General features: G+C 35.4%; 1 protein-coding gene and 1 long non-coding RNA gene across 3 annotated transcripts; both read left to right on the top strand.

Moving 5' to 3' along the window:
- The first annotated feature begins 24,966 nt into the window (after window positions 1–24,966).
- LOC113756519 (MDIS1-interacting receptor like kinase 2-like) lies at window positions 24,967–28,582 on the top strand. The gene is made up of 3 exons (XM_027300187.1): window positions 24,967–27,862; window positions 27,960–28,271; window positions 28,395–28,582. The coding sequence occupies exons 1-3, from the start codon at window positions 25,057–25,059 to the stop codon at window positions 28,487–28,489; spliced, it is 3,213 nt and encodes a 1,070-aa protein (XP_027155988.1). The 5' UTR covers window positions 24,967–25,056; the 3' UTR covers window positions 28,490–28,582.
- A 14,010-nt stretch (window positions 28,583–42,592) lies between these two features.
- Window positions 42,593–47,180, top strand: LOC113779328. 2 transcript variants are annotated; one of them, XR_003469478.1, is made up of 3 exons: window positions 42,593–43,824; window positions 43,926–44,025; window positions 46,462–47,180. It is a non-coding gene; the product is annotated as an uncharacterized LOC113779328 (long non-coding RNA). The 2 variants fall into 2 exon arrangements; XR_003469479.1 differs by having other exon boundaries at window positions 42,920–43,824; window positions 43,957–44,025.
- The last annotated feature ends 24,909 nt before the right edge of the window (window positions 47,181–72,089 follow it).

Here is a 72,089-nt window from a genome sequence, read left to right as displayed (position 1 = left end):
GGAATTTATTGAAAAAGAAAAAGAAAAATCCTTCACAAAAAATATATTTTTATTCCTTTTCAAATGCAAGTTATTGTTTATCAATTAAAAAAAGAGGAAAAAGAGAAAAGAAAAGAAAAGAAAATTAGCATTCTATTTTTATCTTAATTAGCTTTTCTTCATTAGTTATCTATATTTTTATCTATATTAATTAGTTATAAAAAAAAGGAAAAAAAGAAGAAAAAAGGTGTCGCATGCATGTTGCATTTTTTTTTTGCAACTTTGCAAGGAAGGACTAGGCGGCTCCTTGGTTGCAAATATAGCAGGAACGGCTGGGTTTAGGTTTTGTTTTGGGCTCCCGTATAAATAGAAAAAGAAGAACAGCCGCAAGGTAGAGAGAGTCGGGGGGGAGAAGAAAACAAAAGCAGAGAGGAAGCTTTTCTTTGAGAAACGGCTAAGGAAAAACCGAGAGCAAAGGAGAGAAATCTGGGCTGAGGTCTGAGAGAGAAAGAGAGTGGAGAGTGAAGCTGGGATAGATTCGGAGCAAAAGAAAAGGGAGAGGCTACGGCTGAAAGAGAAAGGGAGCAGCAACCAAAGCAGAGAGAAGGAGGGATTGCCGGAACTTTCTTCATCGGCTGTCTTTGCTCTTTCACAGACCACACTAGCTTCTATCCGTCTTTCAAGGTATATTTCCAAGCTATCCATCAAAGCTATGTTTTAGATTTTTACCTGAAGTCAGGATTGCTTTTCTTGCTTCCGTTGTCAAGGATTTTATGGGAAAGGCTAGATTTTTTTTTCCGTTGATCAAAACCTCTTAGCAGCAATCTTGATAAAAATTTGATCTTTCGGGCTACTAAACCATTTTATATGAATGTATTGTTCAGAATTTCTTTGTTGCAATCAGTTCTTTCATTGTTGTTTGTTTATTTGGAGCTTTAAAGTTAAGCAGCTTGTTGTTTGGTTACCTGAATCTGGTTTGCTTGATGAAATGGAAAGCCGCGGCTGGGTAAAATTGCAGAAAAACTTGCGGCACTTTGTTTCTTTCTTCCTATCGTTGTTTTTGTTGTTTACTTTCATGTTTTGTTGGTTAGCTTCATTTTTCTGTTTTCGATCCTGCTACAAAGTTGCGTGTTTAGTTGATGATGGATAGGTAGAATTCTGGTTCCTTGTTGAATCTGTTTGCATGATAAACTAGAAATTCTGGACAAGTCGCGGCTGAAAATTGCAGCAAAGCTTCTGGTTTTCCAGATTTGCATGATAGCTTTCTTAAGTTTTTTTCTTGTTTGGGCTTGCGGTTTTAGGAAGCTGTTGTTTAATCTAAAGCCTTCGATGCTTGGTTAAAAATCCTGATTCATTATCGATTGTCGAAAGCTTCCTAGCTTTGCAGAAATTCTTGCGGCACTCTGTCTTGTTGTTTTTCTTTATCTTGGGCGGTCATCAACTCAGATTTGCCATCTTAATCTTGCAAACAAAATTTCATGTTTTGATTTGGGTCGATAATTTCTGGTTTGATGAACTTGGTTGGATGTAGTTGTTGCTGGATATTGCCGAAGCTTTGGAAATAAAATGGAGCAGCCTTTGTTTTTTTTTAGTTGCAGAATTCTAAGCTTCTACGTATGCATGCATGAAAAACCAAAAGAAGCATTTGCATTTTACCTCTCAAATCTTCAATAATGCTGATTTGGCCCAAGTATATTGCAAAACCCATCAAAGTGATCCCTCAATCTTTCTTTTCTTCTTCAATTTAATCCTAGTTTTATGAATCATTAGTTGTGTAATTGCTTAATTGTTCTCAATGGGTCAAATTCATGTAATTAATGGGTCGAATTCATGTAATTAATGATCAATTTGAGATGCTTTGCCCCCTCATTTTCCCTCTCCCTTCCAATTAGATCCTAAGGTGGGTGCAAGTTGAGTCGTTATTTGGCTTTTTATTGTTTTTGGGACCTTTGAAGCTCTGGAATGATTCATTTGGCCTTGATTGTGTTTGATTCATTTGGCCTTGATTGTGTTTGATTCATTTGGCCTTGATTGTGTTTGATTAGTGGTTGCTTTCGGGTTTTAAAGATGCAAGTTGAACCACTCTTTGACCCTTGTTTACTTTTGAATCCCTTTAGGCCATTCGATTTGGCACTCCATTTTTTAGATTCTTGAGATCTTTTTACTCGAGACCGAGTTTTGTCTGCACATGCATGGTCTATTCCATATTTAATTTCCGTTTCCGTGCTTAATTTCCATTATGTTGTGTTTAATGGTTGTTTCATGTGATTATTTGATAATTTCAGTGGTACCTTGACCTTTTTATTATTTTGGAGGGTAAATTAGTAAGTTCACCTCATTAGGGCGTCAATTCAAGGGAGGTACACTCTATCCCTCATTTGCACTTCATTTGACCCTACGTGCTCCTATGTGTTATGTGAATATGCATGTCTATTTCGCTTTCCTTGCCTTCCTTAATTCCTTGCGTTTATTTCATTCACTTTTTACTTTTATTTAAGTTATTCGTTATGGGGTATGTGTACACCTCTTGGCTTGTAATAGATAGGGCTTGGCGAGCAATTTGGTCTATTTTCCCCTTCCCCTTTTGTTTTAGTTAGTAAATGTAATAGATTCATTAGTTTGTTTGCATGCCTATGTGTTATGTGTTAATTGCTTTATTAGGCTCTTGCATCTAGTCGAGCATGCTAAGTGTTATGTGCTACGTGTTTATAAGTGATTCGCATGTCTACTCGCTTTTTATAATCATGAATGAATGTGATGGATGAATGGACGTCACCACACTAGTCCAATGCTAGTTGTGGCCCCCTTTCCCGTCACCACACTAGTCCAACGCTAGTTGTGGTTCTTTGTTCCGTTTCCACTAGTCCAATGCTAGTAGGAATTCATAGAAAGGGCTAGTCCAAAGCTAGACCCAATAGGGCGTCCCTTTTTGTTAGTGCATACTTGCCTGCTCACTACATTTTCATGCATTTTTCTTAGTTTTTATTATTTAGCATGCTCCTCTAGTCCCTTCCCTCTCACTTTAGGTTCTTGCATCTCATGCTAGGTATAGTGTACACTTGCCTGAGAGTCCCCTTAAATATGGGATATAGACGAGTGTGGCTTTTTCTAAGCCTTAGCACGCTTGTATTCCCTCTATCAAAGGGAAAATTGAGTCACGATTTAGGTCTCCCCGTGCCCAACATGCATGCATTCCCTAGGATCATGCACTTTAAATCCATCCTATCATTTTATATCCTCATTACACTTTCATTTTTCCTCCCATTTGCACACGTGCACCTTTACATCCCTTCACTCGCACACATGCACTTTATGTGCACACATGCACTTTATGTTATTTTCACATTATCATTCTTTACTCACCTTACCTTGTAAATACATTTGCACACCTCCACTTACATCCTATTATTTTTATCACCTTTCTCACTTCACACAAACTCACATTTTCACATGGCATGCACTCCACTCATTTTTACGTCATTTAGGATTATGTGTGACCTCTCCAAAGGATCATTATTGGGCTTCACAATTAATGTGATTGGCACCACTCAACCTCTGAAGAGAAATTTCCCCCATGTCCCCCTAGGTCTAGGTTTTTGCATTCATGTAGTGCATCCAACATGCGATACATACTTTGGGTAGAAAAGTTAAGAAAAGTAGGGCTAAATCACGCAACTAGCCTTGGCTAGGTCGAAGGGGTGCCTTGGATTCTTGTCCTTGCCTTCCCCTTCGTCAAATGTGACCCCCGATCCCTCGCTTTGGTTACGTAGACCTAAAAGTTCTAAAAAGGGTTCGTTTATTTCGTTTTTCAAAAAATCACTTTTGGGTGACTTGGTACACCCTAACTCTATACCAAGTGGCGACTCCATTTTCATTAAAAAACCCTTTTTTGAACTTTGTTTGGCCAAATCGTCGCATTCTTAAGTCCCATGGCCTTTTACTTTTCATTTCGCACACGTTCACATATATATCATACTCACATACTCACACACTCACACACCACACACCACACATTCAAAAAGTGGGGCGCGACAGTTGGCGACTCCACTGGGGAATTTCTAAGTGGGTCCAAGCATTTGATTTGGCTATTCTTTTTCCTTTTCTACCCTTTTTATGCATAGCATTTGGATATTAGGGTTGCATTTTCCATTTTAGGACTTTTTGCCTCGCGCGCGTATCAAACTATTCCCTCACTCACGTATGTGTGATTGGTTGCTTGGATGTATGTTGTATTTATTTTATCTCGCGCTTTGTATTGCATTTGGGGGGGGGTGTGTGTCACCTTTAGAGCCTCGCGATGGTTCTCAACCCCTTCCCTCAAAATAGGGAACACTTCATACGTGCACGTTTACTTATTGTTATCCCATTTTATTTTATTTTCGTGGGCGTTTCCCACACCGCCTTGTAGGATTAGGATCGATCGCCTTGGGTAGGCGGATGGTGTGCGCTGCGCCCATAGCGCTACCTAAGGGATCACTCGAGCCACCGACCAAGGGCCCTGGGAGTGATGACCCTTCGCCTTTAGGTCTGAAGGCTTGGGAGCCGAAGCCTTATCGAGTCTAGATGCATTAGTGAACCCCAGCCTCATGCATCCATGTTAGAATTTTCCTAGGTTAGAGTCAGCCTCACCCTATTTTAAGCACATTAGGCACGAGGGAAGGGGTTCCACCCCTTTTACTTGCTTTATTGTATTTCTTTTTCTTAATTGCTCCCAATATGTTATGTGTATTATCAATTGCACTAACCATTCTTTTGTTTTCTTGGCTTGCATTCATGTGCCTTAGCAATAAGAGGCCTTTTTAGCACTCTTTTAGTGACTCACCCACTAGATAACTCACATGTTTAAATTTCAGTCATTATACTTAATAAATACATTTCATTTTAGACATTTTCCCCCTTGATGCATTATTTATGTCCTTTAGGTCATATTTGTCACATATTTACATAGCTTCAATAAACTGGCATCATGCATAAACCCTAGAAGGGAATGCCATTTAGGGGATCCCGTGTTAGGAATAAGCCACCATGTGTCTCGGATACTTAATCCAGTGAGACTTGCATGTTTACATTTTGTACCATCCAAAGGGGTAGTGCACAAGGTAAGGTAGGATCCGATCATTTTCATAGAGTGATCTTTGGAATATGAGCATCTAATAATCACTTTTTGGCCATTTTATCAAAATTGGTAAAAATCCCTTGCATGAAGGACATTAATTTGAGGAAATTCACAAATGATTCCTCCTATTGAGACGATAAATAAATTGAGGCCAAAATTTGAGTTTTAGAAGCTCATAGACTAATGCATCTCAATAATTTTGAAATCACCAATGGCCGGACAATTCAACCATTTCATTTTGCCAATTCATTCAATAAATCGTCAATTCATTTGACCAATTTACCCTTTTTAGGGTCACCTGGTCGATTTTGAATAAATTGTCAATTCATTTGACCAATTTACCCTTTTTAGGGTCATCCGATCGATTTTGAATAAATCGTCAATTCATTTGACCGATTTACCCTTTTTAGGGTCATTCGGCCGATTTTTGAATAAATCATTCGTTTGGCCAATTTACCCATTTTTAGGGCAACCGAGCCGATTTTGAATAAATCAAGTTTCGTTCAATCTATTTGATCAATTTACCCTTTTTAGGGTGATCTGAATAATTTTGGATAAATTAAATTTCATTCAATTCATTTGACATGTTTCCCTTTCTAGGGTAATCCGGTCGATTTTTAATAAATTGTCAATTTCATTTGACCAATTAGGATTTCAATGTCGAATTTCAAAATGGAAAACCTAGTCGATTTTGAGAAAAGCATCCATTGCATCTAGCCATTTGATCAGTTGGAGTTTTGACCCGTGCTTCACTGAGAAAAGTTGTCAAAACGAATTCCAATCTCTTCGATAGGAAGTTCGTCAAGGTCAAACCCGTGCGTTTTTGCAAGTTCTTGTATCGATCAAAAGTGGTCAATCCCTTCGGACGAAGTCCTCATTTTGACAAACGTCCCTTCTCATTCCAATGGGCCAAATTTTTCAAATTATTTTTCACTCCATAAACTGATCGGATCCATCAGGTATTGTATAGTGCCTGCTCTGGAGGATTGCATTTTCATGCTAGGCCTACCCTTGGCACAAAAAGGGTTCCCCCATAGGACATGCATATCGATTTTATGTTCTTACTTACTAACTCAGGGTATTTTTCTTTTGTTTTCCCCCTCCCCCTGCATTCGTAAGAATACTCCAATAAAAGGAAAATATTTTTTTTTCTACATCTGATGACACTTCTGATCTAATAAAGTGTCAAAATTGCAAGTATTGTGTGATTCTTGAAAACATAAATGATCTATCTGAAAGCTCTACGCTAAAGCCTCTGAGAGTTTTTGTAATTATTTGTTAAAGGAAAATTCTGTTTATTTGATTTGTTAATACATTTTGCTCCAAAAGGAAATGAGATGAAAAGTGTATATGTGGAGCTCTTTACAAGTTTCTCTCTTCTCATTGTATTATCATTGAACGACAAATTTTGTTTTAATCTTGTTAGTAATAAAGTTTTGGACAATTATTGTTTTGTGTATATTCATGTACATTTCATTCTTGAGCTCATTAAGAGATTTCATGATGAATTTTAAGAAATAAGACCAAATCGAGTTTTTTTTTCAACCTCCAGCCTGGAGATTCGCAAGTGTATGCTTTCTAAAATTCTTGTGTACACAAGATTGGTGATCCGAGTTACACAATAAGAGTGCTCAAAATTAAAAGAGGTCACTCAGAAGGCTCATGAGATACCTTTCTCTTTCACTTAACCCCAAAATGAAATCAGTCACATTGATTGATAAATTGCAAATTAAGGCAACTTTTGCTTGAAAATGTCCGCGGTGTCTAATCCGATTCAATCACATCTGAGTAAAAGCAAAAATGTGCATTATTCTTATTTGTTTTGAAAATTTGGAATGATACTTTGAGCGTTCGTTTCTCTACCTATACAGATTTTATCATTTGCTCTCCCATTTGAGCCTTTAAAAGAATAATTTCGTTTCAAATAAGTGCCTTAATGATCACTACCCTACATTGGGAAAATTTTCAAAAGGGAATGGATTCTCAACGAGCAATTCGTTTACTTGGTTGTCATGAGGCGTAAGAATGATACTTTGGCCATCGTTTCTACAACCTAAACACTGATCATCCCTTGCATCATCATTTGAGCTAAAAATTGGTGGTTCTTTTTGAGTGCACATATGATCGCACCCCACATTGGGGAAGGAGATTGGGGAATTTTGAAAAAGGAAAAAGAAAAAGGGGAAAGGGAACCGCAAATTGGAGAAATTTGATTCCACTTGGGTTCCAATTTTAAAAAAAGAAAAGAGGGAAGGTTGTCCGCGTGGATCGCCTATGTTTCACAAATATGGATGAACAAGGGTCTTCCTCAATCAGTTAATTCAGATACATGCCAAAAATTTCCCGTTAATGAAAGTTTCCTTTCAGGGTTATTGTAAGGAACGGAATACAAGTCAGGCCATCTTCTTTTCCAATCAAGCATTCTATCCATAGTTATCCCTTTTGAGCCTTCAGAATAAATTATTTCACTTGGCAACCCCTGAGAATCGCAAACCCCACACTGGGGCAAGTTTGAGTTGAAAAAGGAAATTTCAAGAAGTGGAAAAAGTGAAAAGCCACAAAATCAAAAGACGAAGGAAGAAAAGAGAACCTCAGTTCAAAAATAAACTGGGGCAAATTTTGTGAAAAGTATAAAAATGGCAAAAGGCCGAAAAATCAAAAGAAGAAAGAAAATGAAAGAAAAGCCTCAGTTGAACATAAACTGGGGCAAATTTTGATTTAACCCTAAAATAGGGTTGACGCAACAATGCGATCTCAGATTTTCCAAACCGCTTTTGAAATCCGCTTTCAAACCTTAACTTTTCTAAGCACTCCACCTGACCCCATTACAAAAGCCAAAAGTCCTGACTTCTGTTCTTTGCAATGGCCCTGTCAAGAAAATTTCTGATGCCGAAAATTTTAGCTGTATTTCTGAATTTCTTGAGTATGGGGTTGACGCTACTCGCCCTGTGAAAACCCACCAAGTTGAGGGAAAAGGAAAAGAGAGCGAATGCAAAAGAAAAATGCAAAAAGATTTGATGCTGAAAGCCCCTGGTGAATGATGAGAAAAATGCAAACAAAGTCTGAGGTCTTTGAGTCCAAAATAGGGGCAATTTTGGGAAAAACGATCTTCGGTGCAATGTCCTTGAAATTATTTCTTTGACTATCGTTTCAAGCCACCTTACAAGCTAATAAAGTCCATCGTTGACTTATTCCTTCATGACAACCCAAAGTAAGGATTATGCTTATAAGAAATTCATCAATCATTTGTGATCATAAGGGTAGCCGGTTTCGCATGCTTAGTTATAGTTTCTATCCATATTGTTGCAAGCTCATATGTGGACTACGTTTTCTTAAGAAATAAGGGTGACAAACAATTTGCTTTCACTAAGATGTGGTATTGAAGGGATTACATACCGTTTTTGGCATTAAGAAAATAAGGATGATAAATCTTGACCTCCCATTTCCAAATCAGACATAACACCCAAAGCATCGATGCTAAAGTGAGAAAGAAATCTTTGTAATTTGGCATTATTTTGAGAAATTCATCATGAAATTTTCTGTTGAGTTAAGCAAGACGTTCAGATTTCTTCACATTATATAGGAAGCACAGTTTCTTACTTTGTTCAAATAAATGGAGAGGCATCCAAACCAGTTTTTGCAATCAAATGGGCCCATACTGGGGCAAAATTTTATTTGCAAGATTTCGCAAGATAAGCCCACACTGGGGCAAATTTTTATATAGCTCGTTTGAGGATTTCGTCAAAGAGTCAGGCAAGACTTTCAAATCAATCACGCTGCCCTTTTCATGAAAATTTCAATGCATGTAAGCCCCCTGTGCAGGTATTCATAGTTGAAATCGACGAAAGAGCATCCGATAATGTGGAAGGCCGATGCCGAAGAAAGAGAAGAAAGAAGGGAGAAGGGCCCTACACTGGGGCAAATTATTTTTGAAAAATTCTCTCGGAAAATCAGAACAATTCAAAAGTCAAAAGTCAAAAATCAAGTTCAAATTCTTGTTTCTTGGAAAATCAAATTTAATTCCTGGTTTTTTGACAAATCAAATTCAATTTCTTGACCAATCTCGGCAGGACCGGATTTAATCCCGCTGACCGCTTATCTCACATTGGGACCGGATTTTATCCCGCCAATCTCGGCAGGACTGGGTCTTATCCCACTGACCATTCACAAAATCACGTTGGAACTGGGTTTTATCCCGCCAACCGCGGCAGAACTGGGTTCTATCCCGCTGGCCGCTTATATATCACGTTGGAGCTGGGTTTCATCCCGCCAACCTCGGCAGAACTGGGTTCTATCCCGCTGGCCGCTTATATCACGTTGGAGTTGGGTTTCATCCCGCCAACCTCGGCAGAACTGGGTTCTATCCCGCTGGCCGCTTATATCACGTTGGAGCTGGGTTTCATCCCGCCAACCTCGGCAGAACTGGGTTCTATCCCGCTGACCGCCAACATCACAAAGTTCACGTTGGGCCTGGATTTAATGCCGCCAACTTCACAAAGTTCACGTTGGGCCTGGACTTCGTGCCGCCAACCTCACAAATGTCACGTTGGGCCTGGATTTTGTGCCGCCAACTTCACAAAGATCACGTTGGGCTTGGTTTTCGTGCCACCAACTTCACAAAAGTCACGTTGGGCCTGGATTTTGTGCCGCCAACTTCACAAAAGTCATGTTGGGATTGTTTTTTATCTCAACCACCGTTAGCATCGAGTTTATCTCACTAACGTGTGCGTTCTTATCCTACCACCGAGCAAGTCTTACACAGCCTCTTCATACATACGTGCATTTCATTTACATAGCCACTGGAGCAGAGGTTAGTCCCGCCAGTGTGCATTTCATTTACATAGCCACTGGAGCAGAGGTTAGTCCCGCCAGTGTGCGTTTCATTTTCACAGCCACTGGAGCAGAGGTTAGTCCCGCCAGTGTGCATTTCATTTACACAGCCACTGGAGCAGAGGTTAGTCCCGCCAGTGTGCCTTTCATTCACAGCCATTGGAGCAGAGGTTAGTCCCGCCAGTGTGCGTTTCATTTTCACAGCCACTGGAGCATGAGGTTAGTCCCGCCAGTGAGCATTTCATTTTCACAGCCACTGGAGCATGAGGTGAGTCCCGCCAGTGAGCATTTCATTTTGTACCGCCACTAGCCGTTGGGTCAGTCCCACTAGTGCGCCTTTCATTTTACCCTGCCGCTAGCCGTGGGTCAGTCCCATGATTTTAAATTTTTATTCGGGTCAGTCCCATGATTTTAAATTTTTGTTGGGGTCAGTCCCCTCGGGTCAGTCCCGATTTTAAATTTCATGTTGGGGTCAGTCCCCTCGGGTCAGTCCCGATTTTAAAATTCATGTTCGGGTCAGTCCCGTTTAAATTCCTGTTCGGGTCAGTCCCGTTTAAATTTCTGTTCGGGTCAGTCCCGTTTAAATTCCTGTTCGGGTCAGTCCTGTTTAAATTTCTGTTCGGGTCAGTCCCGTTTAAATTCTTCCTCGGGTCAGTCCCGATTTTAAATTCATGTTGGAGCCAGTCCCCTCGGGTCAGTCCCGATTTCAAATTCATGTTCCGATTTTAAATTCATGTTGGGGCCAGTCCCCTCGGGTCAGTCCCGATTTTAAATTCATGTTGGGGCAGTCCCCTCGGGTCAGTCCCGATTTTAAATTCATGTTCCTATTTCAAATTCATGTTGGGGTCAGTCCCGATTTTAAATTCATGATGGGGTCAGTCCCGATTTCAAATTCATGTTCCGATTTTAAATTCATGTTGGGGCCAGTCCCCTCGGGTCAGTCCCGATTTTAAATTCATGTTCCGATTTTAAATTCATGTTGGGGTCAGTCCCCTCGGGTCAGTCCCGATTTCAAATTCATGTTGGGGTTAGTCCCCTCGGGTCAGTCCCGATTTTAAATTCATGTTGGGGCCAGTCCCCTCGGGTCAGTCCCGATTTTAAATTCATGTTCCGATTTTAAATTCATGTTGGGGTCAGTCCCCTCGGGTCAGTCCCGATTTCAAATTCATGTTGGGGCCAGTCCCCTCGGGTCAGTCCCGATTTCAAATTCATGTTGGGGTCAGTCCCCTCGGGTCAGTCCCGATTTTAAGTTTCATGTTGGGGTCAGTCCCCTCGGGTCAGTCCCGATTTCAAATTCATGTTGGGGTCAGTCCCTTCGGGTCAGTCCCGATTTCAAATTCATGTTGGTGTCAGTCCTGTGACGCCCCGAAAAAAATTGAGTTTGAAACGCCCGCATTTTCTACATTTTCTTGATTAGAAAATTTTCCAGATAAAGTTTATGAGCAAAAATAGTTTTTAAATGATTTTCTAGTATCGGTTAGTTTTTGAGAAATAAAGAGCGTATATCGGACGTGGGACCCGCTAGTGTGGAAATTCGGAAGAAATTCGGCCAATAAGGTTAAGTTTTGGATACTGTGTAAAATTTATCGGGTGTTAAGAGATAAGTAGAGTGTGTGAAATGATTGATGTGAGAGGAAAAAGAAAAGATAGGAGTGCATTAATGGAGGTGACAAGTGTCACCATTGTATTGGAAGTAACTTAAGATTTACTATTCATTTTTGTTGACATTTTGACCAATTGGTTAAATATCCTAAAATGAACCAAAATTCATTCATTTCTTACCTTCTTGGTGGCCGGCCCTCTTGAGCTAAAAAGGAAGAGAAAACTCTTCAAAATCTTGGTAACTACCTAGCTCAAATCATCCAACCAAGTGCTTGATCAAGTTTCTACTCCATAAACTCTATCCCTTTGGTGCTAGTGAGTGGTTTAGTGAAGCTTGTTTGAAGAGCTAAGGTGGCCAACATCTCTACCTCTCTTGTTACTAGGTGAGTGGTGTGTGAATTTACTCTTACACCTAATGATGTTGAATTTATGCCTAATGGTGGCTATAGAGTTGGAAATTGTGGTTTATTGCTTGCTTATGGATGATATGGTGAAGTTTTTATTTTTTTGAGGAATTTTCTGGTTTAATGTGATCATGGTCTTGTGGATGTTTATGATGGTTGGTAATAAGGGGTTATGACTCTAGTGGATGTAAATGATTGGCAATTGCAATCAATTTTGGATTTGGAAGGAATTCTGGAAAATTAGGGTTCTTGGTTCTTCATTCTGTCCGAAATTTTAGGTCATAGATAGAGGCCGAATTGGCCTTGGCTCAAAACATGAAAGTTGTAGGTATTGATGTGTTTGAGGTGCCTACAAAATTTCAGGTCATTTGGAGTAGCGTAGAGTGAGATATGTCGATTTTACTGTTGCTGTTCTGGGTGATCAGAATGTACGAACTGCGCTTGTAATCGTCTGTTTTGACTGGAATTTCTTTGGATTTGGATGTTGGTGTCTTCTGATGAAATGTAGCTGGATGTCTTAGCTATCATATGCCTTTGGAATTTCTGTATTTGGACCTGTATAGACTGACTTGGACTGATTACAGTTTTGTGTGATTTGGGAACCTGCAATTACGGTTCTGGGTTGGTTTTCTGCATTTTTGACCTAGTTGTGCTAGGATTTGGACTGAGTGGCCTTCTACATTGTTGTAGCCCTGTCTTTTAGCTTCGAGACGGTGTATCTTACACCCTAATCCGATAATCGTAGTGCAAGTTGTGCCATTACCGCAAAGTGACGTCCAAAACTGTTTTTCTGGTTTGAGCTAAACCTTCATTTTCGGACTTTTCCCTAGCTTGACTTGTACTAGTACTACTTGGAGCTTGCTGAATAGCTATGGGATGAACTTGTTGTTGTTGTGTGTGTACCTTTGGAACTGGTAGAGGATATAATGAAGCCATGATGGCTGGAAAAGTTAACAAATTCAGGGGAAGTGCTGTCCGAACTTTGAAGGAAGTTATTTGCATTGAGTTTGTGATTTAGGACTTGAATGATGAAATTGGCTATATTGGACGAGGATTGTGAGCCGTGGAGGTGAGTGACCTTAAACTCTCTCCAACGTTACCTTTGAAATGTTTCTTGCATCATTTCTTTGATTGCATATCCTGTGTGCCGGCATATAAGTTCTTGACATGTTTTGGCTCAAATGAGTACTTGGAATTCGTGTGCTGGACCCCAACGTTTCCTCCACTGGTTAATGTTCCTGTAGAGCCAATGGGCTCTTTCTCACTGTTCAATGTTAAATGTTCAATGTTAAATGATTGTTTGGAGCGTTGGACGTCTAAGTACCATGATTTCACTGGCTCACGAGAGAAATGAAAGTGCACTGATTACTGAATCATGACATTATTGAAATGAACGATTGTGAAACTGATTTGATAACTGATTTTATTGGTTACTCGCTGAGCTTCTAGCTCACCCCAAAATGTTTTATTCCCCTCCACAGGGCTCAAGGCGAAGGAGTGGCTTGTAGCGTTTATTCATGGATTATTTCATGTATGGATTGAACTTGGATTTCCTTTTGTGTAATCATTCATATTGGGATTGTATTGAACGTTTAGAACGTTTAGAATTGATTGGATGTGTAATAGTCTAGTTTTGGACTTCCTCCTGTATACTAATTGTGATCAAGGATCAGAGTGGCGCTGCGGAAGCGTGGACGCTTCGCTTGTGATATGTAAATGTTGGAATATTTGATTTATATTTGAAATTTTATCTTGTATTTGTTTGAGATCTCTGTAGTGATCGACTGAGTCCCGGCGAGAGTTGGGCAGGCGGCCCGTTGACCCCTCTGGTTCGCCTTAGGGGAAAATGGGGCCGTGACAAGTCCCGTCTTTTAAATTCTTGTTCAGATCAGTCCATTATAAATTTCTCGTCCCGGTCAATCTCGTCAAAATGGGTCAGTCCCCATCGTTCGAGTCGTTCACAGCCGAATAATGCAGGTAAGTATTTGGTGTCTACTTCTTTGTCTCAAGTTTTTCCAAAACTCAGACAAAGAGGGGCAAACTGTAGACACCAAATTTTTAGTGTTGTTTTCTTGTATTTTCTTTAGTTTTATGTTATTATTTTATTTTATTTTATTTTTGAGCGTAGGAATTTATTGAAAAAGAAAAAGAAAAATCCTTCACAAAAAATATATTTTTATTCCTTTTCAAATGCAAGTTATTGTTTATCAATTAAAAAAAGAGGAAAAAGAGAAAAGAAAAGAAAAGAAAATTAGCATTCTATTTTTATCTTAATTAGCTTTTCTTCATTAGTTATCTATATTTTTATCTATATTAATTAGTTATAAAAAAAAGGAAAAAAAGAAGAAAAAAGGTGTCGCATGCATGTTGCATTTTTTTTTTGCAACTTTGCAAGGAAGGACTAGGCGGCTCCTTGGTTGCAAATATAGCAGGAACGGCTGGGTTTAGGTTTTGTTTTGGGCTCCCGTATAAATAGAAAAAGAAGAACAGCCGCAAGGTAGAGAGAGTCGGGGGGGAGAAGAAAACAAAAGCAGAGAGGAAGCTTTTCTTTGAGAAACGGCTAAGGAAAAACCGAGAGCAAAGGAGAGAAATCTGGGCTGAGGTCTGAGAGAGAAAGAGAGTGGAGAGTGAAGCTGGGATAGATTCGGAGCAAAAGAAAAGGGAGAGGCTACGGCTGAAAGAGAAAGGGAGCAGCAACCAAAGCAGAGAGAAGGAGGGATTGCCGGAACTTTCTTCATCGGCTGTCTTTGCTCTTTCACAGACCACACTAGCTTCTATCCGTCTTTCAAGGTATATTTCCAAGCTATCCATCAAAGCTATGTTTTAGATTTTTACCTGAAGTCAGGATTGCTTTTCTTGCTTCCGTTGTCAAGGATTTTATGGGAAAGGCTAGATTTTTTTTTCCGTTGATCAAAACCTCTTAGCAGCAATCTTGATAAAAATTTGATCTTTCGGGCTACTAAACCATTTTATATGAATGTATTGTTCAGAATTTCTTTGTTGCAATCAGTTCTTTCATTGTTGTTTGTTTATTTGGAGCTTTAAAGTTAAGCAGCTTGTTGTTTGGTTACCTGAATCTGGTTTGCTTGATGAAATGGAAAGCCGCGGCTGGGTAAAATTGCAGAAAAACTTGCGGCACTTTGTTTCTTTCTTCCTATCGTTGTTTTTGTTGTTTACTTTCATGTTTTGTTGGTTAGCTTCATTTTTCTGTTTTCGATCCTGCTACAAAGTTGCGTGTTTAGTTGATGATGGATAGGTAGAATTCTGGTTCCTTGTTGAATCTGTTTGCATGATAACTGGAAATTCTGGACAAGTCGCGGCTGAAAATTGCAGCAAAGCTTCTGGTTTTCCAGATTTGCATGATAGCTTTCTTAAGTTTTTTTCTTGTTTGGGCTTGCGGTTTTAGGAAGCTGTTGTTTAATCTAAAGCCTTCGATGCTTGGTTAAAAATCCTGATTCATTATCGATTGTCGAAAGCTTCCTAGCTTTGCAGAAATTCTTGCGGCACTCTGTCTTGTTGTTTTTCTTTATCTTGGGCGGTCATCAACTCAGATTTGCCATCTTAATCTTGCAAACAAAATTTCATGTTTTGATTTGGGTCGATAATTTCTGGTTTGATGAACTTGGTTGGATGTAGTTGTTGCTGGATATTGCCGAAGCTTTGGAAATAAAATGGAGCAGCCTTTGTTTTTTTTTAGTTGCAGAATTCTAAGCTTCTACGTATGCATGCATGAAAAACCAAAAGAAGCATTTGCATTTTACCTCTCAAATCTTCAATAATGCTGATTTGGCCCAAGTATATTGCAAAACCCATCAAAGTGATCCCTCAATCTTTCTTTTCTTCTTCAATTTAATCCTAGTTTTATGAATCATTAGTTGTGTAATTGCTTAATTGTTCTCAATGGGTCAAATTCATGTAATTAATGGGTCGAATTCATGTAATTAATGATCAATTTGAGATGCTTTGCCCCCTCATTTTCCCTCTCCCTTCCAATTAGATCCTAAGGTGGGTGCAAGTTGAGTCGTTATTTGGCTTTTTATTGTTTTTGGGACCTTTGAAGCTCTGGAATGATTCATTTGGCCTTGATTGTGTTTGATTCATTTGGCCTTGATTGTGTTTGATTCATTTGGCCTTGATTGTGTTTGATTAGTGGTTGCTTTCGGGTTTTAAAGATGCAAGTTGAACCACTCTTTGACCCTTGTTTACTTTTGAATCCCTTTAGGCCATTCGATTTGGCACTCCATTTTTTAGATTCTTGAGATCTTTTTACTCGAGACCGAGTTTTGTCTGCACATGCATGGTCTATTCCATATTTAATTTCCGTTTCCGTGCTTAATTTCCATTATGTTGTGTTTAATGGTTGTTTCATGTGATTATTTGATAATTTCAGTGGTACCTTGACCTTTTTATTATTTTGGAGGGTAAATTAGTAAGTTCACCTCATTAGGGCGTCAATTCAAGGGAGGTACACTCTATCCCTCATTTGCACTTCATTTGACCCTACGTGCTCCTATGTGTTATGTGAATATGCATGTCTATTTCGCTTTCCTTGCCTTCCTTAATTCCTTGCGTTTATTTCATTCACTTTTTACTTTTATTTAAGTTATTCGTTATGGGGTATGTGTACACCTCTTGGCTTGTAATAGATAGGGCTTGGCGAGCAATTTGGTCCATTTTCCCCTTCCCCTTTTGTTTTAGTTAGTAAATGTAATAGATTCATTAGTTTGTTTGCATGCCTATGTGTTATGTGTTAATTGCTTTATTAGGCTCTTGCATCTAGTCGAGCATGCTAAGTGTTATGTGCTACGTGTTTATAAGTGATTCGCATGTCTACTCGCTTTTTATAATCATGAATGAATGTGATGGATGAATGGACGTCACCACACTAGTCCAATGCTAGTTGTGGCCCCCTTTCCCGTCACCACACTAGTCCAACGCTAGTTGTGGTTCTTTGTTCCGTTTCCACTAGTCCAATGCTAGTAGGAATTCATAGAAAGGGCTAGTCCAAAGCTAGACCCAATAGGGCGTCCCTTTTTGTTAGTGCATACTTGCCTGCTCACTACATTTTCATGCATTTTTCTTAGTTTTTATTATTTAGCATGCTCCTCTAGTCCCTTCCCTCTCACTTTAGGTTCTTGCATCTCATGCTAGGTATAGTGTACACTTGCCTGAGAGTCCCCTTAAATATGGGATATAGACGAGTGTGGCTTTTTCTAAGCCTTAGCACGCTTGTATTCCCTCTATCAAAGGGAAAATTGAGTCACGATTTAGGTCTCCCCGTGCCCAACATGCATGCATTCCCTAGGATCATGCACTTTAAATCCATCCTATCATTTTATATCCTCATTACACTTTCATTTTTCCTCCCATTTGCACACGTGCACCTTTACATCCCTTCACTCGCACACATGCACTTTATGTGCACACATGCACTTTATGTTATTTTCACATTATCATTCTTTACTCACCTTACCTTGTAAATACATTTGCACACCTCCACTTACATCCTATTATTTTTATCACCTTTCTCACTTCACACAAACTCACATTTTCACATGGCATGCACTCCACTCATTTTTACGTCATTTAGGATTATGTGTGACCTCTCCAAAGGATCATTATTGGGCTTCACAATTAATGTGATTGGCACCACTCAACCTCTGAAGAGAAATTTCCCCCATGTCCCCCTAGGTCTAGGTTTTTGCATTCATGTAGTGCATCCAACATGCGATACATACTTTGGGTAGAAAAGTTAAGAAAAGTAGGGCTAAATCACGCAACTAGCCTTGGCTAGGTCGAAGGGGTGCCTTGGATTCTTGTCCTTGCCTTCCCCTTCGTCAAATGTGACCCCCGATCCCTCGCTTTGGTTACGTAGACCTAAAAGTTCTAAAAAGGGTTCGTTTATTTCGTTTTTCAAAAAATCACTTTTGGGTGACTTGGTACACCCTAACTCTATACCAAGTGGCGACTCCATTTTCATTAAAAAACCCTTTTTTGAACTTTGTTTGGCCAAATCGTCGCATTCTTAAGTCCCATGGCCTTTTACTTTTCATTTCGCACACGTTCACATGTATATCATACTCACATACTCACACACTCACACACCACACACCACACATTCAAAAAGTGGGGCGCGACAAGAACAATATGTGGCTTCTTGTGATATTTGTCAGAGGCACAAAGGCTAAAAATGTGACATCTCTAGGTCTGTTGCAGCCATTAGCCATTCCTGAGCATGTATGGTATGAGATATCCATGGACTTTATTGATGGTTTACCCAAATCTGATGGCAAGGACACTATTTTTGTTATAGTAGATAGACTTAGCAAGGATGCTCATTTCATTCCTCTCAAACATCCCTACACCGTACTTTTAGTTGCTCGGACATTTCTGGACAATACTTATAGGCTCCATGGTCTCCCTAAAACTATAGTTAGCGACAGGGATATGATTTCCATTAGTCACTTTTGGAAGGAACTATTTCAGTTGCAGAAGGTACAACTGCATTTATCTACTACTTACCATTCTCAGTTAGATGGCCAAATTGAGTTTGTTAATACTTGCCTGGAAAACTACTTAATGTGCATGTGCAATGACAATCCAAAGCAATGGTATTTCTGGTTGGCTTTTGCAGAGTATTGGTATAACAACAATTTTCACTTAGCTATCAGGAGTACTACCTATGAGGTTATTATGGTTAGCCATCTCCACTGCACATTCCTTACATTCCTAGCAGTTCTGCTGTAGATAGTGTGGATAGAAGTTTGGCTGTAAGAGAATCTGCTCTTCACTTTCTAAAACACAATCTCAAAAGAGCACAACATTGAATGAAACAACAAGCTGATCAGCACAAATCTGAGAGGAACTTTGAGCTAGGAGATTTGGTTTATGTCAAACTCCAGCCTTACAAGCAGCATTCATTAGGAGTAGCTCTTGTCAAAAGTTGTCTCCACGATATTTTGGACCTTTTAAGATCATTGAAAAAGTAGGTCCTATGGCTTATAAACTACAACTTCCTACGGATGTTAAAATACATCCCATCTTCCATGTATCCCTCCTGAAAAGGCATGTGGCAAGTCAGCAAGTGCAACAGCATATTCTTACAAGAGTCACTTATTAGGGCCGATTGCTCATGGAACCAGCAGCTATTTTAGACAGAAGATTGGTATGTAGACAAAGAACTGCTACTACTTAGGTTTTGGTCCAGTGGAGCAACAGTTTTCCAGAAGATGTTACATGGGAGTATTGGTTTGACCTTCACCAACAATATCCTCACTTCAGTTCTTGAGGACAAGAATTGTTTGAGGGGGAGAAGTATTGTTACATCTGAAATAATTCCTAATAATTGTAATATTGATTTTGATTTTTGATTGTAATGATGAAATGATTGCATAAATAGTGACATCAGCAGGAAATTAGTCATTGCTATGTTAGGAGAGTTAGTTTCCAAGATGCCACATCAGTCAAGTTAGTTAGCAAAGATAAGTTAGTTACAGTGTTAGAAAGGCGGTTAACAATTTTTCTATAAAGGGCTAAGGGAGAATGGGGAAGAAGATCATTCTGGAAATTTGTACTACTCCCAATTCATCTTCTTCATTCATTCATTAATAATACTGTCTCTGTCTGTCTATCTCTCTCTCTCTCTCTCTCTCGAGTTGCCTTCTCAATTTTTGCAACTCCTGATTGAGTCGGTTCTTGCAACGATCTCTACTGCCTTTCGCAACATTCTCCTCCATTCCATCCCACCACCGGTCACCACCTTTACACCATGTCTTCAATTTCCCATACCCCCTGATCCTACCTCTTCCAGACGTATGTAGGATTGGTTAGCAATTTTGCCACTTTTACTGCCATGTCATGAACAAATTCCCTCTCTCTAGATTCCCTAACCCATAAACCCTTATCCAATAATCGTCGATTAACCACCCCACTACCACCTTTTCCAGTACGCTTTTGACCATCGCAGCATGGTATGGTCCCCTTCAGAGAATCGCTGTTGTCTCAATGCTGTTAGGCGACCTCCTGCATCTCCTCCAACTACCTGTCTAAGCGTCCCTTAACCCACTAACCCCTTATTCCCTCCGCTGGTCAAAACCCTCAGCTCAGTGAATGAAATTTCTATTTTGGTTTTATTTCAAAGTATATTTATGTGATAATTTTCCCCTACTGTTAATTAATCAATGTAATTTCTTTTTCTTTTGTAGCCTGACCTCCTTCATTCTATTTCATCGATTTTTTGCCCCTATTTCTTTAACCTTTTTTTCAAGTTTAACTTAGTAATAGAATCAAAATTTAGTGCATAACAATTCTGTACATATATCAAACATACGTAAAGCATGCAAATTAGTCTTTAAGGGTGTTCTAATTGAAATATTTGTAACCTTGATGGCCGATTGAACTCATCTATATGACTTCTCTGTTCAACCAATGACCTATTATGAAGCTAACAAGGTAACGAATGGATTCCTGTGCCTTGTGTAGACTGTAGATTGAGAGTGTAAATCTGTGCCGGTATATGCTTCCAAAGAAGAAATGTTTACTACCGCAAAATTCATTTCATGGCCCAGATGTGGGCTAGCTATCTCAACCTGCAATGCGCTGTCCAATTGAAATTTTCAGAAGAATTTTTTCTGTTTATAAAATGGATGGCCCAGATCTGGGCCTACTCAACTCAACCTGCTAAGGGTAATGGATTGTATTGTGGGGTCACCCTGATACACGGAGGAGGGACTTTTGTAGCACAATCCAAGGAATGAAAGTTAAAACTAGATTAGAAAAGAGTTAGTAAAAATTATAAATAAAAAAAAGAAATTAAAATTAAAATGTTTGATTTCTTCAAACCCATTTTGGGATGACATTCCGTGTATGCGCTTCATATAGGAAGTGTCGTGTTTGATGTAGTTTTGGCGGCAATACATATCAATCCTCGAAAAATATTGATGATAACGTGTCAAATTTGAACCAATCAAATTAAAGCACCACGGATTAATGACAAGAATGCATAAAACTACCAAAATTACTGATACATGTGAAAAGAAGCCCAATTTGGGTTTCTATTTTCCTTCGAAAAACTTTCTACATTTTTCATGAACACATTTCTCAATTATTTTTTTACTTCATATACATTAAATCGCTATAGTATATTTTTCTACAAGAACTTTAAAAATACCAATCCAAATAGGCCGTTAGCCTTTTACAGCGAAATTTGTAATTTCAAAAAGTTATGAAAATGTAGAGAAGTTTCATTTACTGCTTTACATTTCACAAAAAATATTTTGTACATTGAGCCAATTCTTTTTGCAATTTGGAAAATACACGAGTAGAAAAGGTTTAAGAGGTAATTTAGTTCCTTTTCTTTTTCAGACTTCAACGATTGGTATTGTTGTTCTCAAAGTCAAAGAATGCAAACATCAGCAGGAAGTAATAGCTGAGAAGAAGCTTACCAGATGGAGGGAGAAAAAGTCTATGGTTGAACTTAACAAAATGGGACATTATTGTCTATGGTGATGTCAATCTGGCATTTGGATTGAAATCTTAGCACTAAGAAAAGTTTCCTCTCTTTGTAGACTTGTGTAATCATACTTGACCGATACTTGTTCTTGAAACTTGTAAGATAATCTCGCATTTATTTGATACAATAAAGCCAATTCTTGAGGTGTTTTAATATAGATATTTGACTTGATCGTCTGAATGGTAAGTGTAACAATAATATTTTGACATTGTGATGCAGTTGGTTTTTTCCAATTAAAATAAAATTCCCATTCTTTTTTGTTATTGATTTGCATTATCTTGTTGTATTGTTAATTAGACATGTTGCTTCTAATCATTGAGCTGTTGATTTTAGTGAATTTTTATTTCCGAAGCTTTACTAGCCGCCCATCATAATATATGATTTATGTGTTGTCATTCGTTTTAAGTTTTGATTCTTAGTGCCTAACCTTCATTAAGGAGGAATGGTTACATTATTATATGCAAACCATGAACATCACTATCTGTAGAATATCCAATGTAACCTATCACGGCCCACTCTACAAATAAAAATTCCTCCGTCCATACATGAAAAGCATGGTTTATTACAATATTCTGAAAAACGACAGACGTTCGAGTATGAAATGATTTAATTAACGTGCGAATAGATGGAATTGTTCTATGGTAGGCACGCTTTGACCATGCCTACCTGCCGTAGGAACGTCCTCAGAGATCGACATGTGTAGTGATCATGAATGCAATGGGTCTTGGAAGGAAAATTGTCATTAGAAGTCATTCGCGCATGAATTGAGTGCAGGAACCAATGGATTTCAAGGACAGTTAACTGCAATAAAACTCATCCGATGGTAGGGAGGATGTACCGCTTTAAAAGTACAATGAAATACAACGAAATATGAGGGGCACATAATCTTAAAAAACCAATTTATTTCCTGTGCATTTGCACAGGCACTTTTTTATATTCTATAATTTTTATTTTTTGAATAAAAATTATTATAAAAGAACTTAAAATGCTATTTTATAAAATTTAATATAATAATTGTAAGTCAAACATTAAAATTAAACATATTTAAATTGGTTAATTTATAACAACCTAGTAATTAGTTCCAATTAAATCTTATCCCATAATTTAATTATGTTTACTCTAATGAATGGTGGCAAGTCAACATATGAGTAAAGAAGATATATTAGGAAATAAATGCAATTAAATATTTGATTCTTTCGCAACTAAAAAAAATTAGAAGCAAACTAATAGATGATGAACCTATTATTTGTTCAAATTATTTAAAACTCAAAAAAAGTAATTTGGGAGAACTTTTACAACCCAGTGTTTATATGAATACTTTTTTTGCCTAAATCGAATTTGAATAGAGAGACTATAAAATTAATAGAATATTTTAGGAAAGAATGACTATTTATACAATTTAAATGGACTTGTTTGCAATTTAAATGGACTTGTATGAGTTATGCTAAAATTGTGTACTATGGATTCACTACAAAATGAAAGTTGTCAAATTTTTAGGATTACAATAAATAATCAAGTATAATAATAGAGTGAATGTAATTATAGAAAATTAAGAAAAGAAAATTCATATATTGATTGATTAAAAAAAATCAAGAAAGATATAGTCGATGTAAACGTATATAAAGTAGGGAATTAATAAATTGAGATTTATGACAAACAAAGAAGTATTTTATAATATAGAATAATAGGAAAAAATGAAAAAATTTTAGTACTGATAAAAAAATATAAGTAATTCAACAACATAGCAGAACGGAAAGTGAACAGTGAAGTCATATATATATATATATAAATTTCAAGGTACATAAAAGTGAGGGATGAAGAAAGTCATCTATTTTCCTATATGAATTTGTAAGGTACATAAAATTATACTTTTAAAAGTGAGGGATGAAGAAAGTCATTTTGCAAAATGCGAGAGACATTTTGAACTATTTTTCCTATATATATGTATGTATGTATGTGTGTGTTTATATATGTATATATACATATATATATATGTATATATGACTTCACTATTCACTTTCCGTTCTGGTAAGTTGTTGAATTACCTATATTTTTTTATCATTACTAAAATTTGGAAAAAAATTTCTTTTTTCCTATTATTTTTTACTATAAAATACTTTTTATTTGTTGTAAATCTCAATTTATTAATTCCCTACTTTATATACGTTTACATTGACTATATCTTTCTTGATTTTCTTTTTATAAATCAACATATAATTTTTCTTTTATTAATTTTCTATAATTACATTCACTCTATTATTATGCTTGATTATTTATTTGTAATCCTAAAGATTTGACAACTTTCATTTTTTAGTGAATCCATAGTACACAATTTTAGCATAACTCATACAAGTCCATTTAAATTGCATAAATAGTCATTCTTTCCTAAAATGTTCTATTAATTTTTATATTCTCTCTATTCAAATTCCACTTAGGCAAAAGTAGTATATTCATATAAACACTGGGTTGTAAAAGTTCTCCCAAATTGCTTTTTTTGAGTTTTAAATAATTTGAACAAATAATAGGTTCATCATCTATTAGTTTGCTTCGAATTTTTTTTAGTTGTCAAAGAATCAAATATTTAATTGCATGTATATCTTCTTTACTCATATGTTGACTTGCCATCATTAATTAGATTAAACATAATTTAATTATGGTATAAGATTTAATTGGAACTAATTATTAGGTTGTTATAAATTAACCAATTTTAATGTTTGTCTTACAATTATTATATTAAATTTTATAAAATAGCATTTTAAGTTCTTACATAATAATTTTTATTCAAAAAAATAAAAATTATAGAATATAAAAAAGTACCTGTGCAAATGCACGGAAAATAGATTGGATTTTAAGATTATGATGTGCCCCCCATATTTCATTGTAGCATTTTGTTGTATTTCATTGTACTTAAAGCTGTACATCCTTCCTTTCCCCAGACAAGTTTTATTGCGGTTAACTGTCCTCGAAATCCATTGGTTCCTGCACTCAATTCACGCGCGTGACTTCTAATGACAATTTTCAATTTTCCTTCCCGATCCACTCCATTCATGATCACTACACGTGTCGATATATGAGCACGTTCCTACAGTAGGCACGGTCAAAGCGTGCCTACCATAGAACATTCCATGCCCTTTGATGGGTTTTCATCAGTGGGATAATGAGCGTCTTCGAGTCGGACGCGACTTCTTCAGTGTGAAAATCCCATCTTTTTCGTATAGAACTAATCTTGCCAGTTGACATGAGAGGCGATTATTTTTATGCTTTTTTGAAGGAATGAGAGGCAATGTTCAGTTAAGTCTTCCCTTTATTTATCAGCAAAATTGAGGCCACCAATTGGATGTCAACATTTTGCTACCAATCCACGAAAGTAAACACCAATAATGAGAATATGTTGAGAATTCTACCCTTATTTCTCTATCTTAAATATCCACTCTGAAGTTTGGACCATCTGCAATTCAAACACTGCAAAGTTATTATGGTTCCTGTTCCTATTGGAAAGGCTTGGTTCATCATAAATATCCACTCTGAAGTTGAGAATTCTACCCTTACTTCTCTATCTTAAATATCCACTCTGAAGTTTGGACCATCTGCAATTCAAACACTGCAAAGTAATCATGGTTTCTGTTCCTATTGGAAAGGCTTGGTTCATCATAACTGTCACCTCATTCTTTTGCTTCCTCGGAAGTGCTTCAGCTTCTGTCGAAGAAGCTGATGCACTTTTCAAATGGAAAGCCAGCTTCCAAAACCCGGATAATCCTCTGCTAAGTTCATGGATTCTCCAGCCAAATGCTTCAAATTCTTCTCATATTGGAAAAGAAATTGCCAGCCCCTGCACTTGGTATGGTGTTTCTTGCATTGGTGGAAGTGTCAACAGGTTGAACCTTACTAATACAAGTATTAATGGTACACTGTACAGCTTTCCCTTTTCATCCCTCCCAAATCTTGAATATGTTGATCTAACACTGAATTATCTTTCGGGCAGCATACCACCTCAGATAGGTAACCTCTCCAAGCTCACATATCTTGATTTGCAGCGCAATCTATTTTCAAATACTATTCCTCCTGAAATTGGACTGTTGAGAAATCTTCAAACCCTTCATTTAAATGGAAATGGGTTAAACGGCTCAATTCCTGAGGATATAGGGGAATTAAGGTCTCTAAGTGATCTTGCTTTGGCTGACAACTACCTTGAGGGATCCATTCCTGCTTCCTTGGGCAATCTGAAAAACTTGACTGACCTGTATTTCTATAACAATTCGCTTTCTGGCCCTATTCCTCCTGAAATAGGATATCTTGACAATGTTGTTTCAATCTACATGTACAGAAACCACTTATCAGGTCCTATTCCCCCCTCTTTTGGTAACCTGAATATGCTAGAGGCCTTGCATCTTTACAGCAATAACCTCTCTGGTCTCATTCCTCCTGAGTTGGGCAATCTAACATCACTGGATAGTCTTAGCCTATTCAACAATAATTTGAATGGCTCAATCCCCCCATCACTAGGTAATCTAACCAACTTGACTATTCTGCACCTATATGGCAACCAACTTTCTGGTTCAATTCCCAAGGAATTGGGAAATCTGAAGTTTCTTGAGGATTTGGAATTAAGTGACAATATGCTAACCGGTTCCATTCCTGCTACATTAGGTAAATTGAGTAACTTGAAATATTTTTATGTTCTTGAAAACCAACTTTCTGGTCCTATTCCCCAAGAGCTTGGAAATTTGACGAAGTTGGTTGCTATGATCATGGCTGAAAACCAGTTCTCTGGTCATTTGCCTGATAAGCTATGCCAAGGTGGAATCCTTCAAAACTTCACTGTAAATGACAACAAGCTTACAGGTCCAATTCCTAGAGGCTTGAAGAACTGCACAAGTTTACTTAGAGCTATCTTCAGTGGGAACCAGCTCACTGGAAACCTCTCAGAGATGTTTGGGGTCTATCCACACTTGGACTTCATGGATCTTAGCAACAACAATTTCTACGGAGAACTCTCAGGTAACTGGGGTAGATGTCGAAGCTTATCTACTTTGAAGATTGCAGAAAACAACATCTTGGGTCATATACCTCCCGAATTAGGAAATTTAACTCAACTAGGAGTACTTAATCTTTCCTCAAACCGCTTAATTGGGGAGATTCCAAAGGAATTTGGGAAAATGACTTCTATGCTAAATCTGTTTTTGCAACATAACCAACTGTCAGGTGATATACCTCAAGAACTGGGATCATTAACTCAACTACTCAGTCTAGACCTGTCTGCAAATTCATTGAATGGCGCAATACCAGGAACTTTAGGAAACTGCCAGAAATTGTTCCAATTGGACTTGAGCAGCAATTTTTTGAGCCAAACTATACCTATTCAGTTTGGCCAATTAATTCAACTCTCTATCCTGAATCTCAGTCACAATTTTCTTGATGGAGAGATGCCATCCGCGTTTAGAAATTTGCAGAGTCTAGAAATACTAGATCTCTCCTATAATAATCTCTCTGGTTTCATTCCACAGGATTTGGATGAACTGCCTGGTTCCACTCACATTAACATATCTTTCAATAATTTGGAGGGTCCTATTCCCCTTGGCAAAGCATTCGTGAATGTCACTATAGAACAAGTAAAGGGAAATAAAGGTTTGTGTGGAAATATTACAGGGTTAGAACCTTGTGAAAGTCCTCCTGTCGAAGGAAGCCATAAGAGACACAAAGGCCGGAGACTTGTTCTCATAACTTTACTCCCTCTTTTAGGGTCACTGTTACTTCTTTGTGCCTTTGTTGGAGCCTTCCTTCTGTACGAGCGAAGAAAGAGAGCAGCAAAAGCTGAAGATATGGATGTAAATGGAGACGATTTTTACTCTATATCAATATTTGATGGCAGAGAAATGTATAAGCAGATTTTGAAAGCCACGGAGGACTTCAATGCAACATTTTGTATTGGGGAGGGAGGTTATGGGAGTGTTTACAAGGTAAAGCTTCCATCAGCTGATGTAGTAGCTGTGAAGAGACTTCATCATTCATCTGAGATGACGGACCGCAATGGTTTCTTGAATGAGATAAAGGCTTTGACAAATATCAGACATCGAAACATTGTCAAGCTTTATGGTTTCTGCTCTAATTCTAAGCACTCAATACTGGTTTATGAATACCTTGAAAGAGGTAGCTTGGCAAACATTTTGAGCAAAGAAGCAGCAGCTAAGAAATTGGATTGGCAGAAAAGGGTGAACATCATTAAGGGCGTAGCCTATGCTTTGTCTTACATGCATCATGATTGTTCACCACCAATTGTTCATCGAGACATATCGAGCAACAATATTCTGCTTGATTCAGAATACGAGGCTCATGTTTCTGATTTCGGCACTGCTAAGCTTCTCAAGAAAGATTCATCCAATTGGAGTGCACTAGCAGGCACATACGGATACATTCCACCAGGTAACTGACCATGTTTTCTGTTAACCCAGTAACTGATCACTCAGAGCACGATCACAAGTTCTTACTGATCATAATTTACATGATTCTTTCCTTGCAGAGTTTGCCTACACAATGCAAGTGACTGAAAAATGTGACGTGTATAGCTTTGGGATACTGGCCCTAGAAATAATCAAAGGAAAGTATCCTGGTGATTATATATCTCAACTTTTGTGTCCTACACCTGGAAACTTACAACTGGAAGACATGTTGGACCAACGGCTTTCACATCCAACTAAAGAAGTTGAAGAGGCTTTGATATCCATCATCAAGATTGCCAGGGGATGCGTGGCTGCTAATCCAAATTCTAGGCCAACAATGTACATTGTTTCTGAGTTGTTAGCAATGGGTGCACCATCTCCGCAACATCTAGGTGAGCAAAAATTGGCATGGAAAATTTTCAGATTCTCTTCTCTGAATTCCGAAGCATTTTATTTGATGTCATGGACTCATTTTGCTCCTCATCAACTAACTATCTTCCACTCTCTTTCTGCAGTGGAAAACAGTGCAACTCGGACAGAAGACATGATAAAGATTGTTGATGAGGATTTAGAGGGACAAGAGCAATATATACTTTCAGGTTCTAGTTAGTACTTTTGTAGAGATCGTAAATCGTAATATGTATTCTGTAATTGGAAGCAAAAAGATTAGTTTTCCACCAGGACAAATTATCAACGTGACAAATTTATTAGCTTCAAAACAATTGAACCTTATTTGTTAGCCTAACATATTGTGGTGTTATAAATTTAACTTGCCAACAGCTTAAATAATGGATTAACTTTTTATACACTGACAGTGTAGCGATGTTTTGGAAAAATCGTTCAAAACGTCCCTCATATTTTGTAAAATGATTTGGGATAATCTGAGAAACCTCCCTTGAGGCTTCTAACAAGTTCACTGAGCTCCTCTGAGGTTTGAAAAATTACACATACCTCCCTTGATTTGATAGTTTTAGTAACAAAACCTTAAAATACTATTGATTTGGTCAAATTTTTAAATGAATACCCAAAAATGCCCTTGTGTAATGAGTTTTAATTTACTTCCCTATAGAATTATAAGATTATCTAATGTAATTATAAAAAAAAGGTGCCAAATTTTTCATGTTCATGCCTACTATTTGATAAACAACTATAATAATTTTATCACTATGATATGATACTTTTGATAGTATTTTATTATGGATTTAGATTTATAAGATAGAAAATAAAATGTTGAAATAATTGATTCAAAGTTTATGAATTTTTCGAGTAGTGGGATTATCATAATTTAGTAGTGATTTTGAGCAATTTCTTTTTGATTTATTGCTAATTTTAATATCAAAAAATAGAAAACAAAGATTAGCAAAAAACATTGGATTACGTATAAAGTTAACTCATCAAAAAAATCACTAATTCGACGTTTGGTTACAACAGAAACTAGAGATAATAGTGGTAATTCTACAATTTTATTGGCAAAAAATTAAAATAAAAAGGAATGAGAAGGAAAAAGAATGAAAAAATAATTATAAAAGTCATTCTAAATATAAGCATACCAAACAAGGAAATTTCATTAAAATATTTAAGGGTAGTATTGTCATTTTAAATGATAAGGGAGGTATGTGTAATTTTTCAAATCTCAAGAGAGCTCAGTGAAATTGTCAGAAAACTCAGGGGAGGTTTCTGAAATTATCCCAAATGACTTTTTTCGTCCTTTACTTTTAAAAATGTAATTTTACGTCCTTTACAGATTCACATTAATCAAATTTAGTCCCTACCTAGGTTTCTGATTAGTTTTTTTTGTCAGGATTCACTACGTGCCTAGTATGTGATCATTTTTAAGGTGTAAAATTATCAAATCAAATTTTACATAATCCGATTCATAGTCCCTCACATTTCACAAGATGAATTGTTTCGTCTCTCACACTTCACAAATTAAAAAATTTTATCTCTCACAATTCACAGAATAAATTTTTTCATCACTCATTGACAATGTGTACGAATAGTTTTTTTTAAACCCATATATATATATATATATATATATTTGTTTGATTTCACTTGAATGGTATGAATAGCATGTAATATATCTCTATTTGATTTCATTTAAATAGGCTAATTATTGTTATACTCATGCTATTTAATAGATATATACAGAGGTCTAAAACTAATAATTTTGTTTTAAATCCATGTATATATCTATTTGATTTCACCTTGTGAACCTATTCAAAATTTGTGGCCTTTCTCTTTTGATAATAATTCATTTATTGAGTTGTATAATAAGACCATCTAATTAATGGGTCCTAACTTGAATTCTATAGTTATACCAACAAATTACAGTTTAAATCTGAAGTTTATACTCACTACCTTTAAGACCAACAGCTGAATTACTTACCTTGTGATTGTTTTAAAATTTGAAAGTGCCAATCACTTACTTCTTTTGGTCATACTTTTCCTTTGTTTATTTTTTCTGTCCAAATTTAATTCCATAAAAATATCCGGCAAACTCAAATAGAGATATATTATATCTTATTTGTACTGTTAAGATGAAATTAAATAGATATATATATATGGGTTTAAAAAAAACTATTCATACACATGATCAATTATGCATGAAAAAAATTATTTTGTAAAATGTGAAGGACGAAAAAAATTCAATTTGTGAAATGTGAGGGACGAAAAAATTCATTTTGTGAAATATGAGAGACTATGGATCGGATTATGTAAAATTTGATTTGATAATTTTGTCCCTCAAAAATAATCACGTGCAAGGCACATGGTAAATTCTGACAAAAAACTAGTCGAAAACCTAGGAAGGAACTAAATCTAACCAATGTGAATTTGTAAGGAACATAAATTTATACTTTTAAAAGTGAGGGACGGAAAAAGTCATTTTGCAAAATATAATGAATGTTTCAAACGATTTTCCCTGATTTTTTTACACTAATAGTTTTTTATGTATGTTAATGTGCATGGTTTGAAGTTTAAATTTGAATTTATATTATGTGACATGATCTAAAACTGCTAGTGTGAAAAAAATTATGCATTAAAAGTGTACAAAAACGTTATCCTAAAATAATTGACAATTACAAATTTAGGATGTTTTACTTGTATGGATGAGTTATGGTGATCAAAAATTTTATTGCAGCCCCCACGCTGAGTTTTAAAAAGAATTACTTTGCCTATGATACTGGTACTGATAAGGTAATAACTTTTTGTTTTTGTTCTTTTTTTTTTTGGGTAAATTAGATGTCACATAAATTCTTGGGGAAGCTTCTACTAAAATCTTTCTCCAAATTAGAACATGCAAAATTGGGGTGGTTTTTGTTGGGGGGGGGGGGGGGGGGGAGGCAACGAAAAAATTGGGTAAGGAAATTGTTTCTTAATTACAAAATTGTAGAATAGGTGAAGAAAATTTTTCTCAATCTTTTGCAGAGACTTGGTATGGGACATTAGCGAGGTGAGGTACCTTATTTGAATCTGAAGCACTCTCCTTTCCCCTTCCAGAAAAGGAAAACAAATCTCAATCTTGTACATAAAAAAGCATATGTTAAATTGCTAAAATTAGAATAATCTCAAAAAATTATTCCAGAATCTCTTCTTGACTTCTCAAAATACTAATTAACATGTTTAGAAATTGATCGAAAAAAGAGAGAAATGCAATAGTTGTCCCCAGTGTTTGGCTTGCGAGCCGATTTGGTTCCTTATTTGCAACCAAATCAAATGTGGTCTCCAAGTTTCTAAATTTAGGCAGATTCAATAGGACAATTGATGGAAATTCAAAAATACCTAATTGTCAAAGTCATATTGCCCTTTGTCAACAATTTTGACTTTGCACATTTAGTTTCCAACGTTTGATGTTTGAATCATTATAGACCATTAAATTTCAAATAATCATATTGAGGATTATAGAACGAAATTAGATGAGAATTGGGTTGAAATTGCACTCGATGTATACTAGAAATTTTAATACTAAAACAAATGGGAAAGCTAAATAAGCCTTCTTCTTTTCCTTCTTTTTTTTAATCTCTTTATTCATACTAGTAATTTCTACTATGTTTCTTCTCTTTTGCATAGTCGGTCTCCAATTTGGCACAATGCTTCTAATTGTATGAATAACTAAATGATAATGAGTTTTAGAATTTTTTCACTTATGCTGATAATTAAACATTCAACTAAATTTCCCTTTAAAATGTAAAAAGTATGCACTCTTGAAATTTGATTTTTTCTTTTACTTTTTGTCATTTCAATTGGTTATCAGTTAAGTTTCAAATGAAATAGGTATTTTATATAATTGTTTAAATTATCCAATACAAATTATCTATGTAAGCGAAAATAACTATAAATGCATTAAAACGTCATCATTTGATTTTAAAACCAATGAAAGACAATAAAAAACAATAGTAAGTCTTTCAGAAATCTATATGATCACTTTATATTGGTACTCATCTTTATTGGTTAATGTAATCACGATTTCTAAACACAACCAATTGAAGCCTACATGCACAAGTCATGCAACAATTTGAGTAATGGTATTTAGAATAAAGTTATATACCAAAATTAGGATTCTTCTTTTCCCACTAATTCTTCTTTATATATATATATATATATATTCCTGACATCGTTAATTGATTATAATTAATTTAACAAAGAGATGGTTTTTAGACTAAATTTAGTGTTGTTCAAATTTTAAGTGTTTTTGGGATTTTTATAGGGATTTGAGAACACAGTTGCCATATTTTTAATTTTATTCACATTTTATTTCATTTAAAAATCTAAAATAAAACTATTAAAATATAAGTTGCCAAATTGATCCAAAGTTTAAACAATAAGGACCAAAAATATAAAGTCAATACCTTTGACGAACTCAAATTTGATTTTGATAGTCAGATTTTTGTAATTTTCTTTAGATATCCTCAATCTCGCTGAATTAGAAACTTTGGTGACTGCATTATGTTAATTGAAATATTAGGGAATAATTTGACACATAGGCTAAATATTGTGAATTAAAATTGCTTTTGTCCCAAAAAATAAAATTGGTAGAACTTCAATCACCCATTTTTATGTCCCATCTTTAACCATTATGAAAAATGAGCACACGTCTTACTTGGAAACTATTATGTCAATTTCTATTATTTTTCTTTTCATTCACCAACTAATTTCATTACGGTTCCACCTGCTTATTTTCTTTCTGTAAATTTGCATTCAAATTTTCTGGGGTCAAACCAAGATCAAATAAACAAGAGATAAGAAAGAGGACGAATAGGTCAATAACCTAATAGTATTGTTGAAAAACCCAAAGTTTTTTTGGCATCTGTTTATATTATTTTGTTTTTATTTTCCAATTAATTAAGAATCTAAAATTACTAGGGTAAAAGAAAAAATAAAATAAAATAACTATGGGATGGGATAACAATTCATAATAAACTTAAACTCTTTTCTAAACCACCTACTAGTGGTTAGTGCCAGGGTTTACGATTTTATCGAAAGCATAGGAAGAAAAATAACACACAAACCCTACCTTCCTTTCGTCTGCCTCTCCTAGAGCAAGAGCCGTCAGAGAGTAGAGAAGGAGAAGCAGGCAACACCGTCAATCGATCAGACGACTAGGCACCCAAACCTGTAAGTCTCGAGTTCACGCAAAAACTTCTCTTTTAAGTTTTAGTAGTTGCATTAATTGCCTTAGAAATTTTACGGATATGTATGGTTGCTATATATATGTAGATATATATGTTTTTAGGAAGATTCATATGTGTATTCGTAGAAATAGGGTGTTCGATTTTAATCTTTGGTTAAATAAGGTTGCCCAAATCTATTGGAGGAAAAAACAGAAAAAAAAACAAAAAAATGCCGGCATGTGTTGCTGACAATAGGCCAGCAACGGCAGAAAGCCTTGGGGTCACAAATGACCCCAATGAAAGAATTGGCCATCGGTCAACCAAGTCAAGGATGGTTGGCCGATGGGTCAAACCCAAAGGAAATTTGTTTTTTTTTTTAAAAAAAAAAGGGAGAAAGATGGTTGGCCAAAATGAAAACAAAAGGTCGCTAGAAAGTCTGGCGACCATGGTCAAAAAGGAAATGGTTGGCCTTCTGGCCAACCATGGCTCTAACCCGAAGAGGAAAAAGGGATAATTTAGATGTTAACCAAATATAAGATAAAATAAATAAATGTTTAATAAATAAATTTTGAATATAACTAGTCCATTTTTATAGGTTATCATGGATATTAAAATTCAGGACCCAATTTAAAGTAATTGTTAGAATTGAAGTATTGGTCATGTAAAACTTATATTTAATTAATTACGTCTAAGATATTTAAAGAAAAATCTAGGATATCTTAAGTTAGCCTTATGAGGTTAATGTAGATGGGGTGAGATAAATTCTAAATTCTTAAATGAAACGTTTAAAATAATAATAATAATAATAATAATGCTAACGATAACACTAATATTAATAATAATCATAATCATAATAATAATAGTAAATAATAATTAATAAACAATAATAGTAAGGATAATAACAATATGGACATGGAGAAAATAAATTAAGGATATAAACGAAGATAAAAATATAATACAAGTGCAATAAACTAATGCAATAATTATAATAATAAGTCAATATGTATATATGTACATGCGTACATAAACAATAATAACACCTACACATGCATAAAAGTGGAAATAAAAAGGAATGGTATTAGTAACTAATTAACACACACATATATATATAAGTGGTAATGAAATATATTAGCGATGACGAAGACGATACTAGTAATAATGAATAATTATCTTCTTCTAAATTAGGAAACTTTACAAAAAAGAGAGCCTTTCCAATTAAGAAACTTTCTAAAAATAGAAACTTTCCAAACTAGGAAACTTTCCAAAAATGAAAATCATCCAATTTAGGGACAGTGCTGTTAGGGTTCATACAATGGTCTAGACATGGATATTCGACTTACTCAGAGTTTGTATATTATGTATTTATAAGAAATAACAACTAATTAGGAAGCCTATGCATTTGATAGGTACGGTACCAGTTTAAGAGATCTAAAGTAGTTCCACTCGAGCAACCAGACGAAAGTAGGTGGTACTTACCCTTTTGAGATTTCAAAGGTGCAAAAATGAAAGTTTTGTTTTCAATCTTATTTTGTTGTGTTGACTCGAAATATATTTGATTAAATGCTTTATTTGGATATTTGTGAAGGTTATATTTTTACTATAAAAAAATGGACCATGTGACTTATTTGAAATGTTTTGATATGTTATTATATACCAAACGAGTTGAATCTTTTATGAAATCAAATATTTATGTATATGACGTGTGGAATGAATTTTTGACAAGTAAACCTCAAAACAGTTATGAAATAGACGGTAGGGACTATAGTCCTGTCTAATCGTCATGGTAGTCTGGTATAAAGTCCGACCAATTGAAAAGGTCATGGTAGCCTGGTATAAAGTTCGGCCGATTGACAAAGCCATGGTAGTCTGGTATAAAGTCCAGCCGATTGACCCATGTATGAAATGAGATCAATCGGTAGTCATGAAACCTATTGGTCGCCCACCTAGAAGGGGTTTAATCTCTAAGTTGAGTACTTAGTAGCCGGTCATCACATGTACTTGTTATGAGCTAATATGAAATGATTTATGAGTTGATATGGAATGATTTGTGAACTGATATGAAATGAGACTTATGAACTGATTTATGAATTTATATGGAATGACTTATGAATGGATATGAAGAGACTTGTGAATTGAAACGAAATGATTTATGACTTTATGATTTTTCACGTTCATTTATCAATAAGATGTTTTTAAATTGCTTGCCATTTGTTACTGCCGATCATTTTATAAACGATGTTACTTTCAAAATTATGGATGTGATCGACACACGCAAAGGATTTGATTTCTATCTATATATATGTATATGTAAAAATTACGAGTACATGGTCCAACAGAGGAGTAGATATTATCTATTGAGCGATTTGTCGCTCAACCCACTTTTTACCATCTTTACAGATTCTGAGGAGTATGAGTTGGTTTACGTAGAAGACCTGAAGACGACTTTTATTAGCTTTAAATGAATAGAAGTTGGCAGGCTAGCTACTTCTAGTTGTTAGTCTTATTTATTTTCGATTCCGTTGTTTCCATTAGAAAATAAATATACGAACGTATTGGATACTCATAGACTACCTGGTATATGAGATTTGTACCGCACTTTACTTTAGTTATATTATTTCATACTTTTAAAGTTTAGATTAGTTAAATGATACCTTGTATTCTTGAGTGGAATTTGAGAATACGGCAAATGTCAAGTGACGGGCACGTGCGGACTCGGGGCGTGACAATTGTGATCTGAATCTTATCAAAGCCTACGCGATAATTTGCAGAATGATTCAATCCTAACTCAATTGAGGCCCTCAAGTGGGCCATTACAACATAAAGAAATCACAAAAATTATGACGAAAGGTGTAGGGAAGAGACCATCGCATCACATAGTGGAAAGAAATCAAGGTCTAGACGTGGCATTTGGTAATTGTGGGACCTCATTATCGTAATGTCCATTCACGAAATCAGGATCCAATGTGCTAGAATTTCCGTTCCTTTTGTGGTGAAATTATTATTTTTCCTCAATTCGGATTATTCAAATTAATGAAGATATTAAGAAGTTTTTATATATCTCACCGTGAAGCAACAAAAATTCTCACTATTTCAACTTGCTTCATTTCTTGTCAAATACAAACTTAGTACCATGGATTGTTCAGGATGATTGGAGGTTGTTTGATTTTTGTTCTTCCAATACCCTTTTAAATAGACAAAAAAAATTAGATACACGATTATTTAAAAAAATATATTTTTCCTTTATTTTGTGTGAAAATGAAAATTTTTTAGAATAATAATGTAGTACTTTGTGATTTGATGTATATGATATAAAAAGTGGTTGAAAAATTAAAAAAAAATCTAATTCAAGAAAGCGTTTATGATGCAATAAAAAAAAATCTTGAAATGACTTGCATCCAAACGATTTATCAAATCCCCATTCTCATAGTCTATCAATTGTACCCAGAGAGAGATATCTAACTATATAAAAGCGGGAGTTGGAGAAGGAACAGTGCAATTTTGGTCAAGCGGTTATCACGTAATTTTGGGCAACTTTGAGGGCAATTGTCAAGCGGCATTTTGGTCTTTTGTCATGTGGCTGGCTCTGGCTTTAGGAAGAATCGTTTAAGCTGGCTATTTCATTGATTCTCTTTTGCCGGAAAAAGACAACAATTATTAAGATGGCTCTTGGCATTATATTTCAATAAAAAGGTCTGGCTGTGGCTGAGGCTTGTTAGCTGTATTATTGTGCTATGTGGGCTACAGGGGCTAGGACTCACAAAAGAGAGCTGTACCTATACGCTATCTATTGTAAGTAATGCTGCAGGCCTTGTTTTAGAGCTCTGCCATATGCCCTTTTATCTTCTCCAATACAACCCACCCCGGGCCGCCTCACCAAGAAAATCAGAAAAAAAAAGAAAAAAAAAAGAAGAAAATCTCTGTCAGGCTCTCCAATATATATATATCTAATCTAAATATATAAAAGGGAGAATTGGATAATGAATAGCTCCATTTTGGTCAAGCGATTATGCTGTAATTCTTGAGCTAGAGGGAAAAAATAACAAGTCCAACATTATCATCATATAAGTAAGCAAAATCGGTTAAGATGCCATATGTTTCAACTAAAAATGGTTTCTGTAAGTCCCAAAGACAACCAAGAGGGGGGGGGTGAATTGGGTTGATTAAAATCTTAACCAAATTTATGCACTTTTTCTTTAATAAAAATTTACCTTCTTTTCTAGTAAAGATCAACCAAGTAGATTAGAAGACAATAGCAATATTGATCAGAAAGACAAGTATATATAAGCAATGAGAATTTTATTAAACAAAAAGTAAAATAGGAAATCAAACCGATTGTCTACCAAGCTTTCCTCAAACTTGAAGACCAATCACAAGGTTGAGCAACTTCTCTTTGATGAAATATGATCAACTAGATGTACAATGGAGGGAGCACTTCCTCCTTGCCCTAAGCCTCACTTAGTCAAGCTAAGAAGTTTTACAAACACTCAGATAACCCTCAACAAAGCTACACTAATGAAACTTTCAACCACAAGAGAAAAGCTCACCAGAAGTTCACACCACTTAGAGAACAAATCTAACTTTGGAGACTATTTTTTAGCTAAAATATCTCGTGAGATCTTGTAGACCAAGTGTGCAAAAGTCCTTACTTCGTTCAGAACAGTTTGTTTTTAAAGGGGAACAGAAATGGGCTTCATTAAAGCTTCCAACGGATAGAAGGCAGATGAAGAGTCAGCTAGCCGTTGGGGCTTTCGGACGTCCGACGATCAAATTATCGTCCGAACCAATCGTCCGAAAAAAACAGCCAAATTAAAGTTCGGACGTCCGATGGAATTTTATCGTCCGAGCTTCAGTGTCCGAACGTCTCCAGAGAGTTATCAAATCTTCGAGGAATTTTTAGGACGCCCGATGATATTGATGTTCGTCCGAAGCATGCGTCCGATCCTTCAGGACGTCCGATGCTTCCTTGCGAGCGTCCGACAGTGTCTTGGCAGAGAGTCATCAGAGCTTTGTGAAATTTTTAGGACGTCCGACACGATCGATGTGCGTCCGACAGAAACTCCTTCCTGATGTTCTTCATCCCTTCGGACGTCCGACAGATTCCCTTCGGCCGTCCGACATGAGTGTCCTGTTTTTGCTCACGACATATTCGTACCTGATTCTTTGATAGGCAACAACACTTATATTTGAAGAAAGTTAGATAAAACATTTCAAGGAACCAAGACTAACAAAATTGTCAGTGTTCACTTTCTTGGTCTGTATAAACATTTCAACGAACTTTTGTGATCATCAAAACCAAGAATAACAGTTTCTAATTCTATAGCTTTTTCAAACGTACAATTAGAAGGATATATATTAGTCTATATATACATATTTAGTCTATATAATTATTGGAAAAATTTTAATACCCTTATTTTTATTATTATACTTTTCATTCTATATATATATATTCTATAAACATGAGCTTACTTTTGTCTTCTATGTGTGCTACATTATGAGTCTATTTCCTTTTTAAAAGAATAATTAGTTTGTTATTTTACTAATATATCCATGTTTAGTGTATATATAATTATTATAAAATATTTTAACATATTTGTTTTCTCTAATAGCTCTAAATTGCTGTAAATTGAAAAGCGATATTGTGTGCTGATCTTTTTATATTATTTATTTAAACATGTAACATTAATTAGACTATTTCTTACATTTGAAAATTAAAGTACTCTAAATTTGAAAAATAATGTAATAATACACGTCTTTTACTGTGGATTAATGATCTAATATTAATGGAAAAAGAAATAGGCCTATATTTATTGAACTTAGTGAGTAATAGAGATATACATATCTAACAATATAAAGGAAAAGTTGCCCTATGCACAGTGATTTTTTTTGTCAAGCGGTTATCCTGCAATTGTTATTGGATGTTAGGGCTATTTTCATCAATTATTTGTTTATTTTTTAACAGCTGCTATAGTTTTGGTGTATTTATTGGACATGTTGACTGAATTCATAATTGGTGGTATAAAAAGTGAAACCTATGAAAGTTGATTTTTTTGTGGTTAATTATTTGCTTTAGAAGTGTTCTGAAAATGCAAAATTACCAAGGAAATAATTGATAAATTGTTGTTGGCTTTAGTGACTTTAAAAATGGCTTTTATTACTGTGACATGAAATAAAATTGATACATGTTCTGTAAATGCACAATTATTGAGGAAACAATTAATAAATTATTGTTGGGTTAACATAGAATAAAATATTTCCCGTCTCACTAGTATATATATATGGAAAGTTATAATGATTTATCAACCCAACTGTCAATATGCGAGTTTTTTTATTTGGCCTTTGACTTAGAAAACGTCATTCATGAATCATCAATTGATGCTTTTGAACTCATTTATTCTGTGAGGTACGAACAGCCTAGGTTTTCTGTAGAAATTGACAAGTTCAATGCCGATATAGTTGACAATGGATTTAGATAGAAATATAGGTTTGATCCCAATGTTTTGTCTTTGTGTCAAATTGATCTCTAATATTTTGACTAAAACAAATGCAGCCTCTAAAATTTAATAATTTTAAACAAATTTAGGACGGTTGATGAAAATTCAACAGTTTCTAACAGTCAAATTATTTGGTAATCTTGGCTTTACATTTTTTGTCCTCAATGTTTAGAGTTAAATTATTATAATGTCTTAACTTTCAAATAGTGAAGGCAAGGGCTTTAAGGTAAAACAACATGCAAATTACATAGAAATTACGTTGGATGTGCACTGGGAATTTTATAAACAAAAAGTTAAAAGTTAATTGAACTTCTTATTCCTATTTTTTATTTCACTTATTCATGCCACTAATAAATATATATTTCTTCTCTTTTCTGTAGATGGAATCAGTGCCTCTTGTGTTATAATCCCAACAACGCGGAGAACAAAAAAAAAAAAGGAAAAATGAACTCCATTCCTCTGGCTCTCTTTCGACTCTCTTTCTCTCTACACTCTCTCAATTAGCACATAAGAAAATAAAAGTAAGGAAAAGTAAGAAAAAGTAGAAGAAGGTAGAGGAGTGGAGCTTCACTCTAGGAGTTTTTCCATCAAAATTTGTTCATCCAATTGGAAGGCCCCCACTGTTTCATTAAGGTCCTTTCTTATGTTCTCATTTATATTAAGTCATGTCTTATTGTTCAATTTCCTTTTCGTTTTGTTGAGAGAATGTAATGGTTGGGATTGGAATTTATGTTTCTGTTTTGAGGGCATAATCAACTGTTTTTTTTTTCTTTTTCAGTTTAATGCATCTTAGCTTCATGATCGTGTTTAGAGTAAGATTTTGTAGGCTTTATGTATATAAGCAAAAGAAATTTATTTCTTAAGAAGATCGAAATTTTTGCTTAAATATGAAATTTTTTGCTTTGGTTTGATAAATCAGAACTGTGGTTGCATTGTAGACTAAGGAAGGTTGTTTTGTTGCATTTTTTATATTTTGGTGATGTTTTGAATGACTTTTGACAATGGGATAGCCAGTTGTAAATTTGATTTTTGGCTACATTCTACGCATTTTTTTAAAAAATAAACTAATCCAGAAACGGATTCTACACAAAAAATAAATTTTGGGGTGTTATTTTGGTGAATTCCGATGACTAGCAGTGACGTAGCCGTTGGAGCTGCCATGGTTGCCAGCGAGGAATTGGAGGTCTAACCGGAAGAAGAGAGGAAGAAGGAAAAGAAAAATGAAAAAGAAAAAGGAAAGGAAAAGAAAGGAAAAAAGAGGAAAAGAAAATAAAGGGAATGGCCTGGAATTTTTTCTTTTGTTGGGCTTGTATTGGGCTTTGGATGGTAAACATTAGGGATGTTTGCTACTTTAAGCTTGTATTTTTTACATGAGATGATTTGTCTTTTTTGGGCTAGATTAGTGTGGTCCGAGCACTAAATGACCAAAACTTTTTTCTTCATACTTTTCCTTAAATCAGAAATCAGATTTTATAAGTTGACCCTAAACGTTTTAGTAATACTGTTATGGCCCAAGAACTTTAGATTTCCTAAATTTAGGTCCTTATTTTAATTGCATTTAACTCCTAAACTTTGTCTTTATATACTTTTTGCCCCTAATTATGGCCCAAGAACTTTAGATTTCCTAAATTTAGGTCCTTATTTTAATTGCATTTAACTCCTAAACTTTGTCTTTATATACTTTTGGCCCCTAATCATTTAATAAAATTATATTTTGACCTTAAAAATTTTCTAATTTTTACAATTTAGTCCCTTGTAGCTTTTGATTTCTTAATTATAATTGTTTCCTTTCTTTAACTATTAATTATGTTTTCCTTAAATGCATTTAACTTGCAATTTTGGGCGTTTTAAGTTTATTTGGACCTTTGGCATGATAATGTAAATTTAGTATATTTTTATGTTTGACCAAGAAGGTTCTAGTTAAGGAGGTTCATGTGAATTATTGTTAGAGGCTAGACATCTGTATGGTTACATAAATCACTTTGCCTCACTCTATCAAATTTCCACCAATTTAAGAAGATTTTCATGGGTTGAGGTAATTTTTTAAACGACCTTTATGTCTCATGAATTTAATCAAAAGTTGATCTATTAAGGAAATAAAAAATTTTAAAATTTTCACTGTGCATGTCTTTATAATTCCTTACACAAATTAGGATTTATGGATAGAATCCGACACTAGATTATATTAGATGGGAGGTTTGTTTGATAATATGTGCAAGGAAAGAAAAAAGTCTCAACATGGTCTCTTTTTCTTCTCCTCTCTCATACCATCACCACCATCTTGGACAACTAATCTCCGCTCCAAACTTTTGTTATTTCATTTTACTCTTGCCTTCTTTTATTGGGGGAACAATTTTGCAATACAGAATGAAAGAAAATGAAATGACTAAAAACATCTACCTTGCATATAAGAAGAATGCGAGGTTTAGTGTTTTTCTTTCCGTTTTGCCATGTGACTTTTTGGTTATTTGACAAGTGGCATGACTCCAATATATTTCCCTTAGAAATTACTCTTGTTGCTCCATCCACTCTCTTCGGACCAAACCCAGACCAAATAGACTAATTTCTGTCCTTTAAAAAAGCTGAGGAGCTTTATCTTCTTCTCTAGGCTTAACCGATTTCATTAAACTCACTAATCAGATTAAGTTGATGTGTTGTTTAACCCATCATCCTTAGATTAGTCTTACTAGATTTGTATTACATTTACAGCCATTGGATGTACTTCATTATGCTCTAATTGTGATTTAGCTTAGAAATAGCAGCTGATCGTTATGAACTTAGCAGTTAGCACTGCTGCCTAATTTTGCTACTTTATTGGCTCCTTGAGCCCTCCTCCTCCAATTTCCTTGGTCGAAGCATGCTTTCTTTCCTTTCAATTGTACCTCCTCAAGTTTCGACCATAGATTAACCTAGGGATCAAGCAGAAGATGGATTTCATATGCTGTTTGTTGGATATTTCCAATTACAGTCGCTCCTTTTTTTGCTCAAAGAAAGAAAATATGGGCCCATTGCTCTATGCTTGTCATGCGCATTCCTCCATCTGGAATGATTCCTTTTCTCTTTTTTAAAATAATTTCTTGCATTTTTATACCTGAATATTAGCGCTTTAGGGTTTTCCTCTTATTAATTTGTTATAAATCAAACAATTTGGAGTTTTTGTATAAGCAAACAGCGGTTTGGTTTTCTAATCTGCTTGGGGATTTTTCTTGATACAAAAGAATGTAAATTTTAATGACAGTAATTCTCTCTATTGTGAGGCACTTCTTCACTCCTAGTATTTTTCCTATATTCCTTTGTTTTGCAAATAAATTAATTAACTAGATCAGTTCATATTGGTTTCAAAAGGAACACAAAGTATAAACTGCTTTCAGTTGTCACCAATATCATTTGCAAATTATGAATTTTTAGCTTTAAACTGATAATCATTCAGCGTCTGTTTGTTGGACTGAAAACATTTTCTCGAAAACGTTTTCCTGATTTTTCACTGTTTGGACGCAATCTAATTTGGGAAAATAATTTCTGATGAAAAATAACTTTCACCGAGAGAAGGAAAATTTCTTCCTTACCTATTATTTCGAAGTTATTTTCCCTTCTTAATCACGGCCTCTTCTTTTCACCGCCCATTGAAGACCATCGGCAAACCACCTTCTTGGCCTGCGGCATTTCCAGCTCCGGCGAAGACCCACTTCTTTTTAAAAATATCTGTCTCCATCTCCAGCTCCCGCGGCATCCAAACGTAGGCTACTCTTTTAATTAGGTCATTATCTTTTTAAAAATCAGCTATATTATCATCTACTCTTTCACGGCATCTCCATCTCCAGCTCCTGCTCCGGCGGCATCCAGAGGTAGGCTACTCTTTTAATTAGGTCATTGTCTTTTTAAAAATCAGCTTAATTATCATCTCTCTCTCTCTCTCTCTCTCTATTTTTTTTCCTTTTAAAAGCAGCCAATATTAACGGCTTTTCCCCCTGTGGCAGCGACATCTCATCCCCATTCCTGCAACAGCATCTCCAACAAGGGCGAAGACTCCTTAAGCATTTCCAGAGGTATGATCGTCTCTTATTAGTTTTTTCCCTCCCTTTTCTTTTGAAAAATTGTCCACAATTACTGGTGTAGATTCTTGAAGTTGGATTGGATGAATTTTTGTGGGTTGCTTTTGTTTTAGTTTGATAAAAATTCTTGTACCACTTTAAATTATACGAAATTTTGTATAAGCTGCCAAGTTTTTTTGTTACAGAGAAAGTGATGAATTCCTATTTCACAATCTTGCCAAACGCTGCGGGTGGTTGGAAAATGCCCCTCCAGCATAAGTCTTAATTTTAAAGGTTGATTTAGCAATTTTAGAAGGATTAACTGTTGACTATGAATATTTGAAGTTTGAGGCCACTGATTAAAAAGACGTTTGGTCAAGCTGTCAACACAGAGTGGTGATTATTTTATCACTCGTACATGCATTTGCTGGCCACAATTAGCACAAAGACATTTAGAAAAACCTTAAGGGATAATTTTAGAAGCCTTCGTAAACATTTTCGTTGCATGTTTGTGGGTGTAAATCAGAAAAATGTCGGTGCTATGCTTTAGTGAAATACTTTTCATGGCAAGCAGCAAATCTGTCAACCGGAACTGACTCTTTCCAATCTCTCAGCTTCTTTCTTGCTCTTCGCCTTCTTCGCATACTCTTAGACGACAAACTTGGCTTGTTTCTGATCAACGTTCACAAATAACTTGTACTTGGCCTTTTCTGATCAACAACTTTGCTAGTAGATTATGGTCTTGTTTCTGTTCAATTACTTTGTTCATTTCACTTTTTTCTGATACCTGTAGATGTGATCAGTGTACATTTGAGCTGTCATATTTAATGATTGAAGCATTGCCTCCCCTTGTTTGTTGAACACAGAAAGATAATTTGTCTATGGTAAAGATAAGACAGATGGGGGTGGGGCTGCACTTGTGTTAGCAGTAATTAAAATGATGGAGATGGCCAGATGGCCATGCAACCATCTTTTCTTTTACATATGATGTCTCTTTCTTTCTCACGGGTATGGTAATATTGTCCATCAACGTCCCAACTGCATTCATCACTTTATATAATGCTTCAACCGCTCCATTGGATTTAACTTTAATAGAACCCTATGATTAGCTAGCTATCTTTTTTTTTACCCATTTTTTTCCTTGTTCATGATCAAGAATAGGAATTCATCAAGAAAAGTATCAAAAAATGCACTAGTTTTGTTTTCTTTTGATGAGAGAGGGAACTCAATATGTGTAGCAGTACTGTTTCTGATCAAATAAATAAAAGCAAGTGGAAAAATCAAGAATTATTGCCTGCTTTACACCCAGGTTCACATGCACACATGCACAGATTACTCTAATGATTTCCTTTATCTATGACAATGGAAAAGTCAGCCACTGGTGAAATTTTGTCTCGGTTTGACTATAGATTAGGACATTTGGGTAGCATAAATTTGTTCAAAGTAAGAATCTTGCTAGAGAACTCCAAAGTACTTTTCATATCTCTTAATTCACACACTTGTGCAGATGATGTTATGGATTTAGACATCAATCCTAGTCAGATGTAATTTTGATGACAGAGGGAACTCAATATGTGTGGCTAAACTCAGCAAGATGCACCTGTAATAGTTCAGAACTGATAATGTGTATGATGTCTCACAAACTATACACGTACAAAGTACATATTAATTTGTGCTAATTTATTATCTAGTATTAGTTTCAGAGTATATTATCATGTGTATGATGTTCAAGGTGCATGCTGGGATAGTGATGAAAATTGAGAAACCCCTCCTACTTCGTCAACATTAGTTGGTCTCACAGCCCTGACTAAAGCTCTTCTCCTCAATATTACCATTAGCCTTTTCCACTGCAGAATTTCCATATGAAAACTTCCTATACCGGCATACATTAAGTTGTTTGAGCAACAACAGTAGTTGTTTGGTACTAACTAGTTTCGGGATACTTTGAATAACAACATTAGTAGTTTGGTACATAAACATTGCATGCTTGGTACATACACAAGAGGGGAATTAACAGCACTAACATTGTTCTCCTCCCCCCTCCCTCTCCCTCCCCTTCCCCCTCCCCCTCCCCCTCCCCCTCTTGGGTTGATGAACATTGCATGCTGTCTTGGGTACTAACTATTACATTCTTCCATTGTTAACTAGCCACTGAATAACAAAACTTGTTTTATGTAAATGCTTCCATTGTAAATGCGTCCATTGTTTAAGCAATGAGTGGAAGGCTGAAATGCATTGTCAATATATGTAAAGTAGTATTTTCTTTTCCACATTTTCTTGGAAACATTCTTGGAGAAAACTGGAAGTATTAACTGCCTTCCTCTTTTTGATCTTTTGCATCTGCAGACAAATGCAACCTGAATTTTGGATATGCTTTCAAGTGTATAAGTAGTTTTCTCACGATCTTTTTGTTATATTGTTGATTGAAATTTCTGGTTTATGATTATGCAGCAAAATCCAGGTCATGACAAGTATATTCACAATAAAATCGAATTGTATGATGAAATGGCTGTTGTGGTTGGAAAAGATCTGGCCACCAGGTCTTTTGCAAAATCATTTGTCAATGTGAATTTGGAAACTCCATTTGTTCCTAAGACAAGTGTAGAGACAAGTGAAGAGACGAGTGTGCAAAAGGATGTGACTAGTGCAAGATCCTCAGAAGTGAGAGCAATATCGTCGGGAACAAAACAACATCGTAAAAGAAATTGCAGCAATGAAGATATGGAAAAGATGTCTCAACAACTTGGAGAAGTGGCAGCTGCTTTGAACAAAATTAGTGCAAACAAGCTTGATATCAGCCAACTACATGATGAGATTATGAAGATAGAAGGTTATAGCGGAGAATTTCTGTACTTGGTATTCGATCATTTGGTGCAAAATGAGAAGCTGGGAAAAGCATTTATGGCGAAGAGTCAAAGACTTCGTTTGATTTCTCTCGAGAGGTTCAAGAAATATTGGGGTGAATGAAGTACTTATTATGTGATGGCAGCAAGAAAGTAACAGAAACTGTATTATAAGCAAGCATCATATTCTTGGAAAGTCTCTTCAACTGCATAGTGTTTTTTATTGTCATTATCTTTTGTATTTATAGGAAAACCACTTGCCTTGTTTTGGAAGTACTAGAATTCCAGAATTCTCTGCTTAAAGTAATATACCAATTCCTTTGCACCCGTTTTTGTTATGAAGTAGTGAGATTAACAGCCTAGTAGCCATTTTAAGATTGTTAAACTGCTTTACAGTTGTTCTGGCAAAATTCCATTGCTCTTGAAGTGGTGCGATGGTCATCAGCCAGCAAGTTTAGAGATGATGATTGCAAAATTTCTTTGCAGTGCTGTAGAGTGTGTTTTTTCGTTGATATTAGCCTGTGCCCTGATCTGTTGGAGGTTTATGTCATTTTTCTTTAATAATCTGATATATGTTTCTTTTGGATAATATGACCGGCGGTTTCCATTTGGCTAAAACATTTGGTTGAAATATCTTTATTCATTGAAATTCTAAGTTTCTGGTAGTTGCAGGGGTTCATTAGCATTGAGGTTCTTAACTTAAAAGAATAATTGTTAAAAATGAAGGTCAAAAGCCAATTCATTAGTGTCATTAATAATTCCATTTAAGAATTTATGGTGTAATTTGAATAAATATCTTATAAAATTGATAATATGATTATAATGGATAGAAAATAAAAATAACTTGTAATGAGATGAATGTTTTGAGAACAGAAAAACATTTACAACATATCAACAAACACTAGAAAAGGAAGTTAGAAAATATTTTCACTCACAAACCAAATAGCGGAAAATTATGAAAAAAGGAATTTGAAAAATATTTTCACTAAACAACTAAACACTAGAAAATTATGGAGAAGGAAGTGATTTTCCAGAAAAATGACTTAAACGGAAAACACTAGGGAAAATATTTTCAGTCCAACGAAACGGACCCTCAGCCTCTTACTTGCTAACCTCAGTTTCAACAACAATATTAGCTAAAAAGGTATAAGAAGATTGACAAATAATGGCATTGCCAGCATCCTAGTGTACATCTTGAAACTCGTTTAATAAGCTCAAGAAGTTGATCAATAACGTTTGTCACATAATTATGGAAAAAGAAGAAAAGAATCGAAAAAGATAATTTTTGCAGTATATGTGATTTTGGGATTTTTAGGTGATAATCATGATTTTGGAATTAATATTTACCTACAATTCAAAACCTTGACGTGGTTATTCAAGTTTATATCTTACTACAAAAATGAAGCTCAAAATTTCTTCCACGATCAAGGTTATCCCTTGCTTTTCTCGAATTAACTAAGCAATATTATTCCATTAATTATACAATTTATATATGCTACAGCATTTTTTCCCCTTGTTTTGGCTAAACAAAAAGGATTGATGGTCACAAAAGCGTGATACAACTAATGGCTGTTCTTGAGTAGTGTCCACGTCTTTGAGCTCCTAAATAGCTGATTATTTTTCTAAATACTAGGGAGGGACAGCGCGCGGGAATTTGACGCTTGTGATTCAAGATAATTATTAATTATTCTTTAATATTTTGTAGTATAGGAACTGAAGTATGATGATTTTATCATGTGATTTTAATAAAAAAATCATAAGTTACATAGTGAGTCAATAAAATAATGTGCAATGAAACATCCTTATCGTTATACTATGTAAGAATCCTTTGTGATCAAAAGTTATGTTTGAATTTCAATTACAAAGATAAGGGTAGTTTGAAAATGTAAGAATGTTTAAAGTGCAATTGAAAATGATCCAAAAGTCTCTTCTAAAACTTATCCAAGATGATAAAACATTTTAAAGTATCAATTGGATCCCTTATCTCTCGAATCTATATATGTTCGTGAAAGATCCCTTAAGCAATGCTTCTGATTTCTCCCTCGACTTAAGCTCAACCTGAATTATCAAGTCAAGTTTATCCATCAATCACTTTGTGTCCAATCTAATCTAAAATAATTTTATTTTAGACTAACTATTTATATAATTTGGTGGGCATAATACGACTTAATCACATGTTTCTTACCGAGATAATAATGCCCAAAAATGATAGATAGATAAGAAACTTAAGTGGTCTTTTTCAAAGTTTTATAGAAACTATTCAGATTTGGTGTTTTTGCTAGTGGCATTTCTTTATAATCTCATAAATAAGTTCAAATCTGCATAATTGTTAAAGATTTGAATTGAAACTATCTTGATTATAAAAAATTGGTGGAAATAATATTTTCTAAATTTAAAATTGTAGAAAATGGTAACTAAAATCAGAAGAAATTCCTCATATGAATTCGAATTGCAAACTATAGGTAGAAACTCCTTAATGATATTTTCCAATGTTCACTTGTATGAGTATCCAATATAGCAGCTCTACTTAATTGACTCGTTTGAACTATGGATAACACTTGCTTCAATCAAATCAAGAAACATTATTTATCATTGTACAGTATACAATTATGAGTAAATGAATTAATACAATGCAATCAAAATGGTGCTATAGCTAAAGCATTTAAACTCATCAAGTTCCACTACAAATTCTTTTAGATAGCATAAAAAGTAAATTTTTTGTATTTGAAACTATATAAACAGTAGAATACAAGAACGAGATCATAACATGGAAAGCAAATAGAGTGCAAATGACATCTTAGTACTATGTAGCATGATTAATTTTCTTTTTTAGTTTCAATGAAGTACAAAATTCTAAGTTAATAAAATTCTCAATTTTGAGTGATATATAGTATGTGATGGTATGTGTAAGTGGTGAAGCACGACATACGAGAAAGTCTTTTTTTTTTGGTAAAATAAAGATGCATTAAAATAAAGTCAAAGTCTATAGAGTAATAGTTAAAGTATAGTCATCCGTGTGTTGATGACACCTTTTAAGTCTTGCAAAAGTAAGGGAAGGACAAAATCAGGATAGGATTAAAAAAAGGTGGAGTCTTCGTTGCTGCTTCTTCCCCAGTTCGCTAGTATGTCTGCATATTTGTTTGCTTTGCGGTCGTTATGGTAAAAACATAACTGCTTGAATGTAATCAACAGATCCCTGGATTCAAGAACAATAGGAGAAAGTTCATGAGAAATAAGGTTATTTGACTTAAATAAAGAGATAATACCTTGGCCGAGGAGGAGAAGATGATAAAATTGCTTTTCTGATTATTTTAGAAAGTGACAACATTACCTCAAATCAGAGACAGAATCTCTAGGATCTACTAAGGAATACAATACAATTAAGTATCAAAAAGCAAACTATATGGAGTTCTTGAATAAACCAATCATTAGACAAAAAAAAACTATATTCGAAGAAGACAAACCCAAAGAACTCACCTCAATTTAAAGGAAAAGCTACGCCTTCCACCAAATATTTAATAGCCATAATAAAACCAAAGGGATGAAACCGAAAAAGAAGAAAGGGTATCGGCTAAACATGGGGGCATAAATATGATAATGATTGTTCAGATAATAATTAAGTTAATTAATTGTAATTAAAATCCAATTATGTAAACATCCAATTAATTCCTTAATGGATGAGAAAGGTTTCAGGAAATTGGAAGGCTTGGATGTTAGTATAATAAATGATTAAAAGGGCTTTTATGTAATTTTATCAAAGCACAAGCTTAATTCAGTTGTACTTAATACTCAACTTGGCACCAAACATTGTAACATACCAAACCTGCCCCTAACCTTAAATGTCTGAAAGGTTATATAAGTAATTATAGCCAAATTAAAGCTACAATGACTTGTACTCAATACTCCAATTACACTTCAAATACTCTCACATTCCCAAAATAGTCCCACCCTTGCGGTTGAAATCTAAAAACTGTCTTTGTCCTAAACTCGTTCTTATATAGTATAAGGATGTATTTGGCTTCATGTTGTGGTGGAGCAAAGAATTTTGTTCTGTGAAGCAATTTTCTTAATCTTAAATTTTATTAATTTTAAATTAGGATTTCCTGAATTTCCACCTAACTTGCAGTTGATATTTCTTTCCCTTTTGCTTTCCTTTCTGTTTTATCTTTCTACTAATGTTTCTTTTCCTTCTATCTTTTGCTGCTTGGATAATATCTACTTTATCCTAAGCACAAGGGCTCACAGTCTTGCTCTCTCCAACTTGCTCCTACTATTGCCAAGTATGTTTTCTGGTTCAATCTATCCTTAGTGCATTTTTTAAAAGTTAAAAATAGTTTGATCTTAATGTCACATGTAGCAGGTTTTGAATTCTACATTTTTGAACTATTTAGTTAGCGATAACGTGTGCTTACTTGAAGGCTTTTATGTTTTGTATTATCCATGCTCATTTGGTGCTTGAAGGTTTAGTTAGCCATGCATGAGTTCAGTTTTGCTTTGTTTTATAGTTGTTCCATCCTTATCATTTATCTTTTGCGGTTTGGATGAGATATATAAGAATCATCAAATCTAAGACAGCTACAAGTTGTTGACTTAGCAATTTTGTCATCTTTAACTTAATAGATTAGTATATTCCTTTTCTTATTAATTTCTCATGAATGAGAAGCATGATAGTGCTATTCAATACATGGACAAAGGTAGTTATAGAAAGCAAGCTATCAAAAGATGGAAACAAAAACGATTAGATAGCATACTGCATTTTCATGTTGCAGGAACTTCAAATGTGATCAATTTACCTCATTTTATGCCCGTGAACACAAATAATAGTTAACTATCTATGAGAGTTTCGCTCCCATTTCTAGAATATAAAATTTCTAGCATAAGCAATAATAGGGGACATAGAGTTATGAGATATAGAGATGAAAAATCTCAGAGAAGCGAACTGCTTCGACCCATGCCTTTGACAACACATCAGCCTTCTATTCTTAGACCTCACAATCTTCCTTCGACGCTGCCTATGAATTCCAATGATATGTGGACATCAATGGATGCATCATTTGCATGCGTAGGAATTGAGCCTTCCAATTTGATAGCTTGTGAGAATGAGCGCATTGTTAGATTAGAAAGCCAAAATCCCAGATTAATTGTCTACATGAAGGTTAGCACATAGAAGTTGAAAATGCTAATCCTTGCAGACTTTGAACTCTATTTAGGCTGTTATTCCTCAGCCTATGAGCTTATTTAATTTCCCATTTGCAAGCTTAAATGTTGTGCATTCATTTGTTAATGCACCATTAGAGTTCTCGATAGCAAAAAAATTTGCTATGGCAGATAACAAGAGACAAAGAGTTCTAATATTAAAAAAATAAAAGGTGTGATATGTTGGGGATAATACAAGAGAAAAATGGCTAAAAGTTGCAAAGCAAATGATACAAAAAAAAACTTCAAATCGTGACTCAAGATCACTTTTTTTTAGATTTTATTTGTCCAAAATTTTGTGTGCAATGACTTTGGACAAATATTCTTTAGGATAATTTGAAGGGTGTTTGCCTTAACTCTTGCACAAAGTTAGACAAACCTACTTGAACTATGGTGTGTTTTTGCAGATAATTCTAGTAGTAGGATAATGATCTTCTGCAACAAACCATTCCTACTAGACCTTTATAGAGTAGATTGAAATGATCAAGAGTTGCAACTTTTCATCACTTATCTGTGTATTTGTGTTGGTCAGAAAGTTTTTTAACATCAATGCAAGTGTTTAGACAGTTTTTTTGGATATTTAAACACCATTTAGATGATAATTAATTGTCAAAAACATGAAAAGGTGCCAAGTAGATTTGAACAACTTCTGAGCATTGCAAGAACTAGACAATGATAGGTCTTATGTTGGGTCCTAAGATAAATCCCTATCTTGCAACTGATCAACTATTGAAAATATTCAACAATCCCCCGCAATTTTCAAAATTTAGAAAATAGACTTCTGAAGGTCACAGAATAATCTGACAATTATATGCATAAATAATGTTATCTTTCGATTAAATCACTCTTTTAGTGAATGTTCTTTAAAACTAATTAATACAAAATGGAAGACCAATTTTGAACCACTTGTACATTAGATTGGTCTCATAAACACATCACACATAGATCAATACACAACCATATGTTCTTTGATGATACATTTTACGGCCTTGTATTACTATCATTTAATGAATGTTTTAAAGCAAAATCCTTACCTTTGTAGTTTGCTAAACTTACATTCATATAGGCGACATCTTAGTGCCCCCGCCATTAATTGCACTTTCAAGATTCGTTAAGAGTCAATAATTCAACATAATTGTAATTAGGCGAGAATAAAATGCACCATTTTACCTTGGGATGAAAAACAATATAGTGTACCAACCATTTGAATGACGTACTTTTGCTCATTGAATTCAAGACTAGACATTGTATCTAACGTTGAATTGAGGTTCCACCATTAATAGTCATTAAGTTTGGATTTTAAACCCATCCCTCTTGATATCTTTAACGCCAAGTCTCTTGATAATCCTTTCATTAAAGGATCACTCAAGTTTTCACTAGACCTCACAAAGTCAATTGATATGACTCCATTTGTGATCGAATCCTTCATATAACTATGTCTCAAACCAATATGCCTTGATTTGCCATTATACACTTAACTATATGCCTTAGCAAGTGTAGCTGCATTGTTGTAATGTATTAAGATAGGCAACTATTGCATTTTTGGGACACAAGGTAGCGGAAAATTCAAAAATTTTTCCCAAAAATCACTCAGGATCACTCAAGGTTTTGCATATGGTTCAAGAAGAAAGGGAAAAACAAATTACCTTAATCTGTGTGAAGTTCCTCTGAGGTATTGGAGAAGATGAACAACCCTTTGAGTAGTCCAGATGTCCTGCCTCTACCAAAATCCACGCGAGAGTGATATCTGGGTCATCTCTACTATTTATGTGTGAAAGTGATCAAAGTTGCTAACCTTTCTTTTCACCTTTACTTGTTCATTTTTTCTCTCTATGTCTCACATATTTTTCATTCTACACTCTCTATGTTTGTAATGAAATCTTCTTCCCTTTGAAAAGTCATAGGTTTTCGTCATACTAATGGAGATAGGATGGAGAGAAAGAAAAAGAAGAGAAAGGTTCTTATCATTTGATTCAAAATCAAACGAAAATTTATCCAATAACAAACTCTATCTTTCAGCTATCTGATACATAGGAGATAATTATTTTCTCCTATCTGCTCAAATAGGTCTGAAATTTATTTTCTTTGTAATTAAATCCCAAAAGTCTCTTATACTTTGTTTCTAAGTCTTCACTTGGACATATAGTTTTAATCCAGAATCAAAACTCTAATACGTGTGATCCAATAGGTTCCAAATACATTGGCAATAATTATGATTTATAATTCCCAAAAAGAATTAGATAAAATAAACAACTTTATTTTATCATTAATTACAGTAATTAATTAATTCATAATTATAAATCATAAGCGGTGTCTAGTAACACGGCCACCCAAGTACCTGGAATTAGTCAAGAGAATTTTGATCTAATCTTTCCATGAGAAGTTACCATGTAATTATTATCCTTTCATCACCGATATCCAATTAGTCAGGGAATAAGGAATGAGTTCCAATTCCCTAATGACTAATTAAATTTACTAACTTCCAGAATTAACCCCAGATTAGGTTAACTTGAAAATATTTTTCAATTAACCTAACATAGTCGACCTTTTAGGTTTAATTTCCCACTAGTGGCCATCCGGATATGAACTCCTACTATCGGAGTGGTGAATCTTGAACAAAAAGAAAACTAAATTGTTTTGTTATTAATTTTGTTCTAGGCTCTGTACAACATATATACAAATGAAATTTGACTTTTGGCAATTCCATGAAATTTGTAATCTCCTAAAAATTAGGAGCTAATTTATTCTATCCTAAAATACATTAGGAGTAAATTATTCTATCCTAAAATAGAGCAGAAATCATGGAATATACATAGAATTTATAGCTGTACAGAAAAGATATTCTAAATTTTCAACACTCCCCCTCAAGATGGTGAACAGATATTTCCATTCCTATCTTGCATGTAATGTCTTCAAAGTCGGAAGTTGGCATTCCCTTAGTTAAGACATCTGCCAATTGATTATTTAATGCTACATATGGAGTGCAAATCATGCTGCTGCCTAGCTTTTTTTTAATAAAATATCTATCTAGTTCGATGTGCTTTGTGCGATCATGTTGCACTGGATTGTGTGCAATGTTGATGGCAGACTTGTTGTCGCAATAGAGTTTCATAGGTCCTTCCCATTTGATTTTAAGGTCCCATTTGATTTTAAGGTCATTAAGTATTATTTTGAGCCATAGCAATTCATAAACTCCATGAGCCGTAGCTTTAAACTCTGCTTCAGTACTTGATCTTGCAACAACCGATTGCTTCTTACTTCTCCATGTCACTAGGTTCCCACCTAGAAATGTACAATATCCTGAAATTGATCTATGATCTACAGCAGAACCCGCATAATCAGCATTTGTATATGCCTCTATGAGCAATCCTTCATTTTTCTTGAACAAAATTCCTCTACCCGGTATCTCTTTGAGGTAGGATAGAATTCTGTTGACAGCCTGCAAGTGTTTCTCTCTTGGATCATGCATAAATTGGCTTACTACACTTACGGCAAATGCTATGTCCGGCCTTGTATGTGACAAGTATATCAGTTTCCCAACCAACCGCTGATATCTTCCCTTATCTACTGTGCTATCATCCTTCTCTTCATTCAATCTCAAGTTAGGCTCAATGGGCGTGCTTGCTGCCTTGCATCCAAGATTGCCTGTTTCTTTAAGCAAGTCTAAGTCATACTTTTGTTGGGAAACAAAGATGCCTTTACTTGAGTATGCCACCTCAATGCCTAAAAAATACTTTAGCCTCCCTAGTTCTTTAATTTCAAACTCCTTTGCTAAGCACTTTTTAAGTGTTTCTCTTTCAATTGGATCATTCCTGGTGATGATGATGTCATCCACATATACAAGTAGAGCTGTAACACCTCATTTTGAATGTTTTATGAACAAGGTATGATCTCCTTGACTTTGTTTGTATTGCATTGCTAGCATCACTTTAGTAAATCTTCCGAACCAAGCCCTTGACGATTGTTTTAATCCATATAAAGCTTTCTTTAACCTGCACACTTTCTTTTCAAAAAACATTTCATTGAAACCCGGTGGAGGTTCCATGTACACCTCTTCTTCTAAACCCCCATGTAAGAATGCATTTTTAATATCAAATTGCTGTAAACACCAACCAAAGTTAGCGGCTAAAGACAAAAGAACACGCACAGTATTCATTTTTGCAACGGGTGCAAAGGTCTCTTGGTAATCTATCCCATATGTCTGTGTATATCCTTTTGCGACCAACCGAGCTTTATGCCTTTCTAATGAACCATCAGCTCTATATTTCAAAGTAAACACTCATTTACATCCCACTGTTTTCTTTCCTTTAGGCAGGTTTACAATTTTCCAAGTCTTATTTCTCTCTAGGGCATTCATCTCCTCTTTCATAGCTTGTAACCAGTTCTTATTTCTAAGTGCCTCTTGTAGTGTTTGTGGGATTGAAATGGAGTTGATGGTGGTAAGAAAAGTTTTATGTTGTGGAGAGAGTCCATGGAAAGACACGAAATTTGAGATTGGATGCTTAGTGCATTCTCGTGTTCCTTTTCGAATAGCAATAGGCAGGTCTAAATCATTAAATTCATAAGGAGCAGAGTCAGATTGAACACACAAAGGAGCAGAATTTTCAATACTTGATTGTGGTTCAGATTCTTGGATTTGCACAGGTTCAAAAATATGAACTTTCTTCCTTGAGTAGGCCTTGAGTGGTGTGGTTGGATTTAAACTAGTTTTTCTGTCAGCTCCAAGATCAGGTTCAATTTCTTTACTGGCATGTTCAACTTCAAATTCAAGTTCAGGTTCACTGCTAGCATGTTCTCCTTTGGAATCTGGTGTATGGTCAGGTTTGAAAGACTTCAAGTTTAGTGTAGGACTTTGAAAATCAAGGAGAAATTCCTTATCTTCCCAAGAACTCTCCCTCTGGAGATGAGGATTGTTACTTTGAGAGTAAGGTTCATTTTCAACAAATATGACAGCCATGGAGGTAAAAAATTTTTTTGAAGGTGGATGATAACACTTGTATCCTTTCTTTGTGTTTGAGTATCCCACAAAAATACATTTTAAAGCTCTTGGATCAAGTTTCCCTCTTTGGTGTGCATGAACATGTACAAAAGCAACACAACCAAACACTTTTGGTGACAATATGCAAGAGACATTAAAATCAGGGTAAAAAACAGAAAGAGCAGCAATGGGACTCTGATTATTTAGCACTTTGGAAGGTACTCTATTTATCAAATGTGCTGCAATTAAATCAGCCTCCCTCCAAAAGGTTTTTGGAACTTTATGTTGAAACAAAATTGCTCGAGTCACATTGAGTAAATATCTATTTTTCCGTTTAGCAATCCCATTTTGTTGGGGTGTGTCTACACAAGATGACTCATGTATTATACCTTTTTTTTGGAAAAAAGATGAGAGAATTTGATTAAAATAGTCTCTTGCATTGTCAGATCTTACTTTTTTAACCAAACTTCCAAATTGTGTACAAATCATTTTATGAAACATTGGAAAAATACTGCTTACTTCTGATTTTTCTTTCATAAGAAATAACCAAGTAGTTCTAGTACAATCATCAATGAATGTGACAAACCATTTTGCTCCAAAATACTAGAAACTCTACAAGGCCCCCAAATATCAGTATGTATCAACGAGAAAGGTCTAATAGATCTTGTATTACTCAATGGAAATGATAGTCTATGATGTTTAGAAATTTCACATGTATTAAATGAAAACTACTAACATTTTCATTCTTAAAAAGTGAAGGAAACAAGCTTTTAAGTAAAATAAAAGATGGATGACCAAGACGGAAATGATGAAGCCAAATTTTAGATTTATTATCTGAGGAGTAGGTGAGGGATAACTGATTATTGTTCTTCTTGTTGCCACTCATTTCCTCAAGGTAATAAAGCCTATCACTCACCTTAGCAAGTCCAATCGTCCTCCTCGTAACCAAATCCTGAAAAACATAGTGAGTAGAATAGAAAGTTACTTTACAATTCAGATCTTTGATAATTTGATGGATGGATATGAGATTGGAGGACAATTGTGGGACATGCAACACATTATTTAGGGACAAAGAATTTGATAGATTTACTGTCCCTTGGCCTGCAACAGTTATAGGAGATCCATCCGTAATAGTAATTTTTCTATTTCCAGGACATGGGTTGTATGTTCTAAATCTGATTGGGCTGTGAGTCATATGGTCAGTAGCTCCTGAGTCAATGACCCAAGAGCCTAGAGAAGACATGCTTGAGGCACTTAAAGCATAAGAGTTAAGGTACTTACCTGATTGAGCCAATGAACACGTACTAGAGAACTTTTCAAGGGAATTTAGGAGGTTTCTTAGCTTTTCGATTTCTTCTTTCTTGAATTCTCCTATACCAGCCCGGTTAGATATTTCTTGGGTTTGGTCTTCTCCATTAGTTAAGTGGGCTTTTCCTCATTTGAATTCTCCTTTACGACTAAGGCCTTGTTCCTTCCCATGGAGTTTGAAGCAATCATCTCACGTATGGCGTGATTTTTTGCAGTATGTGCACCAAATTGTGTCTTTATTTGATTCTGTACGCCCATTACCTATCTTTGCTTCCTTATTGTTTGACTTTGTAGAAATCATTGCCGAGCTTTCTAATGTTTTAGGCTCCAACATGACTTCTCACCTATTCTCTTCAGCTCGGATAAATGATATTGTCTCATTCAGAGATGATAATCTTTCCTTCCCCAATATCTGGACTCTGACCTGATCAAATTCCACATTCAGCCTGCAAGGAAGTCATAAACTCTATCCTTTTCGATAAAGTTTTTCAAGGTGGCTACATCTTCACTACACAACATCTGAACACACCGATATTGGTCCAGTTCCTGCCATAGATTTTGCAGAAGATTGGCATATTGAGTAACAGAAAGGTTGCCTTGTTTAGTGGTTGAGATCTTTGTTTTGATCTCATAGATTAGGGCAGTATCTCTTGCCTTTGAATAGGTCTGTCGAATAGTAGTCAATATATCTTTAGCTATTGGTAGAAACATGCAAGTATCGCTTATTTCAGGTGACATGGAGTTCCACAGCCATGACATGACCATAGAATCCTCTTCATCCCAAGCAGCGAGTTTAGGATCTCCCTTTTTCGGTCTAGTTCCAAGCAAGTGGCTGACTTTGCCCTTTCCTTTGAGAAATGTTTGAACAAATTGTGACCACTTCAAATAGTTTTTTCCGTTGAGCCTGTAGGTTGCCTGGATAATCTACAAATCCCCTGTTTGTGGAATATTTGAGGTCTCTTCTGATTTGGTATTGGAGTTGATTTCTGATGTTTCAGTTTCAGACATGTTGGAGGTTTCAAAGAAAAATTGTCAATGAAGGCCTAATGAAAAAATCAGCAATAAAGGCTGGAAATTGCACTTGGCAATAAAGACTTGAAAAGAAGAAAGCACTTAGCAATGAAAGCCGACAAGAAGAGGTCCCAAGAGCAAAAGCTCTGATACCATGAACAAAAAGAAAACTGAATTGTTCTCTTATCAAGTTTGTTCTAGGCTTTGTACAATATTTATTCAAATGGAATTTGACTTTTGTCAATTCCATGAAATCTGTAATCTCCTAAAAATTAGGAGCTAATTTATTCTATCCTAAAATACATTAGGAGTAAATTATTCTATCCTAAAATAGAGCAGAAATCATGGGATATACATAGAATTTATAGTTGTACAGAAAAGATATTCTAGATTTTCAACATCCTATCTTGATCACTCATTATCTTTCCGTGTTTAACACTACACCCAATCTCTATTCTCTAAGTCACTCTTAGTCAGTAACAAGCAATAGAGTCAAAATGTAGTGATTCACACTCAAGATACTAAGGTGATTTCAAGTCGTAGGATCATTTACATAACTTTCCACAAGAGATACAACTATTAGCACTAGATAGATATCTTAATAGGATCTCTAACCTGATCATTCCAATGTATTTGTACTTTAAAAATCATCTACATATTAACCTAGGTATCTATATACCATGGTTGATGAGAACAACCACTACTTACATTAAGTAGAGGCTAATTGTGTACTAGTCTTTCCGTACTAATGATGTCATATCTCATTAGTACTATGACTAGGAAAATTTAAGAATATTACTTTAAATGTGATTGATATCTAATAGTCATCACATTAGTAAGTATTCTAAGGATTTCATCAGTTATATCTAGCATTTAACAATAAAGAAGAAGTTATTAAAATACAAAACATAATAAGGAATGTATTAAACAAAATCATTGTTTTAAGGCATACATTCCAACAGCGATAACGGTTTTGGCCACAATAATATATCATAAAGTAAATGTAGTAGCAACTCAACTTCTTTACAAGTTGAAACAAGTGTTACAAATTTAGCTGTCATTGTTGAATTAGTGATACATGTTTGTTTCTTAGAATCCCAAGAAACCGCACCACTTAACATAAAGATCCAACTACTCATTGATGAGTGATCATCTTCATTAGTGATCCAACTAGCATCTGAAAAACCTTCTAAAACTGAATAATAATTGGTATAACATATACTAAAGTCCTTAGTGACTTTCAAGTACTTTAAAATTCTAATTACACATTGTCAATGTAACATATTAGGATTGCTCGTATATCTACTCAATATACCAACAGTATATACAATATCCGGTCCAGTACATGTCATTGCATACATTAAGTATCCTATAACTTTGGCATATTCTAATTGAGAAATTGGATTCCTTTCATTTTTCACATAGCTTATTTTGGGATCTAATGGCGTTGAAGTTGGTACACAATCACTTTCATTGAACTTGTTAAGAATCTTTTCAACATACTGTGATTGAGACAGCATTATGTTGTTTTTGTCTCTTGAGATTCTTATGCCAAGAATGGCATCTGTTTCACCCATGTCTTTCATATCAAACTTGCTAGAAAACAAAGCTTTGGTGACTTTGACTTGCTCTAAATCAGTTCCAAAAATTAACATGTCATCCACATATAAACAAATTATGACACCTTTACCTTCATTAAACTTACTATAAATGTACTTATCAGATTCATTAATCTTTAATCTACTAGCAAGTATAACTTGGTCAAATTTTTGGTGCTATTGCTTAGGTTTTTGTTTTAATCCATATAAAGATTTAATAAGTTTACACACTTTGTGCTCTTATCCAGGTACCACAAACCCTTTGAGTTGTTGCATGTACACTTCTTCATCCAAATCATCATTTAGAAAATGCTATTTTTACATCTATTTGGTGTATGACTAAATTTTGGATTGAAACTAGAGTAAGTAGAACCTGAATTGAAGCAATTTCTGCTACCGGAGAATAGGTGTCAAAGTAGTTCACACTATGCTTTTTCATGAATCCTTTTACAACTAACTTGGCCTTGCACTTATCAATAGTTCCATCAACTTTCATTTTCTTTTTGAAAATTCACTTAGAACCTATCAATTTTGAACCAGGTGATAAGTCTACTAGTTTTCAGGTTTTATTACCCATAATTGAGTCCATTTCATCATTATTGCTTCCTTCCAAAAAGGAGCATCTTGTGATTTTATTGCTTCTTCAATGACCTTAGGGTTAGCCTCAGTATTGAAGTAATAAGGGATCTGATTACTCAATATATCTCTAGTTCTTTCGACTAGATACATATAAAAATCCGAGTCAAAATCCTTTGCCTTTTTAGCTCTTTTACTCTTTCTTAATTCAATGGATTCATTTTCATCATCTTTTGTTAATTCACTTGACTTTGGAATATCATCCTTTATTTTATAAATGGAGATGAATCTATTTTCTTCAAAATTAACATCCTTAGATTCAATTATGGTATTAATCAAAATCGAATCATTATGTTCAATTACCATGAACCTATAGACTTCGCTATTATGTGCATATCCTAAGAATATGCACTCAACACCTCTTTCTTTCAATTTCCTTTTCTTAGGTTCTGGGAGTTTCACAATAACCCTACAACCTTAAACTCTCAATTAGTTGAGATTAGACTTTCTTTTATTCCAAAGTTCATAAGGAGTGATAGAATTCCTTATATTTGGAACTCTATTTAGAATGTGACAAACTGTTAATAAAGTTTCACCCCAAAAACCTTTACTAAGGCCAGAAATTGACAAAAGCGTATTAACCATTTCTGTTAATACATGATTTTTCTTTTCAGTTACACCATTTTGTTGTGATTTATAAGGAGTAGTAACTTCATATTTAACCACTATTGACTCAAAATTATTGATATCATAGTATTCTCCACCTCTCTCAGACCTTAAGTAGTTCACAAATGTTTCAAGATGAAGTTCAACTTCACTTTTATATATTTTAAATTTATGTATGAATTCATCTTTTGAATGTAACAAATAGACATAGCAATATCTAGCGAAATCATCTATAAATGCGACAAAATACTTATTTCCTCGTAGGTGTGCCATATGTAAGTTACATATATCACTATGAATCAAGTCCAACACTTTGGAAGTTCTTTCAATCTTATGAAATGGACTTCTTTCGATCTTTGTTAACATGCATGTGTTACATTTTCTTTCATTTTTGTCACAACATGGCAAAAGATCAAATTTTATCATTTCATGCATTCTTTTATAATTGACATGACCAAATCTATTATGCCATAAACTAAAGGAAGACTCAACCAAATACGCAGAAATTACATTATTCTGATGATTAGTACTAGCAAGTACATTCAACTTGAACATACCATTACAAAGATAACCTTACTTACAAACATACCACCTTTGGATAAGACAAACTTGTCAGCCTAAAAAACAAGTCTAAAGTCGAATTTGTTCAATAAACCACCCGACACTAAGTTCTTCCTAACTTCTGGTACATAGAGTACATTAGTTAGAATTACAACATTCCTAGAAGTGAACTTTAATTCTACTTCACAAACTCTTTGAATCGGAATGGTGGTAGAATTTTCCATGTATACCATGGTGCCTTCATTTACCAGTTTCATAGATTTGAAGAACTCCTTGTTGTTGCAAATATGTCATGTTGCACTAGAATCAACCCTCAAAAAAAAAAATCATCTTCTACTAAGTTCACTTTAGAAATCATAGCAACCAGATTTTTGCTTACATTGTTGGAAGAATCTTGCTTCTCCTTCTGTTTATCTCAACTCATATCTTTCGATGATTACAAAACAAACGGATGTTACTAATACTTTTTGTAGAAACCCTTTTCAGAAATGACACTAAACAGGTCTGTGGACTTAGAGCAAAAAGAAGATCAAAAAAGGTGAAAAGTATTGAGGAAGATGTCGGACGCACAAAAGGAGTGTATCGGACGTCCGACATCCATTGAGTAACTTCGGACGTATGAAGAAATCAGACTCGGACGTCCGAAGAAGACAAGCCAGGGCTTCTACGATTACTGATCACGATCGGATGCTCAACACCTGAGCATTGAACGTCCGACAAGCGTTGCTGCACTTCGGACGCAACACATTGGACGCATCGGCCGTCCGAAGGAATTGAAAAGAAACCTCCAGATCTGCATCTTACCCTCGGACGCATGGCAATAAGGGATCGGATGTCCTAAAAGGGCTCAAGAAGATTTCTCATATTCATTGACCTCGTTCGGATGCATAAAAACTGAATATCGGACGTCCGACAGCACCAACGGCTAGTTGACTCTTCAGTTGCCTTCTACCCGTTGACAGCATTAATTGAAGAATTTCTTGGTCTCCTATAAAAGGAAAAAAGTCAACCACCTTAAAACAACTTTGCACATCCAGTCTACATCAAATAGTGAGTGATTCAAGTGGTTGAATACTCAAAAAGGAAATATTTGTATTCTCAGCTTGTGCAATTTTCTTGCAGCTTTTCAAGTGTGACACAGCCTCTTCAATAGTGTAGCTTTGTGAGGGTTATCAGAGTGTTTGTAAAACTTCCTTGCTTGACCAAGTGTGGTTTGGGGCAAGAGGGAAGTGATCATTCCATTGTACACAGAAATTGGTTGCAAGATTGTTCAACTTGAAGTAGCTTGTTATATAAAGTATTGTTCGAACTCAAGTTGAGTTTGAAGCCTGGTTTGTTTCTTTACTTTCGTTTACAGCTTTACTATATAAACTGTTCATCTCTTCATCTCACGAACAACTGTGCTTTCTTGTAATCTGATCCATTGAGTGGTCTTCGAGAAAAGGAGGGCAGGCTTAAAAAAAAAAGGGTGACCTATATCTTAGTTGGTTTTAGAAAACCTAATTCACCCCCCCTCTTAGGTTGTCTTCGATCCTTACACCTTCTTATTTTGAAAGATTTTGCATTCGAACTTGTAGTGTCCTTCTTTTTAGCAATAGAAGCATTTGCCCTTATTCCTTTTCTTGTTGTTTTTGGGTTGACTCTTTGATTGTTGGCTTCTCTTGCTACCTTGGGACTTGCAAGATTGTCCCATTTCAATCACATGCACTTTTGTAGTAGAGTCTTTATACTTTTCAAGGATCTGATTATCCTTTTTTCCCTGCATGCGAATTTCCTCTTCTAGACGAAGGGACATAGCAAGAGTTTCAAAAGAGATTTCCTCTTTCTTATGTTTGAGGTTTCTATTAAAATCTTTCCGAGAATGTAGTAATTTATCTATAATGGAACATACAACAATGGCTTCGTCCATGTAGAAGTTGCGTTGATTATAATGGTTAAGACATCTTTCAAGTTCAGTTAATTGTTTCATAACAGATTTATTATCTACCATCTTGTAATTATTAAAAGATTACAGAACTTCTTACTTGTTGCATCCTCACGCAAGTATTTTGCCTGTAATCGGTCCCAAAGTTCCTTTTCAGTAGCAATGGTGTAGTAGACATCAAACAGTCCGTCGCTCATGGTGTTGAGAATATGTCCATGACAAATCTCATTAGCATTCTCCCACTTTTGACGCTTTCAAATGTCATCAAGAGTCTCTTCATTAGGGTTGACAATGAGTCCTTTTGGAGTGGTTAACACATGGACCACTTGTGATGACCCAGGGTGTACCCTAGGGTTTGGCATACCGCCTACCCAACTCTCGTCAGGACTCATTCACGCATTACGAAATTTACCAAATTTTAACCCCAACAATGAGAACAATAACAATTACAACCTTAGATATATATAATCGTGGATATCAAATGCCCATACAATTTCTAAATATAGTCGAGGAGTTAAACTTACAAAATAAAACCAAACATGCTTGCTAGAGAGCTAAGGAGTTCCTATGCGAGTAACTAACAAAACTTAGACAAAATCTATTTCTTCTCCAATTCTTACTCTCACGTTCTTATCCCTGTAAGGAAAATAAAATTCATGAAATGAGCTAGAAGCCCAGTGAGGTTCCAAGTAAACAGGCAGGTAAATTGGCAGGCATGATACCATTCACAGGATATAAAAAAAAGTCAAACCCGAATAGTTCATGACCTAATGTATAGTAAAGCAGGTAACCAGATAGATCATGCATTAGTGTACAATATGAAACACATTCATGTCAAAGGATATAGTTTGCTCTCAGAAGCAGATTCCACGACAGCTTGTCCAGGGTCCGTTGACTCTCCATCAACTATGGAATTATAATGTCCATAGATCACCACTAAATATCGATCTCCGTCCACCAATCATCCTCCTACTAGGCCCGAACATCAATCAAGTACCCAGGGTTCGTCAATCTTCTCGACCAAGCCCTAGTCGGCTCGATTCGACCAACTAGCCCTGGGTTGGCCTTATAACCCCAAGTATTCAAGTATTCAAGATTTGGGCTTAGAGCCCCAAGTGTGACAGCCCCACCTTCCCCTAAGGCGAACCAAAGGGGTTAGCAGACTGCCTGTCCAACTCTTGCCAGGACTAACGGTTCGGTATAGAGCGAGCTAATACGTTCCGGAACTTACAAACGCGTGTAAACAGGTCAAAATGTCAAAATAAAAAAAATGAAACCGGAGTCGGCTATGAATAGTAACCGACCCGTCAGAACCCAACCAAATATCAAGCAAACATTCACATCTTGAAATTTAGCATTTACAAGCCAAAGTGGCATACAAAAATATTCAAAAGTGGATACATGTCTGGTTTGCCAAATCAAAAGAGAAACGGTCCCAAAAGTACATTTAGGGTTTCAATAAATGAGCTATACAAAAGATATGTCCAACTGGCTCAATTCGGCAACCAATTATCAATTGCAGTCCAAAAGTATTTATTTTTCTGTAAGGAAAACAAAAGGAATAGGGTGAGCTTACGCCCAGTGAGATAATACCACTCAAGCTGCAAAGTTCACATAAGCATAAAGCTTTTCATTCCAATTCATCAAAAGTAAACAAAGGCACACATTAATGGTGGTGATAAAAGGATACGGGCGGCTCTCAAGAGCCATTTTCCTCGTTTGCATTCTTGATCGAAGCTCATTGACCCTCCGTCAATGTTTAAGAGTAACCAACCGTAGACTCCACTTTACTTCCATTCCTTTCACCCAATATACCCCTACCGGGCCCGAACTCCAAACACTTGCACTGTGGTATTATTCGAGTATACCGGAATCGAGAGTCTCTCATACTACAAGATTCCATATAACAGTCCCCAAGGTTCATTAATTGGCACGACCAAGCCCTCGCCGGCTCGATTCAATCAATTACCAATGGGGTTGAGCTCAATGGTAACAATCATGGTCGTTGGATACTCGTCCAATCGACACCAAGTCAAGTACTTTTCATTTCATGTAACATTCCATGTAACATTCCAATAACATGAGAAATAAGTGAGAGTGATAAAGTACACCCTCACTTCAATCAATATCGATGGTGCAATAACATTTAACTCATCAAGTTCAAGTATCAAAACCATATAGTAACATACAAGTGAGTAGTACACTCACCAAGCTTGAAAATGATATTTCATGCACCTCCGTCAAAGGAGCGTCGTGAACCACCGTCACGCCCTAAAACATGCAAACAAGTACAATGAGACTCGATAACGAGTCATAAACCAATGCCAAATATTCCCAAAATAGGGTTCCATAAGCACACACAAGCAATAGAGGAAACCAGAAAAATCCAGAAATGGAGTAAGTGTTAACCCGGAAAAAAACAGTTTTTGACATCATTTTGTAGTTTTGGTACCAATGGCACTATGATTATCGGATGAAGGTGTAAGATCCACCGTTTCGAAACTAAGAGATAGGGCTACAATATTACAGAAGGTCACTCAGCCCAGTTTTGAGTGTAACCAGGTCAAAAATGCAATCTACTACACCAGAACCGCAAAAACAGATTCACAGAACGCATTCTAGTGCAAACATCATAAATCAGCCTACCTAAGTCCAAATCCAGAAATTTCAAAGCCATCTGAAAGCTAAGAAACAGGGATACATTTCATCAGAAGACCTAAACAACCAATTCGGAAGCATTCCTAACCAAAATAACCAATTACAGAAGCAATTCCCAAATTCGGGTAAAACCACGGCAGCAAGGGTAATTCCATCTTTTCTCAAGCTACGCTACTCCGATTGACCTGAAATTTTGTAGGCACCTCTAAAATAGCATTCCCTACAACTTTCATGTTTTAATACAAGGCTAATTAGGCCTCTAAATATGAGCTACAAAATCGGGCAGAATGTAATTCAAAGAAACCCTACTTTCCAATTTTCTTTCTAAAACAGAAATTGCTTGCAATTAACCACTTTTTCCACCTTCTAGCTTCCTTAAATACCATTTCCAATCATCATACATAACCACATAATTATATTCATATGAAAACAGAAAAATCCCCAAAAATTATAAAACTTCATCAATTCAACCAAAAATCAAGATATAATCCATAAAAAGTGCATCTTATACTACCACCAATCATGATTTAAGCATCATTAGAGGGAGGAGAGGGGTCCTTCACTACTCACCTTAGTAAAACAAGAGAAAGAGCAATTAGTCACCTTAGCTTTCCAAACAATTTCACCAAACACCTCACAAACACTCACTTATGGTTTCCTATGGAACAAAAACAAGAATAAATGGTTGAGTGAGTGGATTTGAGCAAGAGTGAATCAAGAAGTTGAAGAGGTTTTTCTTTTCTTCCTTCCTTGAGAGAGCCGGCCACAAGAGCTTGGAAATGAAGCTAATTTTGGTAAGTTTTTGGTTTAATTAGTCAAATGGTAAAACAAGAAATAATGGTCAAAAGGTAAACCCAATAGCCAAGTGACACTTGTCACTTATTTAATGCATCCCTATCTTTTTGTTTCCTCTCACACCAATCCAAATAGCACCCTCTAATTATCTCTTAACACCCGGTAAATTAATTCCAGTATCCAAAACTTAACCTAGTTGGCTAAATTTTTCCGAACTTTTCGCCCTAGTGGGTCCCACGTCCGGTATACGCTCTTAATTTCTTAAAAACTATTCGATACTAGAAAAATCATCTAAAAACTATATCTGCTCCTTAAAAATATCTAAAAATTTTCATAATCACGAAAATGCAGAAAACAAGTCATTGAATATAATAAAACCTAGGAAATGGAAACAAAATTACGGGTTCTCACACCAAGTATTCAAGTATTTACGAGTGGAGTCGTGGGTTGTGATCCAACGCTCACTCAAGTAAGGACTGGAGACGTTAGCTGTCACCTAATGCTCCGTATTCAAACATGTCACAAGTTCAAGTCATGAATTCAAGTCACGAGTAAACAGGTTAGGAACTTCGTCCTTTACCCTAGGTTGCCCAACTTACCCGACCGTTCTAAGGCTGGTCTCAAGCAAGAGGTCCAATGAGAATTCAGTTCAGCCGTTACCGACCTACATTCACGCATACATGTGAGTAACCCAAGATCCCACTTACCCGATATCTCGGATAAGGGTCCAAGGGTCTAGTTCAACCGCTGCAAGAAGATATACAGCTGGTCTACAATCATGCACATGTACATGCAAGTCCGCATGTAAGATCAAGTATTTCAAATTCACGGAGGCCGAACGCACATAAGGACACACTCGCCTAGCCAAAATCAAGTCACAAGTAAGCTCAGTATGTCACGTTTTCGAGCATTTCAAATATTTTAAGTCAAGATACAGGCCACATGTAAATCAAGTTACTTGTATATGTATGAATGAGATATCAAGTGTTTAGTCAAATTAGATCAAATGTGAGGACCCGAAAATTATTTTTATTTTATCTTATTTCTTTGAGTACATTTTCTTTACTTTACTTTATTTCCTTAATTTCTCATATATTTTTATAAGAGAGTCAAGATTTTAATCATTTTTCTGCTATAAGTTAGTGCATGATAGGTTCGTGATGCATTATGGACGTAGGACTCACTAGTGAGGCGTGTGTGAAATTTTTGAAGATTAAGAGGAGTTTTGTGCAAAAGGATATTATTTTATAAGGTGTTAAGGGATAATTAAAGGTTGTCTAGATATTTTACTGATTGGAAGATAATAGGATGAGGATTAACCCTTGGATGCCATTTGTCATCAAAGCCTTGGACCTTTGACTTTGACTAAGACCGTTCTTAATCTTTTATTAACAAAAAATTGATAAAAATCTACCATCTTTCCCTTTCCTTTGGCCGACCACTTGAGGGAGAAAAGAGAGGAGAAAACTTCAACTTCAACTTCCAATCTTGCTTGAATCTTTGAAGTTTCACTGTAAACTTGCAATCCAAACCATAAAAAGTGACCTTTTGGGAGGATTAAGGACTTTGGTGGAGAGATTTGGAAGAAAGAAGCACTTGGTTTCCATTTCTTCATAGGGTTTCAAGGTAACTTTACCAAGAAGCGCTCTTTTCTTTTAGTACTTGCATATGAGTAGATTTAATGTTTGATTTTGGTAGTTTTCATGGAAAATTTCATGGTTTAAGTGGTGGTTGGAAAATTTCAGCTTTAAGTGAGAAATTTCAGCCTTGACATGATGGTTTGAGTTTGGCTATGATTTAGTAGCTTTGTCATGTGAATTTTCTAGCTTTTATATGTTATTTTAGCTTGATTATAGGAAATTTCAGCTTTGTTGTGGTTGATTTTGAGTTAGATAAATTGGCTATTTTGGATGGTTTTGTGGCCTTAAACAAGTGTACTTTATAGCCTATAACTTGTGGTTGTGATAGAGGTTGGATTGATATGAATATAGGTGTTGAGTTTGGATGGAAAAGTTAAGAAAATAAGGGGAAGTGCTGCTGAAATTTTTATTACTTCCTTTCTTGTGAAACAAGTGATTTTAGAGGGGTGATTTTGGGTTGGTTTGGACTTAGGTTACATGTGATTGTTTGAGTTCACTTTGATGGTGGTGTATAAGATAAAATTTTGACAAAACCATGTGTAAACTAAGTGGAAAAGTAATGGTTTCTTCTAGCATGCTTTCTAGTTTCATTTGTCCAACTTTAAACTTGAGGTTGGTTGTTTTTCTCCTAAAAGTTATGCGTATATCTTACGTATATTTTGCTAAGTTTCATGAGTTATAAATATCTAAATTTTCCTCTTTTGGTCTCTTACATTTTTTTGATTCTAAGTGTTTTCTTTTCACACTAATAACTTACTTGAGTCATAGCCCTAGATTGCACTTGGATATTATTTGATTGGCACTTTCAAGTTGTCTTTGAATTTTATATTTTAAGAGGCCAAATCTTGTTCCAAACACTAGTTAAGACTTTTGTGTGTTGAACTTGAGTGAAAACTATGAATTTTGGAAGGTGAAAACCTCATGATTGTGCTTGTTTCATTACTAAAATTTTTGGTAGGCAGGGCAGTGGTATACCCTACTGTCTTTTAGCCTTAAAGTCCTTTGGTTTGGTGGTCTTTTGGACTCGATCTTGCTCATTTCACTTGCTAAAACCTTGAACTACAATGGTGTGTTGAATTGGAGTAAATATCATAATTTAAGGAGTTGAACTACCTTGGTTTCTTCACCGTTTTGCTGCTGAAAATTTCCAGCAATAAAATGAATTGTGGAACTCTTTGGTTGCTCACGTTTTTGGGTCCAACTGCTTTTCTTTCGCTCCAAAACTATACTTGAATCATTGCCCTAGTATGTACTTGGATTTTCCTTGAATTGCACTTCCAAATTTATCTTTGAACCCTTGTGTTTTGAGAGGCCAACTTGGATAGGTGTATGACCCATAGTTGAGTCTAAAATGTGAACTTCGTTCACCTAGGTTTTGGATAGTTGGACCATAAATATCTTTTACCTTGGTTGCTCTTAGGGTTTGACAGGATTCGAGAGCCACCCGGAGACGAATGTTATCGTTGCTTTGCTTTGAACTGGTGAGTGTTTCAACTGCATGTTCCATGCTACTTGTGTCTCAAAAATGACTTGTTATTTGAACTGATTTATTACGGCTTAGGCGAGTGCGTACTTTATCTCACTCGACCTAACTTAACTAAGTTTTTGATATCCTGTTTACAATTGCATTGATGTGAATGTGCATGACATGATATCTGCCTGGGATCCTAAACCCCTATTGGTTCGTTGGTCGAATCGAGCTAGCAAGGGCTTGGTCGAGGAGATTGGCGAACCATAGGTACTGATCACTGTTTACTGTTTCTCCTCTGTTTACTGCTTAATCCATTGGATGCATCCTTTGGAATCGGTATACTCGAGTATTACCACCTCTGTTATCTTGGTGTTCGAACCCGGTAGGGGGTTGATCGGTGGACGGAGATCGGAGATAAGCGGTTTTCTACTGGACTTGTTACTATATTTCAAACGTTGACGGAGTGTCAACGGACTTGGAGATGTTACTGTGAAATTGGCTGCAAGTGAAACACTGTACAGGACTAAGGGCTACGCTTGAAATCTGGCAGGAGCACCACATTAGTTGTATTAACATTTGAATCTTGGGTGCTCTGCCTAGAACTTGGCGGAAGCCACCGTAGCAGTACCGTACCCTTTTCTTGCTGGTGTTAAAGTGCTTATCTGAATATGTGAACGGTCCATGACATTTTTTTGTAACTGTTTACTATCTTCGTTCTAAGATTTTAGATATATGAAAGATATTTTGCCAATTTGACTGCATGTTTTCTTGGAACCTCGCTGAGCTTCTAACTCATTTCTTTATTTGTTTTCCTTAACAGGGTGCGGGATGAGAGAGACAAGTATAGTACTAGT

Source organism: Coffea eugenioides, chromosome 1, assembly GCF_003713205.1.
Source record: "Coffea eugenioides isolate CCC68of chromosome 1, Ceug_1.0, whole genome shotgun sequence".
Lineage (NCBI taxonomy): Eukaryota > Viridiplantae > Streptophyta > Magnoliopsida > Gentianales > Rubiaceae > Coffea > Coffea eugenioides.
The sequence above is the reverse complement of the archived record's forward strand: the minus strand, read 5'-3'. Positions and strand labels throughout refer to the sequence as shown.

Bases quoted from the DNA above. Each gene is read 5' to 3' on its own strand.
- LOC113756519 (XM_027300187.1), top strand. From the start codon at position 25,057: ATGGTTTCTGTTCCTATTGGAAAGGCTTGGTTCATCATAACTGTCACC. The intron at 27,863-27,959 runs GTAACTGACCAT...CTTTCCTTGCAG, and splicing joins ATACGGATACATTCCACCAG to AGTTTGCCTACACAATGCAA. The intron at 28,272-28,394 runs GTGAGCAAAAAT...CTCTTTCTGCAG, and splicing joins ACCATCTCCGCAACATCTAG to TGGAAAACAGTGCAACTCGG.